Source organism: Hibiscus syriacus, unplaced genomic scaffold, assembly GCF_006381635.1.
Source record: "Hibiscus syriacus cultivar Baekdansim isolate YM2019G1 unplaced genomic scaffold, ASM638163v2 tig00112261_pilon, whole genome shotgun sequence".
In the NCBI taxonomy this organism is placed as follows: Eukaryota; Viridiplantae; Streptophyta; class Magnoliopsida; order Malvales; family Malvaceae; genus Hibiscus; species Hibiscus syriacus.
In genome coordinates, this window is record NW_024063289.1 from 765,299 (window position 1) to 837,387 (window position 72,089).

Here is a 72,089-nt window from a genome sequence, read left to right on the forward strand (position 1 = left end):
TTCAACAAAAATTAACAAACATGTTAGTAACACATGAAATTCAATATATCCAAATCTAAAATACTTTATGAAATACCAATTATTGAATTTAAGTGCATGTGCATAAAACAATCCAAAAATGTTATGCATTTTAAAAAAATAGATATCAATTGTTAGAGAGATATCATTTACAATTAAAACACATGCATAAACATTTAAATTTAGGTGAAAAATTTAAAATTAGTAAAATCAAAGCATTTGGAAAGTTGATATCAATTGTTAGAGAGATATCATTTGCATTGAAAATCAATTTTGACCAAAATTCATTATGATGAACTAAAAATTATGAAAAAAATCATTAAAAGTTTAAAATGTTCATCATAAAGCATTTTTCAACATACTTGAGATTAAAAACAATGCATAATCATTTAAAATCAAAACTCATGCATACATTAACTAAATGAGCAACCAAATAACCAAAATAAAAGCACTAAGCTTAGAGGTTACTCATTCATTTTTCAAGTGTGGCTAGAGCATTTGAATATCATCACTTTCATCACCATTTCTCCCACACACCTACAAGAGACATTTAAGTAGATTTTGGTATCTAAATTGCTTTGGATCCTTTAACGTTAATTTTAATGCCCCTTGTTCCCTTAGGAACCCATACTTGTCTAATTTCAAAAGATTTTCTTTTCTTTATGGGACAAGTATGTTCCAAATGACCATAAAAATGGCAATATGAGCATTTTGTCATTTTTAAACATGATGAGTTGTTTTTCGAAATTGTTTCTTTTTCTTTTGTCAAGCTCTCAAGCATTTTTTTCAAATCAAAATTTTCTTTTTCTAAATCGTTGATTTTGATTTTTGAAATCTCTAAATCATTTTTCAAAATTTCATTTTGATTCTCAAAATCAACTTTTACTTTCAAAACCAAATCATTTTCAACTTTAAGTTTTGAAATCAATTTCGTATATTTGGAATTCATGGTCTCAAATTCCAAATACAACTCATTATAAGCATCTTGTAACTCATTAAAAGAATGTGAATTTAAATCATTTGAGTTAGAAGATACCATTGAATCTTCTTCGATGGCCATGAGGCATAGGTTGACTACTTCATCTTCATCATTGGAGTCATCTTCATCACTCCAAGCTGCCACAAATACCTTTTTCTTAAATCATCCCTTATTCTTTAAGAGAGAACATTTATACTTGACATGCCCCGTTCTTTGACAATTGAAGCACATCGGGGGACCCTTCTTCTTGGTTGATTCATTCTTCACTTCCTTGGAAGACATGAATCTTCTGAACTTTTTTAAGAGCTTGACCATCTCTTATTCTTTATCATCTTTATCATCGTCTTTATCCACCTCTTCACTTGAATCTTGATAGCTCTCATTGGTGGACTTGAAGGCAATGCCTTCCTCTTTCTTCTTCTTGTTTTGTTTCTCTTCATCTTCTTCCTCTTCCTTCACTATCAACTCATGAGTGAGAAGAGAACCAATTATCTCATCGAAAGTGAGAGACTTTAGGTCTCTAGCTTCGATAATCGTCGTCTTCTTTGACTTTCAAGACTTTGGAAGAGAGTATATCATCTTCATAACAAGCTTCTCATTAGGTATTACATCTTCAAATCCCTTTAGACCGTTGACAATCACATAAAATCTATTTATCATAACTTTGATGTCTTCATCGGGTTTCATTTTGAAATTCTCGTAGCTATGGTTGAGAAGACTTATCTTGGTTTCCCTCACTTATTCAGTTCCTTCATGAGTGACTTGGAGCTTATCCCATATCTCATTGGCATTAGAACAAGAGGAGACTCTTCCATATTCATCCGGGCCTAATGCACAAAAGAGAATGTGCATAGCCTTAGCATTGAGTTGAAACTTCTCTTTCTCTCCATCACTCCAATTGTCCATCTCACTGGTTAGAATGATGTAGCCTTTCATGATAGAGTTCCAAGCTCCTATATCATTGGCTTGAATGAAGAGCATCATCCTATTCTTCCAATAGACATAATTTGTTCCATTGAAGTAGGGTGGTTTGTTGACCGGTTGTGAATCTTCAATATAATAAGCACCGGAAGTTGAAACCATCTCTTTTTCGGTTGTGTTGGGAATCGGTAGAGCTTCTTCTAGGATATTCTTAATGTGGTTAAATATTCTAATGAGTAAAGCTCTGATACCAATTGTTAGGATCGAAGAGGCTCGATTGAACAACCGAAAAAGTTGTAAGGGGGTTAATTAGCAATAATTTGATTTGGGAGTAAGGAGAGCAAAAGATAAAATGATGAACACAATGATTTATAGTGGTTCGACTTATCAACCAAGTCTACCTCCACTACCTTAGCTCATCACTAAGGATTTTCTAACAAATTCACTAATTTGTTCTTTCTTTTTAAAGGATCAATAGATACCCTTTACAAACTCCCTATCTTTTGACTTAGCTAAGATAGAACCAAAAACCCTTTACAAATGATAAAAAAAAATAAACAAATAAACCTCTCAAAGGTAGGTGTTTACAAAGAATTAAGCTTACACAAACACAATACTTACAAGAGAAAAGAAAATAAGAATGAAAAACTCTTCTCTTATGTTTAATTGCTAGGATAGGTGTTTCTAACTCTTTTTCAAGTCTCCTCAACTTATATTTATGTGTTAGAATATTGTTGTGGTTGTTTCTAGCTGTTGGAGGTGTTTTGGAGCCGTTGGGGATTAATTTTCGTGCAAAATAAAGCTACCCAGAACAGAGGGTATCAGTACTCCTAAAGGGAGTATTGGTGCTACCTTTGTTATATTTAAATCAACTAGCTGTTACTAGCCATTGGGGAATGATGGTATCGATACTATGTCTATGGTATCAATACTACTATACAAAGTAGTATCGGTACTCCTTTGGGTATCGGTACCATTTTTGTATTCTGGAATTTGAGCAAAGCTGGTAGTATCGATACTGCCTAGTGAGTATCGATACTTCCCTTACCTTGGTATTGATACTTCCCTTACCTTGGTATCAGTACCATATGAATAGTATCAATAATGTTCATGAGGTATCGATATTGTAAGAACATTATCAATATTACTTGTCCAAAAAATCGTTTTGTGCTCAATTCCAAGTTTTAAGGAATTTGAATTATTTTTGAAAACTTTGAACAAATTCAATTTAAGTCCAAAAACATTTTGCCTTAAATTGTTATATCAAAATATAGTTCAACACGTAGGTTTCTATAAATTGTTTAAATAGAGGTTATTATTATTCATATTAAGATTCCGATATGGATTTTCTGATTCGTATGATCTAGCATTACTGCTGATTGTGATCGACAGACTTAGTAGTAGGTTTTCCTATCAGACTACTCAAATCGGTACATGTGTGTTTCTTGATAGTGTTAATTACCGTTTTAAACTATTCATCTGAACTGTTTTAGATTTTTGATGATACTGAATATTTTTACGACATGATACCTGATTTTCTGGATATTGTTTATTTGATATTTGATTTACTATATATTTCTGATATGATCTCTGATTACTCTATTTATGTATCTAATTTCTGAGTCTGGAACATTTTCATGTTTTAATGGATTAAACTATTGTTTTCACTTGATTACATACATGTTTATTACTGTCATTGGGGGTATTATTGGAGGAAGTATATTAGGCCTAGTTTATGACTTGTAAGACCTTACCATAGGCTCCTCTTCTTTGTGCACAAGGTAAGTCCTCACCGCAGGTCCATATGCTCTATGTATAAGGTCCTTACCGGGTGTACAGGTGGGTGTATAATTTTGGGGAACCTACACATTTTGGTGACCAGATGAAGGTATTGTTCTTATTTTTAAAACATGTTTGATAAACTGATTTTTATTGAAGTATTTTATAAGTATGTCTTTATACACCGTAAGGAGCACACTGGGCTTTTTAGCTCATTATATAAATTTTAACCTTTTCATATAATAGCAGACCGTAAGCTAGCGAACTTGGCATCAGGAGGACCGACTACTCTTATTTTTGTAGCACTGTATATCTTTATATGCCTTTTTGTTATACTTTAGTGCCACATGTTTTTGCTACCGTCTCAATATATCTATATTATCGGTATTTTGTTATGTATGTGTTTTATACGGTTTATATATATATATATTTATATATATCGTATGCAACTTTCTTATGGCTGATTTCATATTATACTGTTATATGAATTTTAATGTTGTTTTAAATATGAAAAGAATTTTTTAATACGATATGTAACCGCCTAGATTTGGGCATAACGTCCAGGTCGAATCTACGGGGTTGCAATGTCGGGTTGAATACTCAACTATTGACGATCGATGAGGAGATATTTCTCCCGACGATGTGACTTACTTTAGAAAAGGTCTAGGTGGAAATAACTAACCCTAAAATTAGAGTTAGACAAAGGTTTTAAACAATTGGACCTAGTTAAGGTTTAGTTTAATTTTGACATGGCACTTTATAATATGGACTAAAGGTTTTTAACAAATATTTTATTAATGATCTTTATGACAAGGAGATTTTTTATTATCATTTTGTTAATATGCAATTAAAATTAAAAAATGAATTCAAAAGTTAGAGCGATTAAATTAACAGTAATTAGAAAGTTAAGTAATTAAATTAAACTTTAGAGACTAAAATAGTTGAATGATGAATTATACAATTTACTCATAAAAAGGTGTTACATATAACAATTTCATTAAGTTTTTAACGTTAAGGTAGAAAAATAAAACAAAAAGTCAATGTTAAGCATAGTTTTGAAACAAATAAAAGTTTATATACTAAAACGAAATAAAACTGATAGTTTATGTACTAAATAAATAGTTTACCCTTGAAATTATTATTTATAAATTTTGAAAAATGTCAAAATTAAATTTTAATTACAAAAAAGGGATTAAATCAGATATTATTTATTAATTTAATATGTCACGTCATCCTTAATTAACGATACATATTAATTTATAACAAAATCAAAATATTGATGAATAATTTATAAATTTCAAAAGTTGAATGAAGACTTTACTAAGTAGTCTGTCCACCGTTTACGTACTTCAAAACCTCTTATTTCACACACTAGTAAAAAAAAGAAGATAAAAAGAAAAGTCTAACGACCAGCAGCATTTAACCACCTCGTACAACCAAAATCCTATTATTGTCCCCTATTTTGTTTTTCGCTTAAACACTTTGCCCTTCCTTACAAAAATCCAATGGTTTCTTTACCATTCTAATTGGGGGCAGATTCAGACAAAATAATTAAATCCCAACTCAGGTAAAAATGATTGAAGCTTTCCCTTCCTTTTTTTGAAATTATTGTTTGGATCCGAGAATATTGGACAAATTTATTTCTTACTCAATTTTATATAGCTACATGAATTTTCCCTAGTTTTTAGCTATTTCCCCTTTGTTGCACAACGGAGCTTTTCTTTATAGGCTCTTCTAGAATTTAAACACGGCTGGAAGCTTCGGGTTATAACGTGTAATGAAGTTTACTTTTGATTTATGTTTCTGAAAAAAATTTAGAGAAAATTAAGTTTTCTGGGCTAGATAGTTATATTGTATTGTTGTTTCCGCGGGTTTGGATTCTTAGTTTCTGGGTTTTTAGTCTTAGTTACGGTCAGGCACTTCGTTTGCCTAGTCTGCCATGTGTGGAAATACCAAAACAGGATTCTGTGCTGTTTAAAATGAAAATTACTGTTACGGAATTGAATTTCGAATGATGTACTTGGAATGGAGGAACGAGAAAAGCATCTTTCCCCCTTTGAACTGTGGGATCATTACTTCTTCATGCTACAATCAACTAGTTCTGTGTGCTCTCTGGAAATTGGAGTGGCCTTGTTTAATGGGGATTTTTGTAATTCATGTATATTATCATTTATACTTGATAGGCCTTACTAATTTGAGATCATCCATAGTTTTGCATATTGAATGAATGTTAATAATTACCCCTCCCCCCCAAAAAAAGAAAAAAGAAACTGTTGAAATTAACAGATGAACTCTTGGTAAGAAAAGAAAAAAAAATCAGAAAATTGTTATACGGTCCAATATCACTTTGCTGGGTCTTGGATCTGGATCCAGTTCTGACTATTTTTATTTCATATTCATTATCTCGCAGCTCTGGAAAGTGGTATTCTTATCATGCACAACCGTTTTACATTCTGGACAATGAAATATGGAACAGGAAAATAAAAGAAGGTACAGTGTGGGCTTTTGTTTGTGATGTTGGAAAAATACTAGCTCTGCTGCAATCAAAGCCTATCTTGAAGAGTACCTATACTAACGATGTGATGTCTTCTAGTGAGTACTCGATGCATGGGATCAATAGTGATGGGTTTAAAGCACAGGACTCCGAATTTCTTAAAAGGTAGTTCCTTAACTAGGTCCAATTTTTTTACTTGACAATCTTCTATGAGTATTCTATGTAAAGTATTATTGTTTTGTTATCATCTCAAGTATTGTCTTGTTAAGCAGGCACAGCTCTGAAACACATCTTGCTCCAAGTAAATCAAATGAAGATGGAAATTATGATTTTCAAGGTCCGGAGGCTAAGGTACTAGAACTTTCTGAACATACCAACAGTGGAATCTAGAATCATGACGAGGCTTTGCGTGGTTCCCTCACATAAACTTTATGAACAGGAACTTCATTTGCGAGTTGGTGCTCAAAAAGAGGAGATTCAACATCTTCGTGAACAAATTGCCGTTACATGTGTGAAGGTTTGACATTTTTGAAGGCTATTGCTTGCATGTAGATTAATTTCTGTTTCCTTTTGGATGCAAAATGCTTCCAACTAATTTGATTGTGTGTTAGAATCTAACATTTCTGATTGTCATACATAGAATCATATTAATCTGTATGGTCTCAGGAATTGCAGCTGCTGAATGAAAAATGTGCGCTGGAGAGGAAATTCTCTGACTTGCGGATGGTACGTTATAGTCTCCACATTTCTATGCATTAATTCTTTGTTTATCGTAATGGATTGACTACGATTTTACACAAACTGATATAACAACATTTTTGTGTTACAGGCAATTCATGAAAAGCAAAATGAATACATCACTTCTGCTTCAAATGAATTGGCTCGCAGAAAAGGTGACCTTGAAGAAAATTTAAAGCTGACTCATGATTTAAAGGTGAAACATAGTGTCTATTTCTGAAAATAAAATATGTTCTCTTTTATAATATTTGACATCTTTTCTGAAGCTATCTTTTATAATAAAATATGTTCTCTTTAACTGCCAAAGCCTTATTCTGCAAATCAGTAAAAACTTATGGAGCCTCAAAAGCTTTCCGCATAGATGATAATTTTCTAGGTTCGAGTTTGAAGGTAATGGACTAAATCACTAAATATGCTCTCTGATAGTTGTGATTTGGCCAATGGACCTGTTCTAGCTGCGATGATGCCTCAATAAAACCAAAATGTTTACTCAATGTGCTTAGCAACACAGTTGATCCATCAATTGGAATAGTTCCAATCACCACATATTCAAAAAGAGAGAAAAAATTAAGCTTTCTATCAGTCTCTAGTTGATCTTTAATCCTGACTTATGTAAATGACAATTGACAAATTTAAGAATGGGGATTCACCTTCTATAATTTACAGTGATGCACAATTACATGGTTTGAAACATATATTTACAATTCAAATATTCGATAAATTTACAGGCAAGCTCAAGGACAAAAAGAACTTAGAAAACATGATATACTAGGAATAGTTGTATTTATACATAATTTATTTCCGTGATAATTATGTGTGTTAATTTGCTGGTTATCTTTTGACCAAAGCTCAAAAGATAAAATACGAAACCAATTCAACAAGTTGGGGGGCGGGGGATCTCTTAAACAAATCAAGTCACCTGTTGGTGCAGCTGATAGTTGGCTTAATGTGTTCATCTTCCCAAATCATATTATTCGACTTTCACCCCAGAATTTTAGTTCTCTGTGGAGTTTTGTTCATTTATAAAGTGTTTATTCTAAAAATCCTAACAATAACTAATATAAATATAGAATAGAGTGGTAGTAAGTTTAACAGCTTAGCGACGAAAATGTTGTCTTATAAAGATATGAATCCTTAACAACGAAAATTCTGTTGGTTGTCTCATTATTTAAAAAATTGATTTTAATTTCATATTTTTCCATCGGCACATCCTACTTTTTAAATGAACTTTCCTCTCTCAGTTTTCTATCTCCTTTTGCCTGATTACCACTCTACTTTGTGGTTTGCCAAATTACAATCAGGGGTTTTCTCTAAATAGTGTAGGTTTTATTTAGAAGCGCTAGATCTTGTCTCATGTTTCACTTATGGTTAATTCTTTTAAGACATTGAGATAATAAAAATAGGTATTGTTCCTTTTTTGTAAAAGAATTTATCAATATTTAGGATCCATTGTTTTGCCCCTTGGTTTTTAAAGGCGCAAGGCACACCGAGGCGCAAAAAATCCTAGAGCCTAGGCGTAGGAGCAGGCGCGTTCCTTTTGTATGCGAGGCACACTATTTGTATTATATGTAAATATACTGAATAATTTTAATAATTTCAAAGTAAATTAATGAATTCTCTTATTATTTTATTTAAAAATTATATAAATTCTGATTTAGTTAATATTTTATATCTTTTCTTATTATAAATAATAAATTATAATGATATGTTTTTAAAGTTAATATAAGTATGAGTATATTAATAAAAGTTTAAAAGAAAATATTAGTGTAAACAAATTTGTTTTGAAATAAGAAAAGAGTTGGGAAAGTTTTGATCAGGTGTTGTCCACACAAATTAACCAAGACAACTCACTTCATTCCAGTTCAGATAGAGTATGTTTTGTATATAAATGAGATAGTTTAACTTTATGGAGTGACTGTATCAATAGTATCTGATGAGATCCAAGTTTTACTTCAAGGTTTTGGAAGTTGTTGCATAAAGCCTTAGGTACTCGATTTAATTTCAACACGGTTTTCCATTTTGGAGAATGATGGTCAGTCCGAGCGGACTATTTAGATTTTGGAAGATATGCTAAGGGCATGTGTAATTGAATTCAAATGATCGTGGGAAAAGTATTTTCCTTTATTAGAATTTTCCTACAACAACAGCTATCAATCGAGCAATAATACAGATCCGTATAAAACCTTATACAGAAAGAAAATGTCAAACACCATTAACTGGTTCGAGTTAAAAGATCAAGATCTAGTTGGCCCTGATTTAATGAAAGAAGTAAAAGATAGAGTGAAAGTTATCCAAGGTAATCTTAAGATAGCTTCCGATCGACATAAGTTTTATGCGGACTTGAAGAGAAAAGAGATTGAATATAAAGAGGGTGATAAAGTGTTTCTTAAAGTATCATTGGAATAAAGTATTACGGTTTGGACGCAAAGGAAAACTGATTTCGAGATTTATTGGACCTTACGAGATTCTGACAAGATTCATAATGTTTTTCATGTGTCGATACTTAGGAAGTATCGATAAGATCCTTCGCATGTCATCATCCCAGAGGAAGTAGAGATTCAGCCATATTTGACCTATGAAGAATAACCAATAGATATTTTAGCTCGAGGAGTCAAAGAACTACGGAACAAGACGATCCCTCTAGTCTAAGTTCTTTGGCAGAATCACAAAGTCGAGAAAGCTAACTAGGAAAGATAAGAGGACATGAAAAAGCAGTATCCATATCTTTTACTCCAGGTACATTCTAAAAATTCAAGGGTGAATTTTTCTTAAGGGGTTGAATTGTAATACCCCAAATTTTGGTTAGTAACCAAAACATAAATTTTGAAAGTTTAGTGATAAAAGTATAAATTTAGGAAAAGTTTAGGGACTAAAGTGGTAATTCTCCCAAAAAGAATTTTTATTCCATAAATGAAAAGTTCACCCCCAAGAATGAAGTTTTCGTGGGAATTAGATTTTTGATTCGGAATTTGGGTTAAAAGCTATAAAGTGTTAAAGTTCGAGAAAAATTCAATTAATCGGATCAAACCGGAATTTTGAGAAATTTTGAAGGGTGATAAATTAAGCTTAGAAATATTATTTCCACATTTTAAAACAATGAAAAGTATTATAGATAATTATATTTGAAATTAATTTTCATGTTCAGTATGGACAGTTGGATGAAAGTGGCTAGATTTAAATTTTTGGAAAAATGCATGGGATAAGTTTTAAAGGTAAAATATTTTGTTCATCTTTGACTTTGGGGAGATGATAATTAACATGTGGCTTGGTGTAGTTGTAATTTTTAAGATTCATTAAGGGTGAAATTGTTATTTCTCATTAAATGAATTTTAAATTCATTTAAGCTTAATAAATGACAAATTAACATGAAATTAACTAGAAATTTCATGAGACTTTTCTCATCTTCAAGATACATGGTCGTGTGTCCCAACCCTAGGTAAGAGAAAATTTATTTTCATTTTTTAGAAGTTTTCTTAGGTTTTTTGGATTAAAGCCTGAAATAGGAAATTGATTTATTCGAAGAGCTCTATCATTTGGTACCAATTATGCATGCTAGTATTGTTTGAAATTCTTAGTTCCTAAATTTGGTGGGTTTTATGAATTGATGATGGATTTTGAGGTTATTGATGTTGTAGAATCATTTTCAAGCTTTTTTTATGATTAAAACCAGCTATAAATGCTTCTATTATATTCGGCCTAAACCTAGGGTTTGGGAAAGTTTGTGATTTGATTAAATTATGTTAGGGTTTAGTTGTAGAAGCTTTGAAATGTTGAATAGAGGTTGATTTCATGCTTGAATCAAATTAGAAACCTCTGGAATCCTACCCTAAATTTTTCGACCATGGGGTTAAATGGTGAGAAAATTATGGAAAATTTTATAAGGGTTGGAAATGATGTTTGAAGGATTCTACAAGCTTTAGTATGTTAATTGGACTAACTAGTAATTTTGTGAAATTTGGGGGACCTATTTGATAATAATAAAAAGTTAAGGGTTTGATGTGCAATTATGAAATAGATAATTCACAAATCTGGAATTTAATGTTAGAATGTTGAATTTGATGTTAGAATGTGAAATTGGACCATTTTCGAAGGTTGACAAGTTTGAGGACCAATATTGGAAAAGTTAGTAATTTAAGTGGTAATAGTGAAATTGTTGACTATTGGGATGTAAATTAAATGATGGAAATTTAATTAAATTGATTGAGACTTGAATTAAAGAAAAATGACAAGGGACCATTTTAATAAAAATGAAAGGTAAAGATGAATTCTAAAAGAATTCATAAACAATAGTAGTACTTTTGGTATTATTTATGTGTATAAAATGTTAGAAAGAATAATAACATGTATTTTATATTTGTATGTGTTGTATATTGGTACTCGTGTAGATCGTGATCAAACTCGTGATATAACCAAATCTAAAGGCAAGGAAAAAGTACAATAATAAGCTGATATTGATGGTAAGGCTTAATAGTGAGGCATACCAGGTAAGTGCATTGTTTTATTATAAATGTATATGATATGATGAAAATGATGATTTTCAACCTTGAGTGATTTTGAAAAGATGGATTTTGAATCTTATTATGGTATATTTTCATAAAGTTTTATTAAAATGATTTTATGAATGGTTTTAGGGTATAAATTGCCCTAAAACAAATGGATTTTTATAACATTTCAACATCTATTGATGTTCTGAATAAATGTTTAATATGCGATTTGGATATAAAAGCATGTTGTATGTACATTCAGAGTTATAGGTGCACTTGACATACCTTGAGTAGAGTGGTTATCGATCGATCCTGTTTAGTGCATTCTTACATTCATGTATGAGTACATTTGTGTACTCTTGGCACTATATGTGTGAAGTCGTTGTGTCATAATGTTTAGACGTTGTGAATCACCATCATGATTTATCAGTATAGTGTTGTTGTGTACTATACTACCTATACTCCTACTGAGCACTTAGGTTCATGTTATATAAACTCATTGAGGTTTACACACCTTGCATTCTCATCCGTCATACATTAGGATGTGAATGGATTTTAGTACTCAGATTGACTATTATACTCTTTTGATTTTATTAAGTTATTTATATTTTATCTGACCTTGGTTTGTTATAATGCTTCATTAAGTGAATACTTAGCGTCTGATTGTTTCACACGTAGGTAATAGAGAACATTCAGAGTGAGGAGTGTAGTTGATATCATCTGTCAAGGGTCGCCTCATCAGTAACAATATGACATCACTAGACATTGATACTACTAGTTGGCATGTACTTATTTATGTTATGATGCTCTAGTAGGAATATTTGAAATATGGTTTGTAGAATTATATTTATAAGTGAACTTAAACTACTATGTGATAGACATAAATGGTATTTTATATGTTAGTAGTGAAATGAAGTTTTATATATTTTATATGTTTTATTATTAAATCATGTTATTTAAAGAAAAATAATTTTACTGGTTTTCAAATACGAAATGTAACACCCCAAAATTTCATATAGTGACCAAAAATATAAATTTTGAAAGTTTAGTAGCCAAAGTATAAAGTTTGGAAAAGTTTAGGGACCAAAGGGTAATTTTCAAAAGTTAGGTATTTTGTCCCCAAAAATGAATAGTTCACCCTCATAATGGCATTTTAGTAGAAAATTATATTATTTATCCGGATTTTGTATTAAAAACTATAAAGTGTTACAGTTTGACAAAAATTCAGTAAATCGAATCCAATAGAAATTTTGAGAAAATGTTAAGGGTGGTAAATTAGAGGTTGGAAATATTTATTTCCACATTTTAAAATAATGGAAAATAATATAAAGCATTGGATTTGAGAATTAATTTCCATGTACATTTTGGACCATTGGATGAAAATGGTAAGATTTAAATTTTTGGAAAAGTGCCTGGGTAAAGTTGTAAAGCGTAAAATAATTTGTTCATATTTTACTTTGGAAGATGATAATTGTTATGTACCAAGGTATGGATGTAATTATCAAGTTTCATTAATGATAAAATTGTCATTTCCCATTAAATGATTTTTAAATTCATTTAAGTTTAATAAACGACAAATTAACATAAATTAACTAGAAATTTCATGACAATTCTTCTTGAAAATCAGCCATGGACATGAGCTTCACAAGATTATGATTGAAATAAAAATCAAGCAATATTAAAGCTAAGGAGAAGCTTAAGGATGAATGTGAATTTCTAAGGAAGTTTGCAAGCTAAGGACAACATGTGAGTGCAGATTTAGTTTGTATTTATGTTATCGAACAAACATCAGCTTGCGATGAGCCAGTGAAGGAGTTAATATGGAAAAAAGTGACTCCTAAATGATATGTGATTTGTGTTGTATGCATATATGCTCATTTGGTAAGCTAATAGAATTATGGAATAAGCTAAGGATGCAAATTAGTGAAATCTGCCTAAATTGTGATCGAAACAGTAAGTTTAGAAAATCACCATAAATTCTACAAAAATTATTAGAGAATAATTTTTATACCATTGGATTCGTATATCATAGATACTTATTTTGAGGAGTATGCTAAAAGATATTAATTTTTAATTGAGGATGGATCTGAAAGAAAGGCAACATATTCTGCTCAAAATAGCTTCTGTAAGTCAGCTTTGAAAATTCACCATAAATTGTACAAATGGAACTATAAGAAATGTATTATATTGTTAGATTTTTATTCGATATAAAAATAATAATTTTTAAGCATGTAGATTAATACAGAATAATATTTCTTTGAGGGTAGTGTAAACTGACAAAAATTATGCTTTATATGCTACTCTTATGTTATATGTTATTTTAAATGTTTGAAATAAACTAACTCCACTATCTTGGCTTGATAATCATGGTATTTATCACGTGATGAAATATCATGTTCATATGTCAAAAAGGAAAGTGATAACTGATGTTCCATGATATACCTATGATTTGTGAAAATGGGTTATGTAGGGTATATATTGCCTAATGCATTTTATATGATATTTTAATATGTTGGTATCTACAAATACTCCTGATAAATGAGTGGTATATGATTATAAAAAAAAGTCCATTGTATGTGCATTGAGAGCCTTTAGTACAATTCGCATGTCACGAGGTGGAGTATTAATCGCTCGATCTAATTTAATACATTTGTGTACTCCAGTATTAGTGCATTTATTGCACCCTGTTTTAGTGCCATAGTACAACAAATGTACTACTACAATAACGTAATAATACATTAAATGAAATCAATCAATAACCACCTTAATCAAGGTATTACAATTGCACCTATTACTTTCAATGTACATACAATAGGATATTATATCCAAATCACAGATTAAACATTTATTCCAAAGTATTAATAAATGTTAAATAGTGTGAAACACATCCATTTGTTTTAGGGTAGTTCATACCCTAAAATTATTCAATTAAAATCATATTCATAAAACTTTAAGAAAATATTTTAGAATGCGTTAAAAACATTCTTAGTAAAACACTCGAGGTTGATTCATCGCAAGTATTCCTCACATCATATAAGTTCATAATAAAATGCACTCACCTGGTATGCCTCACTATTATGCCTTACTATCGATATCCGATTATTCTTGGACTTTTTCCTTGCCTTTCGATTTGCTTGTATCACGAGTTTGATCACGGTTTACACAAGCATCAATGCATAGCATATACAAATATAAAATACATGTTATTATTCTTACTAACATTTTAAGCACAATAATAATACTCAAAAGTACTACTATTTTGAATTCTTCTAGAATTCATCTTAATTTTTCCTTTTTACTCATAATGATCCATTGCCATTATTTCTTCATTCTAAGCCCCAAATAGCTCAAATAAAATTCCAGCATCTAATTTCCAGCTCAATACCTCAACAATGCCATTATTACTACTTAAGTCGCTAACTTTCTCAATATTTACCATTTGATGCTCAAACTTCGCTAACTTCCCAAAATAGTCCAATTTCACATTCTAACATCAATTTCAGCCTTTTAAAAATAAAATTCCAGTAATGTACATCAACTATTGGGTAATTACACATTTACTCATAACTTTTCAAAATTATCGAATAGGTCCCCCAACTTTGAAAGTTACTAAATGGTCCGAAAAATTTTCTAAGGCTTGTAGAACCTTCCAAATATCATTTCTAAGCCATGGAAAAATTTTCAAAAAATTTCCCCAATATTTTCCTTGAGGTTTATCATATAAGGGTTTTAAATTCAATGATTCTCACTTTATTCTAGCATGAAATCAACCTCTAATTAACATTTCAAATCCTATACAATCAAACCCCTAAAGTTCATCAAAATGTAACTTTCCCCAAACTAAGGTTTAGGTCGAACCTACTACAAGCATGTATAGGTGGTTTTAATCATCAATGAAGCTTGGAAATGATTCTACAACATCAATAACGTCAAAATCTAACATCATCTCCTTAAACCCTAATATGAACACAAACCATAGAATTTGGGATATTTGAACTCAAGCAAGATTAGCATGCAATATTGGTACTAAATGATAAAGCTCATCAAAATAGAACAATTTTCTATTTCATGTCATAATCCAAAAACATAAGGAAATTACTTGAAAATGAAAAATAAAATTTTCTTTTACCTAGGGTATGAAGAAGCATGAAATGGAGCTTGAAGAATGCCTTATTTTCATGAAATTTCTAGTTAATTTCATGTTAATTTATCATTTATTAAGCTTAAATGAATTTAAAATTCATTTAATGGGAAATTGCAATTTTACCATTAATGAAACTTGATAATTACCTCCATACCAACACATAACACTTATTATCTTCCCAAAGTCAAATATGAACAAAATAATTTACCCTTTACAACTTTGCCCATGCTCTTTTCCAAAAACTTCAATCTTGCCATTTTCATCCAATGATCCAAATTGAACATGGAAATCAATTCTCAAATCCAATGATCCACATTTTTTCCATCATTTTAAAACATGAAAATAATAAATCTATGCTGAATTTAAAATTCTTCAAATTTTCTCAAAATTTTTGTTTGATCCGATTTATTGAATTTTTATCAAACTTTAACAATTTGTAGCTTTTAACACAAATTCCACATCACAAATACGATTATCACAAAAACTTCATTCTTGGGAGTGAACTATTCATTTATTGAAAAAAAAAATTCTTTTTTGGAAAATTACCACTTTGGTCCTTAAACTTTTCCTAATTTTATACTTTGGTAACCAAACTTTCAAATTTTACATTTTGGTCACTAACAAAAATATGGCACCTTTCTGATGGTACCGTCAGATAAAAGACTATAAGAACAACTTTGCATCATCAGTAGAGGGTTCCTACGATCGACTCGTAGAGAACTAGAAATCCCACGTTTAGTCTTGGAGGTAGATATCTCAATAAAAGTGTTTAGAGTACTCAGGTTGCTCTTGTCAGTATAATAATCACAATGTTGTTAGAAATCTTAGAATATGTCTCCGAAAGTGCCAAGGCACTTTAGTTGCTAACTGGGCACAGACGCCCCAACTACTAGCAAAGAGTAAGTTAGATTAGTGTATATTTCGATGTAGTAGTTTCGGAATTTCACCCCATATTCTAGAGGTACTGTAGGTGTTACACTGAGTTTTGAGTCTCAAGGTCAAGTAAAACCTCAGAAATCATTTGGATGTCTTCTTTCATGAACAGTTAGTGAATCATCTAAGTGATCCAAGCCTTGTCAAGGGTGTCTTCGTGTGGTATATGAGCGCGACCTATATGTCACACCTAACAGTACGCAGCATGCATAGTATCACAAATTTTGGGTGCTTCAAATTAAAGAAAATCAAGTTTGTTAAGCATCATATGACTAACGATATCCATCATCGAATAGCTCAGTAGGGGTAAGCATTAGTGGGTATTAGATGCAGAGTCCCAAAATCCTTAGTCAGAGTGTGATTGTGATAGATCTCCACTTTGTGAGGCATGTTCTCCGGGAAAGCCAGATGTTGTTATTTTCGTTCGATAAGTGGCTGAAGTTGTGAGCATACAATACTCTCGATCAGGTGAGTAGAGCGTATATAATTCATAAGGTAAATGAGAAACAATCAGGTACTGTTGATGAATATTAAATCAGAGTTCCGCAGCAGACATGTAGATCTGGACGTTAGAAAGTTGAGCTTTATCATCATATTTTCAGTAGTCAATATTGAGATAGTTTTGGTCAGCGTCATAAGATCTTAAGGTATATCACGACGAGTTGCCTATGTTCAGCAGTAAAAATAGGTTATCAGGTTATACATAGAATTAACTCAATTGTGTAAGATTATTCAAAGAAGGATTCATCGATAGTAGTGATTATTGAAGTATCTTCATCCTTGAGGAACGTTCCAAGCGTATAGTATCAGATAGTAAAAATGTGAATTCTTTAGCTTTGTTCTTCTTAAAGGTTTATGCTTAAAGTTCAGCGCTGATAGTGCCCTTAGAAAATCATATATTGATTTTGCGAGTACCAAACAACATTTCATACTATGAGAACTTATTCCTTAAGAATCAAATTTGAAAAATGTTTAAGCACTTCGAGATTCCTCAGTGTTTGACCAAAGAGTAAGTTGCTTTTAGCCTAGGTAAATTTTGAGGACGAGATTTCTTTTAAGGAGGGGATAGTTGTAATACCCCAAATTTCAGGCTAGTAGTTTCGAGTTTTACCCGAGAGGTAAGTAGACCTCGTAATTTATAATTTAATTCATTAAGTTGAATTGGGTTGGACTTGGGCCCAATTAGCCATAAAAAGGAGATTTCGCATAGTAGAAAGATTATGAGGGACCAGCAAAGTAATTAGCCCATTTCAAAAAAGATGAATGATTTTATTTCATCATCTTGTCATTCTCTTTATTTCTCCTCTTTCTCATTTCCTTCTTCTACCTCTCCTAGCCATAGAAAAGGTAAGATTTTTTTAGCCTATTCTATATTAAAATTCGTCCTAATTAAACCCCTAGCAACATAGTTGTAAAAATACAAGCTTATATTTTATTCTATAAGAAAAAGAGGGGCTTTATCATCCAAGCCATGGTGGAGGATTATTTCTAGCTAAAGGAGCTCTATTTCGGGATTCAATTAGCAAGGTAGTGTATTTCTAATCCTTTGGAGTATTAAGATTTCATAAATTTCAAGAATTTGCTAAGATTTGTGTAGTTGAGCATATTATGGTTTAAATTTGATTTAAGATTAAATCACGTTTCAGGTGTTAAGGAAATGTTTTTATTACACTTAAAGATACTAAGCAACTTACTAAAGCTTCATAATAAATTTAAGAACCAAACCAAGTCATTTAGGATGATTTTGGGTGTTTTATGAGCCTAAAATATTAGTTTCAAGGTTTAAGTACCGATATTGGGATTAACAGTATCGATACTTGTTCAATTAGGGCTAAAATTAGGGTTTCAGAGGAAGTATCGATACTGTCTGGGTGAGTATCGATATTGTCCCTACAGTATCAATACTCAAGTTAGAAGTATCGATACTGAGGCCCCATTTTCGCAAAAAATGCATTTTTGGTATCGATACTCATAGGGGTATTGATACTTGACCCTAGGGTATCGATACTATAGCTAGAGTATCAATACTACCCACCTTGTGTGATCAGATTCGACCCGGTTAACATCCATAAGGGCTACGGGTGGTCCGTAAGGATAAGACTTAATCTGTGAAGGGCGTAAATGGCCAAACGGGCCCGGTGACACTCATAGGAGTGGGTTACAACCAGTGTAACCATAGAAGGAGTAATACGTCTAAGAATCTTTAGTAAGCATATAATAGATATTTATAAAAGAATGATCAGTGCACAAGGTGTACTGTCGAGAGGTATGACCAAGCAATCATATATGAAATAGTAGTGTCATAAACCGCAATAATGACTAAGATTGTTAGACGTGCAATTATTTATTAAATTTGAGGGAAAGTTTACATAACGAATAGAGTATCGCCGCCCAAAAATGAACCCGAGTTAGATATCAAGCTAACCAAAACCAAAATCAGTAAATAGTAAACACAATAATCATCGTGAAATCTCAAATAGCATATAGATTTCTCTAGAGTCAGAGAATGACTAAAGTACCCTTAAATAACATATAACTATATCATTACAGATTATCAATAGTAACTGATTAATTAAACCCTTTATAGCATTCTATATGGGAGAACAAGTGAAATAATAGCTAGAAACTAAAATAATAATAGTTAAAAATAGTAACAGTAATAATAACAGATAGAAACATTAACAGTAACAACTAGAAACAGTAATAGTTAGGATGCCATAAAACTAGCCTTTGTGTGACACTCGAGAAATAGTAAGGATACCCTAGTTACTTTTGGGCAATTGTCTTATTTTTTAGTATGTCCTGGTATATACTAGTCAGTGCCACAGAACTTCTTTTGCCAACTGGGTACAGATGCCCCAAGACTCAACAGAGTAAGTTTGTAGGGTGTACGTTTATGATGTAGCTTCTATCTTACCCCATAAATCCGAGGGACCAAGTGTACATTTCTGATGTTATTCCATATTTTACCTATGTACTCAAAGGTATCTTAAGTAGGCTAGAGGGGTGTTTGAGCTCTGAGATGAAGTTTCTTAGCCATACCATGATGCTTACCTCAGCTTGTGTGATGCATAGTAGTAATAGTATTATATGGATCATATAGCTGATGTGTTTCTACTCCCTATAATGCTCATTATGGAAGAAAACGTGATTGGTATCACACTTGCCTTGTGCGAGATGATATTAAGATCAATTAGTGTCTCTTATTCAATTCAACACTGGCATATTTTGTGAATTTGACCAACTTTTTGGTCATGAAACACGCCAACATCTTACTTGTATTCCCACTGAATTTTGTTCTCAAGTGGTCCTGTAACATCATACAAAAACTTTGAACAATATGCAAAGGGCTTCAATAATTGAACATCTGAGAAGAAGCCACAGTAAAGGATGAATATGTTGTCAAATGTTTACAAAACATCTGAGCATAAACCACAGAAAAGGATGAATATGTTTTACAAACATCTGTGCAAAAGTCACATGAAAAGGTGAACGTGTTGTCAAATACTTTACGAACATCTGGCCAGAAGCCACAAGAAAGGATGAATGTGTTATCAAAAGCTTTACAAAAATCCAGGCATAAGCCACGAGAAAGGATGAATTGTCACATGTTTTACGAACCAGTGATTATGGTGTTGGACAAATATTGCTATCATAGGGTATTTTCATTTATTGATATGAGATAATGTTTGACTTCTTCAACCCCAAGGTCAAAAGTGAGATATGATAAAGATTTCTTTCCACATAAGGGAAGCATGAATTTTAACAATAAGAAACTAGTGGAGCCAACTAATGTTGAACGACAGGTTGTTGTTAAGCATCTCGACATGATATGGTCCAAGTTTCCCTGTTCGAGATCTAATTAGATGTGGAGACCTGAAAGGAATTGGGATAAATCCTCCTTATGATGTGTTTCAAGAGTAAAATTAGAACAGACGTTGATCTCTTAATTAATCTCTGCCGAGTTTAACATATCTACATCTACATTCTTTAAAGATGATAGACACACTCTTCAAAGATGATAGATTCTCTTTTCAAAGATGATAGATTCTCTTTTTAAAGATGAAAGCCTTATTGGATTTTTACACAAGTCCAAGCAAAGAAAGTTGGTTTTATCCAATACAAAATGGGGCATAAAGGTCATAATTCTGACTATGACAAGAGTTCCATAAATGAAACATTTCTTCTGAGATTTTAATGCAAGCAAAGAAGATACAAAGATACAAGTTGATCAGATGGTTCTTCAGAAATGCAAGCTTTATAGCATAAGTTGCTACACTTATATCCAAAGGTAACCCTGGCAATAAAAGATCAAGTGAAGGAAGACCGAGTTCACCACTTTGAAGACAAATGAAGATTACATCAACATTCATGCATTCATAAGAACATCATTTGCACAATAGACAATGCATTACATTGATACATTTGATTGCATTCAAACATAAGTTTTTTTTCTTCAGATTTTCATATGAAAAAGAAGATTCATGACGCAAAATACCTTACAAGAAGAAGGTAAAATTCAAAACCTCAAATGCAGGAATCACGCAAATATCTGAGGAATAGATGGACGCAATCCACAAAAAAAACATTATTTTAAAAATGGGACATGTTACCCAATCAACAAGTTATTTCAATGAGAAAACAATTTCCAAAGTTTCTCATTTAATCTTTTCTAAAAATGAAATTGTTGAATAGTAAGAAAACGATTTCCATAGTTTCTTACTTAGTAAACTATTTCCCACATCTGTTATCCCTTCAGTGCATGATGTTTTCAAAACCTTTGGGTCATCTGTAAGCCCTTCAGTGCATGATGTTTTCAAAAACCTTCGGGTCTCTGTAAGCCCTTCAGTGCATGATGTTTTCAAAACCTTCGGGTCATCTGTAAGCCCTTCAGTGCATGATGTTTTCAAAACCTTCGGGTCATCTGTAAGCCCTTCAGTGCATGATGTTTTCAAAACCTTCGGGTCATCTATAAGCCCTTCAGTGCATGATGTTTTCAAAACCTTCGGGCCATCTGTAAGCCCTTCAGTGCATGATGTTTTCAAAACTTTCTGGTCATCTGTAAGCCCTTCAGTGCATTATGTTTTCAAAACCTTTGGGTCATCTGTAAGCCCTTCAGTGCATGATGTTTTCAAAACCTTCGAGTCATCTGTAAGCCCTTTAGTGCATGATGTTTTCAAAACCTTCAGGTCACCTATAAGCCCTTCAGTGCATGATATTTTCAAAACCTTCGGGTCACCTGCAAGCCCTTCAGTGCATGATGTTTTCAAAACCTTCAAGTCATCTGTAAGCCTTTAAGTGCATGATGTTTTCAAAATCTTCGGGTCATCTGTAAGCCCTTCAGTGTATGATGTTTTCAAAACCTTTGGGTTATCCATAAGACATACAGTGCAGGATGTTTTCAAATGAGATATTAAGAAACTGATTTTCAAAGGTTTCTAGATCTTAAAGCCTCTGGGACATCTGTAAGACCTACAATGCAAGATGATAAGACCTCAGGGCTATTCATAAGACCTCTCGGTAGAATGTTTTCAACATTTTCATCCTACTCAAAAGAAGCCAAATGAAAAAATTATTGTCTTTTTCGTCTTTGCTTTATTCTTATTAACACAAGAATGAACAAAGAGGGGCAGCTGTAGACATTAATTTTTTTTATCATATTACTATTATTATTATTATTATTATTATTATTATTAAATAAAAAAATACAAGCCCAAATATATTACAAATCCCGGAGCCTAACCGGTCCAATCCAGTTCAGGCCCAGCAGAACCCTTATGGGGTTTTCATCATCTTAGTAGTCAGCCGCCTCAATGTCAGCCGTTGGATCTGGCAAGATCCAACGGTCCAGAAGCCTCCAGAGGGAAACCCTATGGTTATGATACCCTAGGGACCACGCGGCGCCGCCTTGGACCAAAGATGAACTGCCGACGCTTATGATGCCAAGTGTTCCAACCAGACGCTCCACCGCTGCCACGACGCCAACCAAAGACTCCAGAAGCTCTGCTGCCACGACTCCGACCATCCACGTTGTTGCCTATGGTGAGTCACCACCATAGCCATGGTGACTCACCGAAAGTTACCCATCATACCGATCCGAGAGCCACACCGTCGATGGCTATAAAAGCCATCGACCACATGCAAAGAGAGAACCCAGCAAGATAGGACGACAGCAAGCAAAAACGGAGAACAAGAGGAAGACCGACAACTAACCAAACAATACCCACAATAGCAAATCAAAAGCAAAGAGAAAAGAGAGAAGAAGACTTACCACCGAGGAAGCTACACAGCTGCCGGACCTTCCCCACGTCTCCAAAACCTTCGAAATATCGAAGGTATTATTGTAGATCTACTCGGATTGGGAGTGTTTTAAGAAAAACTAAGGCTGGATTCGGTGCTTGGGGAGGTTTAGGGCTTTATTTTGAGTGTATTTTTAATTTTTCGGTCGCCATAGGTGGTGGCCGGCGGCGGCGATTGGCGTCGAAAATGGAGGTCGATTTTCTCCTCCGACGAGAGAAAATGGGAGCTTCTCTCTCGAGAGAAGCAAAACCAGAGAAAATGAAACAATGGCCCTTAGGGTCGGTTTAAAAGGGTTTAAATACCCTCCCGAACGACGTCATTTTGGGGGGTATTTGTGTAAAGTCTCGTATGGTTAAACCATACGCGCACTCACTAGAAGTTTATAAACCTCCATTTTAGCCACTAAAATCAACTTATATGTCTTTTAATTTGGTATTTTTATTTTATTTTATTTATATTCTTGCTATTGATTATATATGTTTATATATATATTAGTTAAGGATTAATTGTATTATTAATGTACATATTATATTAATATTTTGAATTATAGTTTTAAGTTTTAATATTTTACATTTTAATCCCGATTAATAATTTAGGGTAAATATTATGATTAGTCCCTTATAATTTTATTAAATTTATTTTTGTTCCATATTAATATTTAGTGTCAAATTAGACTTTTAATGTCTACATTACATAATATTTATAACTATGTCCATTAATTGTTTATATTTTATAATTTAATTTTAATTTTGACCATAAGTTTTATATATTTTACAATTTAATTTTATAAGTTTAATTTCTTTTATTTTGATTGTTATTTATTTGCAATATTATATTATTATTATTATTATTATTTATTTATGTTTTAATTATTATTTTGTTATTATTTTCATCTTAGTCATATAAATATATATTTAATTAAATAATAATTTTTATTTATTTAATATTAAAGAAAAGGGAAGTCTTAATATAATTGGATGTCCTATTCTGGTATTTTAAATAATTAAATATTATAAATATTATAAGTTAGTTTTATTTAAATTATTTTTAGGAAAAATTATTACATTTTAATGTTTATTTATTTTTTAAATACTAAGAAAATGCAGTCTTAAAATAACTGGATGTCTTATTATGATACTTTAAAAATAAATAAATATTCTGCTTATAAAAATATATATTTACTTCATTATTTTTAGTAAAATTATTATATTCTTATTAATATTTATTTATTTATTAATATTAAAGAAAATAAAGTCTTAAAGTAACTAGATATCATTTTCTGATATTTTTAAATAAATAAATCTCATATTTACAAAACCATATATATATATATATATATATAATATTTTCCTAATAAATATCATATTAAATTTGAAATAACACGAATGTAAATTAAATTCATATTCGAATTCTTAAATTCATATTCGAATTCTTAAATTCTATTATTAGAGATAATTTATAATCAACAGGTACTAATTTTGGGCGTTGTGGGGTGCTAATTCTTCCCTAAACGTAACCGACCACGAATCCCTTTTTATTTCTAAAAAGAACGAATTTTTAGTTAAAACACATATCAGTTTATCTTTTAACTGTGTTTTCTTAAAAACTTTTTTAAAAGATAATTTTTAGGTATTCGATCTACTTGACCTAAAAGGCCGATGACGACTCTCAAATTATTTTAAAATCCATTTATTTATATCATTTTTTCTGCTAAGTAAAAATTTATACCGGACGAAAACTGGTTACGAGACACTTTACCCTAAAAAAGACTTTACTAAGTAGTCTGTCCACACCGTTTACGTAATTCAAAACCTCTTATTTCACACACTAGTAAAAAAAGAAGATAAAAAAGAAAAGTCTAACGACCAGCAGCATTTAACCACCTCGTACAACCAAAATCCTATTATTGTCCCCTATTTTGTTTTTCGCTTAAAGAGCTTTCACTTTGCCCTTACAAAAATCCAATGGTTTCTTTACCATTCTAATTGGGGGCAGATTCAGACAAAATAATTAAATCCCAACTCAGGTAAAAATGATTGAAGCTTTCCCTTCCTTTTTGAAATTATTGTTCAGATCCGAGATTATTGGACAAATTTATTTGTTACTCAAGTTTATATAGCTACATGAATTTTCCCTAGTTTTTAGCTATTTCCCCTTTGTTGCACAATGGAGCTTTTCTTTAAAGGCTCTTCTAGGATTTAAACACTGCTGGATGTTTCTGGTTATAAAGTGTTAATGAAGTTTACTTTTGATTTAAGTTTCTGAAAAAAATAGAGAAAATTAAGTTTTCTGGGTTAGATAGTTATATTGTATTGTTGTTGCCGCGGTTTTGGATTCATTAGTTTCTGGGTTTTTAGTCTTAGTTACGGTCAGGCACTTCGTTTGCCTAGTCTGTCATGTGTGGAAATACCAAAACAGGATTCTGTGCTGTTTAAAATGAAAATTACTGTTACGGAATTGAATTTCGAAGGATGTGCTTGGAATGGAGGAACGAGAACAGCATCTTTTGCCCTTTGAACGGTGGGATCATTACTTCTTCATGCTACAATCAACTGTGTGCTCTCTGGAAATTGGAGTGGCCTTGTTTAATGGGGATTTTTGTAATTCATGTATATTATCATTTATACTTGATAGGCCTTACTAATTTGTGATCATCCATAGTTTTGCATATTGAATGATTGTTAATAAATTCCCCCCCCCCCTCCAACAAAGAAACTGTTGAAATTAACGGATGAACTCTTGGTAAGAAAAGAAAAATAAAATCAGAAAATTGTTATACGTTCCAATATCACTTTGCTGGGTCTTGGATCTGGATCCAGTTCTGACTATTTTTATTTCATATTCATTATCTCGCGGCTCTGGAAAGTGGTATTCTTGTCATGCACAACCATTTTACATTCTGGACAATGAAATATGGAACAGGAAAATAAAAGAAGGTACAGTGTGGGCTTTTGTTTGTGATGATGGAAAAAAATACTAGCTCTGGTGCAATCAAAGCCTATCTTGAAGAGCACCTATACTAACAATGTGATGTCTTCTAGTGAGTACTCGATGCATGGGATCAATAGTGATGGGTTTAAAGCACAGGACTCCGAATTTCTTAAAAGGTAGTTCCTTAACTAGGTCCATTTTTTTTTTTACTTAACAATCTTCCATGAGTATTCTATGTAAAGTATTATTGTTTTGTTATCATTTCAAGTAAGTATTGTCTTGTTAAGCAGGCACAGCTCTGAAACACATCTTGCTCCAAGTAAATCAAAAGAAGATGGAAATTATGATTTTCAAGGTCCAGAGGCTAAGGTACTAGAACTTTCTGAACATACCAACTGTGGAATCTAGAATCATGATGAGGCTTTGTGTGGTTCCCTCACATAAATTTTATGAACAGGAACTTCATTTACGAGTTGGTGCTCAAAAAGAGGAGATTCAACATCTTCGTGAACAAATTGCCATTGCATGTGTGAAGGTTTAACATTTCTGAAGGCTATTGCTTGCATGTAGATTAATTTCTATTTCCTTTTGGATGCAAAATGCTTCCAACTAATTTGATTGTGTGTTAGACTCTAACATTTCTGATTGACATACATAGAATCATATTAATCTGTATGGTCTCAGGAATTGCAGCTGCTGAATGAAAAATGTGTGCTGGAGAGGAAATTCTCTGACTTGCGGATGGTACGTTATAGTCTCCACATTTCTATGCATTAATTCTTTGTTTATTGTAATGGAATGACTAGGATTTTACACAAACTGATATAACAACATTTTTGTGTTACAGGCAATTCATGAAAAGCAAAATGAATCCATCACTTCTGCTTCAAATGAATTAGCTCGCAGAAAAGGTGACCTTGAAGAAAATTTAAATCTGACTCATGATTTAAAGGTGAAACATAGTGTCTCTTTCTGAAAATAAAATATGTTCTCTTTTATAATAATATTTGACATCTTTGCTGAAGCCATCTAAGCTTAAACTGCCAAAGCCTTATTCTGCAAATCAGTAAAAACTTACGGAGCCTCAAAAACTTTCCGCAGAGATGATAATTTTCTAGGTTTGAGTTTGAAGGTAATGGACTAAATCACTAAATATGCTCTCTAATAGTTGTGATTTGGCCAATGGACCTGTTCTAGCTGCGATGATACCTCACTAAACCAAAATGTTTACTCAATATGCTTAGCAACATAGTTGATCCATCAATTGGAATAGTTTCAATCACCACATATTCAGAAAAGAGAAAAAAAATTAAGCTTTCTATCAGTCTCTAGTTGATCTTTAATCCTGACTTATGTAAATGACAATTGACAAATTTAAGAATGGGGATTCACCTTCTATAATTTACAGTGATGCACAATTACATGGTTTGAAACATATATTTACAATTCAAATAATCGATAAATCACGGTGGTGGCGGTGGTGGCGGGACATACGGTGACACTATCCTATTTACTCTATCAATTTATTATTTTATAGATTAGCTTTATTTTATTATTATTAGAGCAAAGAACTACCTGGTCGGTGGCACTACCCTAGTTGTGAAGGAAACTGAAAACAATTGTTCATCCGGAGAAGAAGACAGACAGTGCAAACAGAAGAGAAGGAGAAGGAGCAGCCGAGGAGAAGAGAAGGAGAACTACCTGGTCGGTGTTGGCGGTTGTGACGGCCAGTGAAGAAGAAAATCACGGTGGTGAGAGACGTGCAATAGAGAAAGGATATTAGGGATTATGTTTGGTGATTGTATTGTATCGTGAGTGGTTTTTTTTTTTGTAAGTTGGGTTTTTAATATTAAAATATAATAATTTATTAAAATAGTAATCTAAAAACGAAAGGCGTAAAGGCTCTGCGCCTTGCGCCCAAAGCCCAGAGGCATGCGCCTCTTGTGTCTCTCACCTCGCCTCATCCTTGGCGGGCGCCATCTTCAGTGCCTGGCTGCGCCTCGGGCACGCCTTTTAAAACCAAGTCTCGCCCTTGCGCTTTTTATATCGTTTATTTAAGATGCTTATAAATTTGATGAAGAGAAATCTTTCTATGAAATGAAACAACATAGTGAACAGGATGTCATTTGGGGGACAGGGTGGTGGAGTCACTTTTGCATGGTAACCTTTATAAATCCCTGTTTCATTGCTATTCACTGCTACAAGTGTATGCACAAATGGTGGAGTCACTTTTGCATGGTAACCTTTGTAAATACCTGTTTTCATTGCCATTTACTGCTACAAGTGTATGCACAAATTAGAGGACAGGCTACAGTTCCCCACGGGGTAAAACCAAATTTATTGTTATCATCACATTGATGGCTTATGTTACAAGAAAGATTCACTCACTCAGTTGACCATATGGCTAGAGAATTGCATGTGATATAATTTGTGAAAAAAGTAGTTATTGTTAAGGTAGTGCTATTTCATTGTAATTACAATTTGCTCACTACCCATCAGAGAGGTCATAATAGTCATGGAATCTTCTAGCTGGTACATATTGAACAACTTTCCAGTGACTCCAAACCAACTTGGTGATTTTCTAAGTGTTCTCTTAAACGGGTACAAGGTGTTACGCCTGTATGCACTTTGGGTATTTGGAAGAGTCTAGATATCAAGCCATGTTGTCAAAATTTCTGAGTTTCAAGGGAAAATTCTAACTATTCAGTCTGTTTTCGTGTGGGTGTTTGTATTTTTGCAATGTTCTTGCTTGCTCTCTTGCATTCCTATTCTCTCCCTTTTCTTGTAAAAAGAAGTTGTTAACGGTATCACTTTTCTCAGGCTGCGGAGGATGAGAGATACATCTTCATGTCATCATTGCTTGGGCTATTGGCTGAACATGGTCTTTGGCCCCACGTTGTAAATGCGTCTACCATTACCAGCAGTGTAAAGGTATGAACTTGATAAAATGTTGGTTTTCGTTGTTTTGCAACTAGGTGCTTATGGTCATTGGGTTTCAATAACACTGATAAGGCCATATGAAGTACTGATTTAGGCCTACCCCTGATTCTTAGTAAAATTCTGTTTGACTAATCCCATCAGATGACTGAGGGTCATGCACAGGTCACATTAAAAGAAACTGTATTGTCAAGTGCTCACCGTTGTGCATTCTATCTAGGGTGTAAATCAGACTAGTATTCACAAGCTATTCTAGTTGGGCTTGAAAAAACTTGAATTCAATTTAGTATTAAACAAGCCGAGCTCGAGATCAAGTACAGTGAGCTATAGATCAAGTCAAATTCAAGCACCATAATACTCGTCTCGAATGGCTTGCAAGCCTAATCGAGCTTTTCAATAAGTAATTTAAATATTTTATATTATTTAAATTACATAAATACCCTTATTTTACTTGCAAAAGACAATTTGGGTTTGAGCTCGAGCACGAGCATAAATAAAAAAGAGTTTAATCAAGTTCGAGTAAAAATTTGGTAATCAAGCTTGAGTAGCTTGATTATATGTCTAGTTGAGCTTGACCTTATTTTTTGACATTCGATCGAGTTTTTGTTGAGCATCGAACTCCGAATATTGAGTTGAGCTGAAGCTTGAGCTTGCCACTGTTTGGGATCGGCTCAATTACACCCTAATTCTATCTGACTTCTCCCCCATTAAAATTTTAAGAGTGAAAACAAGTAGCAAAAGCAGGACAAGCTGGTACTTGCACAAGTTACAGAACTTTACCCATATACTTACTAAGTGAAATTTATACTCGCTGCTCACCATTTATAATCTCTCAAAGGTTCTCATTTGATTTCCTATGAGTTATGGCCTCCTATGATTATTTTCAGTTTAAGAACATCCCTTGGCTACGGTCATCGATTTGCCTCTTGTGTACCTTGTATCTTTTTTTTGGTCTATTGGGTAACTGTCAATTAAACAAGCATGGTCTGATTGCATTGCATTGTAGTACAAGGTGTAAAAATAAAACCACCAAGACCCTATTTACGACATGTTCAGCTTAAATGCTATTATAGGCTTATTTTTTAGATAATCATTAAATCTTTTGAAATCATAAGGACAGTTCAGCTAACATTAAGCCTTTATACTACAGACTTAGCTTTGAAAGGCATATGAGTTATAGGAAGGACATATGAATAGAATGGAGTTTCATAAAATGAGGCTTTGAAGGGCATTATATGTTCTTTGCATAATTAAGACCATGTTATCAGGACTATAGTTTTTTTCATGTCGCTCATAGGCTATGTTGTTCTTTTCCTCTCCAAGTGTGATTTACACAAACTAAATATTCAGTCCATTGAGAACTTCCTTTTAGTTTTGTTGGACCATTTAGTGTTGTGCTTTATTTAGCAGGTTGTATTCCTCACTTTGAGTAATAAGTTTCGACAACTAAGAACTTACAATCTTGTATATATTTGCAGTACCTACATGATCAGTTAGAATGGAAGATCAGAACTTCGCATGTAAGTGTACCATTCTCAGATTGCCTATATTGTTTATGATATGTAGCTCCTAGATTTTATTCTACAGTGGAGAAACTTCATGTAGAAAATCACAATCGCCAGAAAGTTAAGGTCTTGATCAGAGAAATTTAGATTTGTGGATGATAAACCATTAATTTATTTGTGGCATAGGAAGGCCTCATTTAAAAACCCCTTCATAACCTTCAAGCAGCAATAGTGACTCAACAAACATTGGAAGGAGGAAAAGAGTGCCTTAGAATTTTATTGCATAAATACCAAGTACATAAAGAATACACTACCACCAAAATCCATTGGCAACCATCTCAACAATATGCTACATTACACTACATAAACGCATCAATGATCATACCCTACTTAAAAACTATCTCCTAAAAACACTCGACCAAAACAATCAACCACCGCACTATCGGATTCCAAAATAAGCCTTCGATTCGCCAACATCTCCGACTCCAAAAAAAAGCATCAACCCTCTCTTTACTGCCAACAATTCTGCCATAATATGAGGGCCAAAGTCAACTCTTTCTGAGAATGATCCCAACACCATCCATATTCACTTTAACGAAACCGATAGGAGGTGGAGACCAGCTCACTAACTTTGAAGAAATCCTTTCAAACTCGAAACACGATCAACTAATGCAAGATCACCCACTAGGCTATCAAAAGAAACCAACAATTTTGGAAATTTTGAAGTAAACCATGCTGCCACTCTATACCTCGTGAGAAAAGATAACATGGCATAATCCAATTTCCCTTTGTTAAAAACAATCTCATTCCTCATTTTCCAAATCGACCACAAAACGGCTCCTGGGATGAACCCCCATACGCTTGATTGAGGCACAAGGTCAAACCAAACGGAAAACAATGTTGCAAGACACACCGGAATCGCAAAGGAAATCACCCAAAGATGCAAAAAGCTTATCCATAATCCCCATGACACATTACACGAAACAAATAAATGAGAAAAAGTTTCCTGAACCAACCCACAAAACAGACAAGATGGATCTTCAATTCCTTGCACCCCATGTTTAATTAACTCTACTTTGATTGCTACCTTCTTGAGCACCACCTGCCGAACAAAAGATTAAACCCGAGGAGGAGCCACCCCAAACAACACATTTCTTTCCCACAAAAAACTATCATCTGAGTTTTCAAGAAGGATTATAAGACAAGATTTAACTGAAATGCGACCATCACCTTCTCCTGACCATAAAAGGCTATCATCAATAAACGAAGAAGGATTGAAATTATACAACAATGAAATAAGCTCATTTCATTGCAGCATCTCCCAATCGGCAAGATTTCTTCTCATGGAAATGTCCCAAAAACAGCCTGACGAGTTTGATTACCTGAAATCGGCAATCTTTCCCTCCTTGTTATTCGATAGAGTGAACAATCGAGGAAACCGTTCTTTCAATGGAACTCTATCCATCCAAGCATCATGCCAGAACATAATTGAGTCCCCATTGCGCGCCTTCATTATAAAGTTACTCCGCAAACATACCTCAAAATCATCATCCGAACAACAATTCTTAATGACACCTTTCCATATCCAAGATGCTTTGTAGGAGGCCGAATTTTCCATCCCTATTGAATTCAAATCAATTTTGTTATTGCAACAAATAATCCTTTTCCACTAGGAGTTCTCATTGGAAAATTTCCACATTCGTTTTCCCAATAATGCTCTATTCATAAGCTCCAAATTTAGACCCCGCCCCAAAAAAAAGCCTTAGGCTTGCAAACGGTAGACCGATTTACCCAATGAATTATGCTTTTAGCACCCGAATCCCCCCAAAGAAAATTTTCCATAATTGAATTAAGTCTCTGCAGTACACATCTCCGCATTCTGAAAATTTACATGAAATATATCGGCAAGGAGCAAAGAACCGATTTTATCAACACAATTATACTAGAAATAGACATTGAAACTGTCTTCCACCCAGCCAATTTCTTGTAGAATTTTTGAATAATCGAATCCCATAATGATATTGAATTTTCTTTGCCCCAAGAGGTAACCTCAAATATTTGTTGGGAATGAACCCACTGGTCACCCTATTGTAGCAGCCCACTCGCTAATGACCCCGTCGTTCACGTTGATTCCGAATAAGAACTCCTGCTCTTGGATAAATTAATTTGCAATCCAGAGATCATCTCAAAGATCAGAAGCATCCTTCTCACATTCTTCAGCTCTCCGATCGAAGCTTTACAAAAAAACAAATCGTCTGCAAATTGGAGGTGAGAGAGTTCAAAGGAATCACCCTGACTTCCAATCTCAAATCCTCTAAACAAGCCTAATCTCGCAGCTTTTGACAACATCAAACTCAATAATTCACCGACCAAATTAAAAAGGAGAGGAGAAAGAGAGCATCCCTGTCGAAGACCCCTCGCGATCCAAACTCATCCGAAGGAGTGCCATTCACTAAAAGACCAAGATTGAATCCGTAGTCAGGCACATTTTCATTCAAGATCTCCACCTCTGTCCAAACCCCATGCAATCCATGATTTTCAGTAATAAATTCCAATCAATAGTCATACGCTCTTTTGAAATCAACCTTAAACGCTATTCCTTCAAGGCCTTTCCTTCTCCAACAATCAATCCCTCATGTAAGGATCATGTCTTTCTTCATGCTATAACATTTCTATATTTATTTAAAATATAAAAAAATAGATAAGTATCTTTAAAAAAACAGATAACAAGAACAAGGAAATTTAAATTTTGTTTGACAATAGGGAAGTTTGTGTTGATATATCACAAGTAAATATGTAACGTCTACTTATTCTGATCTCACAACAACTAAATTTGAGTTCAACTCTAAAAATAAATCCATTATTTAATGCTACATGAAATGGATAGGTTTTATGTTAACATTAGAAAACTTGGGAGTTAGCATAATTGATGAGTCTTCTTGAAAAAATTAAAAGACTCTTATCCTGTCTTTATTCTTGCTATAGCATTTCTTTATTTATGTAACAACAACAACAAAACCCTATTCCCATATGCAATGGGGTAAGGAGAGGTAAGATAGTAGGCTGCCCCCAATGCCAGGTTGAGTGCAGCTTCCGTGGAAGACCTCCGGCAATCAGAAAATTAAAATAAAGATGAAATGCAATGCATGTATAAATAAATAATACATAAATAATAGATTGAACGGTCTTCATATGCGCGACTGTAATGGGAATTAATCCATGCATATAAATCCATGCGTAAAAATCTCTGCATATAGACAGAAACGTAAGATCTAACTAAATTTAAAGAGAGGAAACCTGAAGAGAAAATGATACACAGAAGTCAACGATAGCAAGCTACGAGAAGGGATAAAGTCAAATAGGTTAACACCTAAACTAAGGTCACACTACTCCGCTACCCTAGTCTTAAGCTTTCATAATTTCCAATGACAGAAACGTATATAAAGTAGAAGTCATGAAAATTACTACAAAGGCATTAAAAAGGAGACAAAGATGTTACACCCTATGGCTGTGACCCGCACTACTCGGCTACCTTGGTCTTAAGTCTCCATACTTTACTATCAAAGGTCATATCCTCAGTAAGGGCTAAATCCTTCAAATCAGATCTCAAGCAGTCTTCCCACTTCCGCCTTTGTCGTCCTCTCCTTTTGGCACCGTCGACTGTAATCGACTCTACCCTCTTGACCGTATTCGAAAGTTGTCGCCTAAGGACATGCCAAAACCACCGTAGTCTTTCCTCCCTCAATTTTTCGGATACAGGCACCACCCCCAAGGACATCCTAATAGCAGAGTTTGGTGTCATGTCCCACAGAGTCTTACCACATGCCCATCGAAGCATTCTCATTTATGCGGCCTCCATCCTTCTTACGTGATCCTTCTTGATTGCCCAACATTCCGATCCATACAGCAACGCTGATCTTATTGCCATTCTATAAAATTTTCCCTTAAGTTTTAGAGACACATTCTTGTCACACAAAACTCCAGTAGCAGCCCTCCACTTTAGCCATCCCGCCTTCATACGGTGTGTAACGGTATCATCTTTACCCCCATCTTTATGTATCATAGACCCTAGGTACTTGAAACAATCCTTTGAGGGGAGAACGTGTCCTTCTATGCATACTTTTACATCTTCATCGTTTTGGTTCCCACTGAAGTTTGAACATAAATACTCTGTCTTTTCAATATTGATCTTTAAACATTTTTCTTCCAGAGTAGTCTTCCAAGTAGCTAGTCTACTATTCAGCTCAGTTTTTGTTTCAGCAACTAGGACAATGTCGTCAGCGAAAAGCATACACCATGAAACATGGAACACCGTCTGGTGTCGCACAAAAGATGTCGTCCATAATCAAGACAAAGATATAAGGGCTAAGAGCCGACCCCTGGTGGAGTCCGATTTCCACCGGGAATGCCTCGGTGTCGCCAACTGTAGTCCTGTCGTAAGTAGTAGATCTACAGTACATATCATGAATCGCCTGGATATATGCAGTTGGGATCCGTCTCATTTCCAAGGTCTTCCAGATCGTATCGCGGGGAACTCTATCATACGCCTTCTCAAGGTCAATGAACGCCATGTGAAGTTCTCTATTTTTTCCCCTATATTTCTCCATAAGCCGTCGAAGTAGATGAATCGCCTCTGTAGTAGACCTTCCTGGCATAAAGCCAAATTGGTTTTCCGAAACCCTAGTAACTTGTCTCAACCTAGCCTCTATCACCCTTTCTCATAGCTTCATGGTATGGCTGAGTTGTTTAATACCTCTGTAGTTTCCACAACGTTGGGATCTCCTTTATCTTATAGATTGGTATCACCGTAGACTCTCTCCACTCCTCTGACATCTTGGCAGTCTCTAAAATATTAAAGATGTTGGTCAACCACTTTACTCTCTCTTCGCCTAGGGCAAACCACACAGTGTTAGGAATTTGATCTGGACCGACAGCTTTGTCCCTCCCCATCTTTCTAAGAGCCATTTTGACTTCTTCAAACCCAATCCTACTTGTAGGGCAGTCATTGGCCGTAGTATGATGGTCGGCTGACCCATCAACGGTACTATCTTTACAGGTAGAGGCACCTTCATTAAATAAGCCAAAGAAGTAACTACCCCAAGTCCTCTTAATATCATGATCTTTCACTAAAAGAACACCATTGTTGTCCTTAATAAACCTAATGCTACCTAGATCATTTTTCCTATTTTCCCTGGATTTTGCAAGCCTGAAGATGCCGTTTTGTCCTTCCTTGGTGTTTAATCTCTTGTACATTTCCTCGTATGCCTTATCCTTTGCTTTAGCCACTGTTTTCTTGGCTTCCCGCTTTACCTCATTGTATCTTTGTTTAGCTCTCAATCTTTCTTCGTCGTCATTGCATTGTAGGAACTCCTTGAAGCAAGTTTGCTTTGTCTTCACCTTAGTTTGGACTTCGTCGTTCCACCACCATGATTCTTTATGTCCGTTGACCTTACCTGTCGACAACCCAAGGTGGTTTTTACTCACCTCTCTGATGGAATTTGCCATGTTTTTCCATAACATATCTGCATTATTGCGTTTGTAGTTCCAAAACTTGTATTAGACAAACTTACTCCTAAAGTAATCAGCTGTCGCTCCATGTAAGTTCTTCCAAAGGATCATAGGTTTACCAAGTTTAGCCCTCCTATGAGTGCTCCGTCCGTGGCGTACGCGGAACACCAAACTAACAATCTGTTGTGATGCGCATGCCTCTTCGGGATCACCTTACAGTCAAGCAAGCCCATCGATCCCGATGTGAACCAAGATGTAGTCGATTTGGATACAATGTCCCCCTCTATGGAACGTAATTAAGTTCACATCTCTCTTTTTTAAAGGAGTTAGTGACCACCATATCGTGTGCAGTAGCAAATTCAAGCAACGTACGCCCCTCCTCGTTCCTACTACCAAAATCGAAACCCCCATGAACACCGTCATACCCGTCAATTGCACTACCTATATGTCCATTGAAGTCTCCCCTATGAAAACTCTTTGGTCCTCCGGAATGCTCCTAAGTACATCTAACTGATCCCAGAAGCAACGTTTCTCCTCCTCTCCTAGGCCAACGTGTGGGGCGTACACTGAAAGGACATTCACCACTTCTGCTTCTACAATAACCTTAATCATCATGATCCTATCCCGGTATCTACAAACTTCAACTATTTTCCTTGAGCCTAGCGGATACCAAGATACCCACTCCATTTCTAGCGTTATCTACGCCTGAATACCACAACTTGAACCCATTACACTCTCTGGCACGAGCTACCTAGTCTCCTGAATACATGCAAAATCTATTTTCCTATTACTAAGTACGTCGGTCAACTCCAGCAGCCTAGCATTTAATGTGCCTACATTCAACGAACAAACTCTAAGTCTAGTCTCCTTGAAATCACTCTGTCGAGCCCTCCCCCTATACGCCTTATGGGATCTAAAAGGAGGACATGACCTCAAGTAATCATTTATAGCCGAAGCTATGAGGAACTATGAAAAAGGGAATCCAAAGAAGACAGAAGGTGCACCAATAAAACGCTAGAGAATTGAGGGGTACTAATCACGTATCCAAAACGAACTTACAACACAATTTAGGGAGGAAACAATATCAGAAAGATTCTATAACAGGTAAGCAGCCAAATAAAAACCAAAACTCAGACAGAATACATATAAATAATCATCTAAAATTAGTCAAAAAATTGAAATCCAAAAGAAAAATTAAAAATAATACTCTATCAATCTATTTATCTTCAAATGCAATAACTTGAACCCACAAAAGGAACCATAAATTCACCCCAAAAAATGCATGCATAGAGAACATAAAAATAACAGAAAAACGTAGATCTGATAAAAGATTCTCTAGGTAAATAAAATTTTGAAAGAGAAACTATCCTGCTAAAGTGTAAATAACGGGAATTAATTATAGGAAAATATGGGGGTTTACCAGACGAATATAACTGATTATCAGAGAAGAAGACGATATTTTATTTATGTAACAACATGAAGAAATCAAATAACTAGAACAAGGAATATAAGGTTTGCTTGACAATAGGGCATATGTTATAGACAACTAAGGGGTTAGCATAGTTGGTTTCTTCTTGAAACGACATGAAAGAAACTTACAAAGATCTAGGTTTGAATTATTCTTATCTATGTAATCGTTGAAGCTTTAAGATTTCTGTATTCTATGTACATGTCCGTGCAAGCACAGATGCATGGACTATTGATGTGGCTATGTAGAGATGTGTGTTTATATGCGGGTAGCAACTCTTTACCTGATTTCTGTTTCTTGCGTCAAAATTTTCTTTAATGAGGCATTATCTTTAGGCAACTTATAAGACTGATAGGATTATCATTGGTGCCATTATTTTGTAGAGCAGATAGCCTCATTGATTTAATTATATCACAGGATAGAATTAGAGAGTTGAGTGGTGTTCACGGAACTCATGCTAGAGGCAGATCTCATGAAAAGATAGGCCAAGTTCTGGCATTTTGATGATCAAAATCCTCATAGATCCACGGTACTATTTGCATGTAATCTGCCAGATTACCATCTTTTTCTATTGCTGATTCTATTATATCAACTTTGATTCTCCTTCATTGTGTCCATAATGTGTTAAATATACTTTTATTTCTCTTTACAGGCTGGTCCGGTTTCTCTCCAACTAATCATACCCAGATGAGCAACATCATATGCCACCTGAGAATATGATGAGATACATGCATGATAATGATCACACTGCAAAAAATTTAATGTTCAATGATCTGGGCAACAACGATTGAGCAATGGCACTGCACAGGAGTTCTTGTTCAATTCTGATAGGTTTGGATCACTAACCCAGTTTTCTTGTGGATGTTATGCTTTTTTTGATACATTATTAATTGACATTTTCTGGTGACTCTTGAGATGTGACGAAACATATCCATAGCCTTTCTTTTGGGTACAATTCCACCATTATTGTCCTTGCTGTGTGCTTTCTAAATTGTAAAAGATATTAGCAATAATTGTTGTGAGCAGCTTCTCTCCCAAGCTATCATTTCCTGTGATAAAGGATGTAGATTGCTACTTGAGGGATTAAATTAACGAGGACCTTATTCATTCTGTAATCTGTATTGACATATTTTTTCCATGTTATTTTTTATAAGCAAATTGCTCTGGCCATCCTGTGTGTTCTGTAATTAATATGCCCTGATATGAGCGCCATTGATATTGCAAATATGAATAGTGAAATTTGATTGCAAATGCAATTATATCCACATATTGATTTTCCTTGTTCAAAGGCATTATAATTTAAGTTTTTGTGTATAATACAAAGCGATTTGTTCATTTTGTGCAAAGATTGCTTTCATTTGATTATAATTAGAGATCTAGTATTGCTTTTCTTCATACTTACCTGTTAATTATTTTCTTACGGTGGTCCTGGGACTAATCCTGATAGTGCATTTGATAGAGGTTTTGTAAGAATCGGATCTGAGGATACAGCCAATGATGTCTTGTATCAGCCTGATGAGATGGCCTCCCAAGGTTCTGAAGGTGATTTACATTTTATATGTGAAATTATGATCTTTTTATAGCATCTAATACAACTTATTTGAATTCAGACGGGCCTGGAATTGAGGGTTTCAGATAATGGGGATGCAACACCAGGAGAAAAGCTTCTAGGATGCGGCTTTCCCGTACGAGGAACTACCCTTTGTATGTTTTCAGGTGAAATTTCTTGGACACATGAAAAATTGACATTTTTGAAAATTTCCTTTTAATACATAAGGATTAATCTTTCATATGCTGACAATGTTGTTTGCACTGCAGTGGGTACGTCATCTTCAGGATGGCACCAGACAGTACATTGAGGGTAAGCATGAAAAATATGACCTTTTTCTGCGTTCTTAGTGTAGATATTTTGTTACCTTAATTTTTTTTTAAATTATCCAGGAGCTACAATCCAGAATATGTGTCACAGCTGACGATGTTGATAACTCATTGCTGTTGTATGTGGATGACCAAGGCCGTCAGGTACATGCAGCAATAATTTTCATTTTTTTATCATTAATAGAAAAAGTGCATGCATTCGGTTTTTAGTTGTATGTAAACTCAATCAGCAATTGTATGGAATATAACTTGTTTTATTTTCAGGACACCAATGTCTGAAATTGAACATATTTTTAGTACATTTTTCTATAAGAAAATGGGCCTCGTTAAACCCCCCTCATAACCTTCGGGTTACATGAGTACCCAACGGACATTGGAAGGAGGAAAGAGTGCCCCAGAATTTTACTACTAAAAACAAAATACACCATGGTTACAACCAAGATATTACAAACCTGCACCCATGGACCTAAGCCTCCCCTCACTCGAAACCACAAAACAAGCCAACTATCCTATGCCAGCTTTGTCTAGGCTATCCGCTTCCCAATTAAAACATCTCTTAATATGCCTAACAATGACATTACAATCCCTTACACACTTGGCAATTTCGTTAACTAGGCTAGATTCAAAAGCTGACAACCGCCTGATTCCTTAATCCACTCCAAGCAATAACAGAGTCACTTTCCAAGATTAACCGCCCCTTATCACCCATCCTAGTCTAGAAACAGAGATAAACCAGCTTGAATGGCTTTTAGCTCAGCTACTATTGCAGGGCCAGGACCAGATTGGGACGAGAAAGATCCCAGCAACACGCTGTCGCATCCCTGAGAGACCACCTATGCCACTTCTTTTCCAATCCCAGCTGACCTCCCCGTCTACATTAACTTTGAAGAACCCAGCAGGCGGGGCACCAAGAAGACGGGGAAGATTTACTCTTCTTTGACGAGCTGCAGTGATCAGCCAAGGTTAGATCCCCAACAAGAAAATCCATCCGAACAGAGGGATTAGAAGCCTTAGCCGAAACCAAGCAGCACCCTGTACCTAGATAAGAAAAAACAAGAGTCTGATCCAAACTCCCCTTTTCAAAAACCAAATGATTCCGACATTTCCATAACGACCACATTACAGCCCAAGGATATAATTCCAATTTTAGACTTAGGAAGCAAAAACGCCCAAGAGGACAAAAAATCTTTGGGTTACTAGGTAAAACAGCAGCTAAATTCCATAATTTCAAAAAACGAGTCCAAAACCCCTTCGCTATATTGCAAGTAAAAAGAGGTGCAAAATAGATTCCGCCTCGCTACCACATAAAGGGCAATAATATCCTCGATCCCATTGACCCCGCATCTAATAAGTTCAGTTTTAACCGCCAATTTATGATGGAGAACTTGCCAAAGAAACGCCTCCACTTTAGGAGGAACTAACCCAGTCCATACCAACTCCGACCACGGCAAATAAGAACGACAATCTAGACACTAATTTACAAGAGTTTACTGAGTAAACCATCCCCATTCCCTGTCCACAAGCAACAATCATCCACACCCGAGCCAATATTGACATTCCCCAACAACAACTAACTCGAACCATTGATTAACTTCCCAATCCAGCAGATTCCTTCTCAACTGGACATCCCAACACCAACCACTTGTACTGAAAAACCAACTCCGAAACTACCCATCTTTTAAAACCGAGAGTGTAAAATGCCTAGGGAATCTACCTTCAAAGGAACGTGCACAACCAACACTCGTGCCAAAACAGAATTGAGTTCCCCTTCCCCACTTGAATCCGAAGATGATTACGGAAAAGTAGGCCAAACGCATCATTCGACCAGACATTATTGATCACTCCCCTCCAAAGCCAAGAGGAGTTGGGGGCACAACCTGACTCAAGGAAATCAACCTATTGTCGAAATTATACTTGCAACACATACTATTTTTCCACCAAGATTCCTTTTCATTCCCAAATTTCCAAACCCACCTCCCAAGAAGAGCCCTATTCATAAGGTTCAAGTCATGATGCCTTAAGGGAAGACTAATAGTAGAAAGTGATTGCAAATCAACAGTGGATTGGATTCTATCGCTTGCTACTGCTCCTTCCTTAGTACCCTAGTCATGGAAATTGTGTCCCTCGTATTAGCTAGGGCGTTTATTGTGAGATTGATTCCTAGGTGATGTAACTGGGAGGCTGATAAATTAGCTAAGGAGGGGATTGGGTGATTGTAAGGGTATTTTCTAGGGAGCTTAATGTGTTTTTCTAGTGTGCTGTTGTCTATGGTGTATTCATTTACTCTTATGTAGTTCTGACGTATCAATAAAATGAGGTACTCTTTTCCTCCTTCTGCTAGTTGCCTCATTATAAGTCACTATGAGGAGGTTTTAATGATGCCTCCTACTTGTATAAAAAAATGATGCCCAGACCCCCATAATCTTTGCTTTACATATTGTCGACCATTTCACCCAATGAATTCGGTTTCTCTGTGCCATACCCCCCAGAAAAATTTAGCAAAATAGAGTAACTTTCTCCAAACACACAACATCCTAAACAGTGACATAATAAATGGGCAAAGCATTGAACATAGACTTCACTAAAACAGCCTTCCAGCAAGAGATAACGTGGCTGCTTTCCACCCCACCAATTTTTGATAAAACCTCTTACAAATCGGTTCCCATTGTAATGCCAAATTCTTCCTAGAGCCAAGAGGAAGCCCTAGATACTCAATCGGGAGAACACCCACGAACACCCAATCGAAGCTGCCCATTCTTTGATAATTGAATCTTCAATTTAAGTTCAATTGAAGCCCCGAGCACATTTCAAAAATAAGCAAAACTCTCTTATCAGTTGACCCTCTGCCGCATTACAAAAAATTAATGAATCATCGGCAAACTGCAAATGAGATAGCGAAAATGATCTATTAGGTCTTCCGATCTGAAACCCATTAAAAAGCCCCAACTTCGCCGCCTTGGACAGTAAGAGACTTAGCATCTCTCCCACTAAATTAAAAAGCAATGGCGATAACGAGCAGCCCTGGCGAAGACCCCTTGATATCTTGAAAGCTTCCATACGAGATCCATTTAACTAAGACTGAAATAGAGGCCGAAGATAAGCATTGGTAAATCCAAGACTGCCAGCAATGCTCAAATCCCATATATTCCATATTTTCAGCAAAATCGACCAATCCACTGAATCGTATGCTCGTTTCAAGTCAACTTTAAAGCCACACCTTTCAACCCTTTTTCCTCCAATAATCAATGCCCTCGTTGGCTATGAACGAATAATCGAGAATTGTCTCCTGGAATAAAAGCAAACTGTGTTGGACTAATAAGGGAATCAATCCATGTCCTTAATCTTCTTGCTTACACCTTGGACACAATCTTGTATAGACCACCAACCAAGCTAATTGGCCTATACCTCCATACTCTCCGGGTTGGACTGCTTTGGAATCAATGTAATACACGAATGGTTGACCCTTTTTTCCCACTTCTTCCCCAAATAGAATCATTAAAAAACTTAACAATGTCATCCTTCAAATGTGGCCATAATCTCTTAAAGAAGCCCATGTTCAACCCATCGGGCCAGGCACCTTGTTACTATCTGACGATGCAATTGCCTCTTAGATCTCCTCCTCTGAAAAATTCCTTTCAAGAAAGGAACATTGGGCCTCAGAAGTTTCGCAAAATCCAGATCAATGTCCTCCACTTCTAGAGTAGGCTTCAAATTGTAGAATTCTTTGAAATACCCAAAAACGTTGGATTTAATTTGGTCCGGGTCTGAAACCAAGCTGCAATCTACTTTCTGAATCTTCAAAGCTTTAATTATGCACCTATTAGTAGCACACTGGTGAAAATACTTGGAGTTTCTGTCACCATCATGAATCCATTTTGCCCTGGACTTCTGGAACCAGATTTGCTCTTCTTTTTTACAGATCCCACAGTACCTTCGCATTCACTATGGAATCCATCGAAACAGAGTCAGACCCTTGCTGTAGAGCTAATTAAGTTTCCGAGATGGCCTTTTTCTAACTTCAAAATCCTTTTCGGCAGCTTCAGGTAATTATTTTAGACCAACTCTTAATCCCTTTCTTCAAATCATTTAGAATATGCACTATCCCTTCTTTTATCCTTTATCTCACTGATTGACGACCCACCAATTCTTGAAAGCCCTCCTCCATCAAGTAATTAAACAATTTAAACAGTTTTGGCCCCCAATAGTCTCGTGACTTTCCAATAAGATGGCATTATTTTTTTGATAGGAATTGAAGGCCTCGTTAAAAAACCCCTTCTTGATTAAAGGAGCTATAGAGAAGCTCCTTAATCAGCGGAAGGAGGAAAAGAGTGCCTTAAGATTTCATTAACCAAAAGAAATTACATAAATACACCAGATAAACACCTCCAACATAACCAAAAAACCAAAAAAAACACCCGAAGACACCCCTAAACAACGGAACAGGCTCAGCCTAAACCATCAAAGGTACTAACACAGTCTTAATTTTGGTTGAGCTGTAAACCAATCTAGCAACAGCAAAGAAGACTTAACGCCTAAACAATTCCTGGAATACAACACAAAACAATACAACAAAATGCCTGAAACAATGAACCAAAACCCTCCTAAAGTAACTTGACTGCCGCCAAATTACAAGACCTAGGAATAAGCTCCAGCAAAGTTGGAGGGCCTGGATCTATAGATACTATGGAAGAACCCATCGTCCTGCCTTCCTCAATATCAACTGATTCATTCCATAGAAACCAAATTCTAACACAAAAGCCATGAGCTTCCACACTATAAGAGAACCAAAAGCTAGCTTCTAAAACACTCTAACCGCCTTTCAACCACTTATTGCTCGTCTTGTCCTCGGAGACCATCCAAACCTCCAACTTCATTTAAAAAACTTATGCGGATCACCTGTAACTAACCACTCTTTCATCGCAATAGTGTTCCGAAATCAAAAACACTTGTGAGCCTTCAAGGTCAGTCCAAATTTCCTCGCGTTGCACCTTCTGATTATTCTTATTCCGACAATATCTAGACTTCCTATGGGGAGCCGAATATTTCTCTTCAAATAATTGGAGCTATGTTTATTGTTTATCCCCCCCTGAGCTCTCCGGTTCTTTCTGGAATTGTGCGAGAGAGAAACGTCCCTCAATTATGATGACATACAAAGGCTATGGTCAAAATCCTCACAAGCAATCCCCGATTTGGGTTTTCCAACCACCCGTTCAGCCACAGCCCCAACCTGTTGGACTTCCTCTCCCTTGGATCTAATGATAGCATAATTATTTGTAAGGCCCATATTAATGACATCCTCCACCTCCTTAGACTTTAAACAACCATCCAAGATGGGCAAACTTAATAAATTTTCCTTTATCCCCTCATTAACACGTGCAGTCTTGCAAATAATTCTATTTTCATCTGTTGCCTCTTTCTCCACGTGCTGCAGCACTTCCTCGTGTTCCACCGCATCCTCGATTTGCGTAAGAACCATCCCCTGACCAGCAACATTATACCCCAAACCCATAATTAATTCCTCCCCTATGTTCATTTCCTCCTCTTCCATACCCGACAAGTAGCCTTTATCTCTGTTCCCATACAGCATAACTGTCTGTCATCTTCCTCAGAACACCTCTTGGAATCCACCTTCTCCGACGAGTCCATGCTTCTTCCTGCCGGAGAAAATACAACCTCACCTTCGTTTACTTCCCTCTTTCGAAACAAAGGTTCACTGCTAGCTTTGGGAAATTCCACTATAATTCTAAATACATCTCTCCCTGTTTCCAATTCAACCACTTCATCAATAAATTCTTTCGTACTAGTTGCTATCAGAATCGAGATCTCCTCGCAGCCCAATTCTTGAAGTGCGTTTTCTCCCAGCTCTAAGCAATCTCCCCATTGTTGTGCAATCCTCTTAAAGGTGCTATGATTCCAGCAATGAAGTGGCATTCCAACCAGCTTAATCCATGTTACTCTCTCCGACGCTCTGTAAGATTCTGACCAAGGTTGAACTTCCTGGAAAACCTCATTTAAAAACGACCAGTTCTGCTCCTTCAAAATTCTGTACGACTCCTCATCATCTATTTGCAATAAGTAATCTCTCCCTCCCAGAAACTTGGTCTTAATTTCTCCTAGACCTCCTGCTTGTAAACTGTCTACCACCTGACTTAGAGAGCAAAACGACGCCATCATTCCTACGAGGCACTTCTGGAGCTTTCGAACAACTTCCTCATCTACATCGCCCTGAATTAACCTAGTCCTCCTTGCTAGAACCTCCGGACTATCTCCACTAACGCTTTTCCTGGTGTAGCAATGGGAGATGAAGGATACTTCTGTTTCTAGATTTGTTTCCTAGCTCCATACCGAGCTTCTTTGACTGATAATCGATAACCAAATAACCAGAATCCATTAAATCTTTGGACTGCTCTAACTGTGTCATCTCTATTGGAAAATCTAACAAACCCAAAGCGTTTTCTTGTTCTATCATTTTTTCTTGCTATATAAGAACTAATCACATCTCCATGCCTCCCGAATAGTTGACTCAACCCCCTCCAATGATACCTAGGTGGAATATTTTGCACAAACAAAGTTTCTATCTCGCCAACCTTCCCTGAGCTTTGAGCCATCTGTCCTAAACCTTTCTATAAATCCCAGACAATACCAATGCCACTAGACTGGAGATGATACCCATAAAATAGACTTAATGAAACATCCTAAACAAAGAAAGAAATTTTTGAAAAACACTTGATTTTTAGAGAGAAGCTGGATCTTCTCTCTCTAAGTCCACCCCCATAACTTTCTTCTTGTGTACAATAAGATGGCATTATGGTCTGATAGCGACTTCGGGAGTAATATTTGAACAATATCCGAAGAAAGAACCAAAAAACTTGAATCCACAAGAAAGCGATCCAGTCTAAGGAAGGGGAATCCCTATTATTCCACCACGTAAAATTGCCTCCGGCTAATGGCAAATCCATCAGCTTAGCCTGAAAAACAAAATCCCTGAAAATCCTCATAGAATGTCAATTTTGGGACTTCCCATCCTTCTCTTCTTCATTCAAATACGCGTTAAAATCCCCTCCCACACACACTGTACATTCCACTGGCCCTAAGAAATATAGCAATTCTTCAAAAAAGGCATGATATAGCTTTTAGCACGCTGGTCTTGCCTTGCATTTAGACTTTATGAGGAGTTGAGCAGTTTGCTACATGTCATTTTGAACTTCTCCCGTTTGATGATAGAGAATGTGTGCTTGTTTTGATGACATCTTTGCCTCCCTTTAAAATAAAGTCCCTTTTCCCTAGTGTCAAATATTACATACTCATAATGCATAAATTTCTCACGCAACTCACTTCACTTAACCTTTTCACAATGTAAGGTTGAGAGTAGTCTTTCTGACTCTACTTCTGCAAATTTGTTTACTTCTGCCAGGGGGAAATAGTGAGACTTTTTGCTAATGATCAGAACAAAATAAAATGTGGTAAGTCTGTGTGAACCTGAGTTGTTAGACCTCATGGTCATTGAAATTTCTGTATCTAGAAGTAATACTTAATGTTTCTCATTTATTTTCACTTTCTATTTATGTGGCAAAGTTATCTGTTTGCATTGTTCGTCAAAACTCAATTCACTTGTTTAAATGATAATGGATAGTAAGTTTGTTGTCATGTGCTTGATTTTCTGCATTGCAAGTCTGTTAGAAAAAATGATTTATTTTGAAATTTATCTGTCCCTAAACCTTTTGCAGAGGTTTGAACCTGTTTATTGATGGCCCTTCTCTCTCTCTCTCTCTCTCTCTTCTTCTTCTTCTTCTTCTTCTTCTTCTTCTTCTTCTCCTTTCTGCATATATATCTTGTTATGATTTCACTGTTATGTATCCGGATGTATGCTTCTCAAGTCTTACAATGATATTATATATTGAATATGTATAGCTTTGTTAGATCATTTTCTTTTTGTTACTTAACAATCAACAGAATGTTATTCAACTTCTACAAAATATTATTTGGCATCATTTCCTAAATTAGTAGTAAAGATTATGTTTATGATTCATAGATGCACGTCAAAAAGAATGTGGTGTTGAACAGTTGTGTATTGTGTACACGTGCATATATTGATGCATTACATTTTCTTTTGTTTTGTTTGGCATCTTTGCATTATAAAATAAATTTCTGATTAGCTGCTTTGCAGATCTAGAAATGCAAAATGAGATCGACACTTGCATTTCCAGTGGCCAAGCAACATTTACTGTTCTGTTGCTGGTAGGTTTAATCACTGCTCTTCCAAAGTTACCTGGAATTTTCTTCCCTTCAAGATTTCTTTTTACTTGTGTATTTGTTTTTAGTTACTATGCCTAAATAATCTATTTTCCAAAAGAAGTGGCGATATGTGAATTCAAATAAAAGGTTGACAATTGTATTTGCAGGAGATTTCATTTTATTTATCCCTCAATTCTTATAGTTTAGCAGTTCTGCTGTTTCTGTCAATCTAAGAAGAGAATAGTGTTTCATACATTAAATTTATGGAGAATTGAGCCAATCATGAATCTTTACCCAACTTTATTGGATTAGGATGAGAAGATATATCCTCCCCCTTCTCTATCTCAAATGGTTTATGAGTTGCAGAGCTTTTTGTCAAATGAGTTTGGGAAAATTGTTTCTAGGGAAGAGATAAGATTTACCATGGAAGACTAATAAAAATGGTGGTCAATGCCCATTGCTGACATACTTTTTATATTCGGTATGTGGAATGATTAAGAAAAAGAAATGAAGGCTAACAAGTAAAAACTTGGAACCTGGTGAGATATATGTTTAATTTCAGTGTCTTGGCTTTTTAGTATAGTTCATCTTAATTTGAAGGTTGTATGTTGTTTTGCAATTCTTATGTGGGAAGAAAGTTGACTACCTTTTCTTGGGGGATTTGGGTGGTGGGTGGATTGATTTGAGCAAATTGCGGTTTTCTTCAAATAGTAATGCAGAATAACCTTGTTTATAAATTTGGAAATAAAACGTTAACCAAGCAATTTAAAGTAAATGTTTGGTGGCACATTTTAATTCATGTATGTATGTGTGTATATAAATGTGGAACAGAAACAGTCATGACTGTAGAGCCAATAGGATTTTGAAACTTATGTTCACTCACTCTCTCAACAGATGGATTCCGCTGAGAATTGGGAGCCAGCAACATTGACTTTGAGACGTTCAAGTTACCAAATTAAAATCAACAGCACACAAGCTGTGGAGATTTCAGAGAAATATTCGAAAGAATTGTCGGTATGCTTTGAATTTCTTTTTCATTTTCTCCAAAAGTAAAGATTTCATATGGAAGTTTTTTAACTTACTATCTTAGTTTATTCAAAAATGGTTTGCTACTAAGGTTTAGTTGATATTAGTAGAATTCTTACTCTGCAGTTTGGTTGAATTGACTATATGCTAATTCATATAAATCTTGTCTGATCATGGTCTAATATCTATGTTATTTGGACGAGGGTGTGAGTGTTGGATATGGGTATGAGTTTGACACCGGTGTGTTCAATCATTTTAAGTTTTTCTATGTATTTGGAGGGTCCTTAGAATGTCGTATCCCACACATGTCCAAATATGTGTTTAACATGGAATAACACTAGTCTTTATATTGTTATCATTGTATGGATGCAAAAGTTTACATCTATTTCAGGAAGGTATGCACAATTCTTTTGTTTATGAATATTTTACATCTTTCTTGTTGCCAATGTAATGACAGTAAACACCAACTATTCTAGATGTTATTGTGAAACACTTCTCTGAAAGAATTAGTAAAACGGAGCTAGGCTGAATTTTATCCCCTATGGAAAATAGTTAATGAGAATAATGATATTCTTTCAACCTTAAACCAAATAAGAAATTAAGTTCGGAAACTAATGTGTCTCTTCCAAGTTTCAATGGTGAATGATAAAACTGGGAAGAGATTCATTTAATTTGTTTAGAATACAATAATGGTCCATTGCAGCAAGGTATGCATTCTATGTAAAAATGAGTCATGAATATTGTGCCAACTGGCTAGCTCATTAACTTGAGATGGTATGTGCATTTTTAACTTGATGCTGCAGATCAAAGTACCGAGTGGGCTCTCAACACAGTTTGTTTGACATGTTCCGATGGGTCTTCACGTCCCTTTAGCACATATAATGTTCGGTAATACATAGACATGGCCAATATTTTAATATTTTTAAAAGAAAACTGATACTATATATATTTGTATTTCCCAACTAATTATGATACATTTTGCTAATTATTAAGCATGTCAATGAGACTAGTATTAAGTTTGCTTTATTTACGTTCTTGATTTTGCTACTATATAATTTTGTGAAAGAAAAAACTGCCCTAATTATATACACATTCCTGATTTTTCTAATATAAATAATTGTGCACATGAAAAACGCTATAAATAAAATCTGATTTTGCTAATTAGATTTATTGCTTATAGGAAGGTTTTAGATAATAAACCTGTAGGTTATGCAATAGATAAGTTAGTATTTTAATATAACACTAACTCTTAGAAAGTTAGATAGATAAGGATAACTACTAAGTAGTTTACTTCTAATAGAAAACTTACTCCTAACTTTTCCTATAAAAAGATGTATTTTCACCATTCACAATATATAATAAAAAAGAGTTCCTTTTCTTCTCCACTATGTTGTTTACTCTTTATCAACATGGTATCAGCTAGGTAACCGATCCTTCACCTAAATCTAGCTGATTTTTTTTCTTTTTTACCCTAAATCTTGCCGTCGATCATGAATTCCACCACTTCTTCATCGGAGGTCACTTCGGAATTCCTCATTAATTCACCCCATTATGATGTTTCTTCAGTCTTTATCACGTGTCACCGATTGAATGGTAACAATTATATCCCTCACTCTCAAACTACTACTCGGCCAAAGAAGGGGACACCTTGGTGTGACTCTTGTAAGAAGGTTTACCATCTACGGGATTCCTATTGGAAATTACATGGCAAGCTTACTGATGGGAAGTCTTCAAAACAACATCAACAACGTGATACTCAAGAAAACTGTGTTGTGAATACTGATTTACAAGGAAGTTCGTTTACTAAAAAACAAATGGAAGAGTTGCAGCAGTTTTTTAGTCAGTTAAACACTCATTCCCAATCAGTACCTGCAGGTAGAATTCCTTCTGCTACTTTGGCTAATACATCCACTACTCCTACTTGGGTTGTGGATTCTGGTACAAGTGATCATATGACAGGTGATCTTCGGCTCTTTCACACTTTTCATGCCGACTCGTCTATCTCTCATATTCGAACAGTTGATGGTTCTCTATCCGGTGTTGCCGGTCATGGGTCTATTCGAATAAATCAGGACATTTTTGTTATCTCATGTTCTTTATGTTCCCAATCTCACTTCCAATCTTATCTCCATTAGCAAGTTGTCTGCCGATTTATGCTGTATCACGAAATTTAACTATGATTTTTGTGAATTTCAGGATTCTAGCTCGGGGAAAGTAATTGACAGTGCTAGGCTTTGTGGGGGTCTTTACCTACTTCCAACAACTTTATTTTCCCACCCATCTACTTCCTACCATGATATACAACAATTTCCTTTACTTGAACCTTCAAACGATGTTGTGTTATTGCATTTTCGTTTAGGACATCCCAGTTTCTTTTATCTTGCAATATTGTTTCCACATTTGTTTGTCAATAAGAGTCCAAAATCTTTTTCTTGTGATATTTGTCCACTTGCTAATCAAACTAGGAGTGTTTATCTGCCTTCTCCATATAAACCGTCCAAACCATTTACCATAATCCATAGTGATATTTGGGGACCATCTCGGGTCACATCTTTACATGGGTTTCGGTGGTTTATTTCATTTATTGATGATCACACTCTTACTACCTGGACCTTTCTCATGAAAACCAAATCTGAAGCTTGTGAAATATTTAAACGGTTCCATAAGATGGTTGAAACCCAATTTCAATGTTCAATCCAAATGTTTCATTCTGACAATGGTAGTGAGTATTTTGCCAATGTTTTGGGTTCTTTCTTTCAGGAAACCGGGATTATTCATCTTACTTCGTGTGTCAATTCTCCTCAACAAAATGGGATTGCTGAGCGAAAAAACAGGCATCTTCTTGAGGTTACTCGGTCTCTACTTTTTTCCACAAATGTTCCTAACTATTTTTGGGGGAAGCCCTTTTAACTGCCACTTATTTGATTAACCGTCTCCCTAGTAAACCGTTACAATTTAAGTGTCCGAGAGAGTTTTCTTCAGTTTTTTCTCAATTTTAAACCGATGACTTCATTGTTACCCCTTAGAGTTTTTGGTTGTACTGTATTCGTTCATAACAATGTTCCTTTCGGGTCCAAATTAGATCCTCGAGCATTTCGGTGTGTGTTTCTGGTTTATTCATCGACTCAAAAGGGTTTTCGGTGTTATTATCCTCGTACAAAGAAATTCTTTATTACTATGGACGTTACTTTCTTTGAAAAAACACATTTTTTTTCCTTAAAACTGCTACTTAGGGGGAATCATATAATGAATATCAGTTTATTGACTCACAACAATTGTCACTTGATTTGCAGTCAGCTCTTTTTGATCAACCAGCACCGTCAAACCAGTTAAACCAGTCGAATAAGCCTACAAAATCGCTACAGCCAGACCAAACAACACTACCGAACCCAGAAAACGTATCCTTGCCAAACCAGTCCACCGAAACACATTTACCTCGGCATGATCAACATATCACTTCGCCTTAAATACCTCAATCCGAGTTGCAGATTTACAAGAGACGACAAAAACCAATTTCTAAATCAATCCCTGAACCTAATCCCGAGTTTCCCACACAGCATGGACACTGTCATGAACTGGACCCGAACGAGAATCCTTTGGAGAACGAAGAAGGTAATCAGAGTTCTTTCACTGAATTAAATGCTTTAATTGATGATAATGACTTGTCGATTGCTCAAAGGAAAGGAGTAAGAAAATGCAGAAATTATCCAATTGAGAGATTTGTTGCATATGGAAAGCTAACGCCTTGTTTTAAGAACTTTACAGCAAGTGTAGATAGCATTACTGTTCCAGAAACAGTGGAAGAAGCATTGAAAGATCCCAAGTGGAAAAATGCAGTAGAAGAGGAATTAAAACCACTGGAAAACAACAATACTTGGATTATAGTTGATCTTCCGAAAGATAAAAAATCAGTCGGTTGCAAATGGGTATTCACGGTAAAATAAAAAGCTGATGGTAGCATTGAAAGAGATATAAGGCGAGATTAGTGGCGAAAGGATTCACTCAATTTTTTGGAGTTGATTATCATGAAATGTTTGCTCCGGTAGCAAAACTAAACACTGTGAGAGAGTTACTGTCATTAGCAGTTAATGAGAATTGGGTGTTTCATCAGTTAGATATCAAAAACGCATTTCTAAACGGAAACTTGGAGGATGAAGTATATATGCGAATTCCACCGGGTGTGAAGAGTAATACAGGAAAAGCATGTAGATTACTAAAGTCCTTGTATGGACTTAAGCAATTTCCAAGAGCCTGGTTTGACAGATTTACAAAGGTGATTATTCAGGATAGTTACAAGCAATGTCAATCAGATCACACTTTTTTTGTCAAAACATCTTCAAACAACAAAAAAGCAATTTTGATTGTCTATGTGGATGATATCATTCTAACAGGTGATGATTGTATGGTGATAGAAAGATTGAAAAAGCTACTGGCGAAAGAGTTCGAAACCAAAGACTTGTGAACTTTACGGTATTTTTTAGGCATGGAGGTCGCAAGGTCAAAAGAAGGAATAGTGATCAACCAAAGGAAATATATCCTTGATCTACTATCAGAAACTGGAATGAAGAGATGTAAGCCGGTTGAAACACCCATGGAAGCAAATCTGAAGCTAAGGAGAGAAGAATTGGGAAGTCCTGTGAACAAAGATAGTATCAAAGGCTAGTAGGTAAACTAATTTATTTATCACTTACTAGACCTGATATTGCATTCCCTGTCAGTATAGTGAGTCAATAAATGAATGATCCAAGAGAAGAATATTTAGAGGCTGTGAATAGAATTCTAAAATACTTGAAAATGACACCAGGACATGGATTAATTTTTAGAAAGAGATGATAGAACAGTAAGAATTTTTTCGGATTCAAGTTGGGCAGGTGAATTAACGGATAGAAGATCTACAACTGGTTATTGTTCATTTGTTTGGGGAAATCTGGTTACTTGGAGAAGTAAAAAACAGGCGGTGGTGTCTCGAAGTAGTGCAGAAGCAGAATTTAGAGCAATGTCACTTGGAATTTGCGAAGGAATTTGGCTTCAAAGAATGTTAACTGAGCTGGGCTTATGTGCCAACAAATGGTTTGAACTTCAAAGTGACAGTAAATCTGCAATAAGTATTGCAAAGAATCTAGTTCATCATGACCGAACGAAGCATGTGGAGATTGACAGACATTTCATCTCTGAAAGGTGAATGGTGGAACGGTGAAGCTCAATTGTGTTTCAACGAAGAATCAATTAGCAGATATTCTCACCAAAGCACTTCCAAGAATTACCTTTGATGAGATTATATCCAAATTGAGTCTTCAACATTTACTCCCCAACTTGAGGGGGAGTGTAGGTTATGCAATAGATAAGTTAGTATTTTAATATAACACTAACTCTTAGAAAGTTAGATAGATAAGGATAACTACTAAGTAGTTTACTTCTAATAGAAAACATACTCCTATCTTTTCCTATAAAAAGATGTATTTTCACCATTCACAATATATAATAAAAAAAGAGTTCCTTTTCTTCTCCACTATGTTGTTTACTCTTTATCAACAAAACCTATGATTTTTAAATGATATAATTTATCTTGTCATATGGTATACTTATGCTCATTGATATAGACTCAATCTACAAATTTGTGTATAAAGCAATTGTTATTATTGTTGTTTTATTTTACAATCTTATCTCGGTGTAAATTTATGTATAAACGATGAAAAATATTCTTAGACCGACATTTTATTACTTTCTAATGCAACGTTGTTAATGTTTTCGCAGAATGCGGGATACACTTGTTTTGACCATGAGAATGTTCCAGAGCAAGGTACTTGACTCATCATAATTTGTTTAAGAGCGTTCTGAATAGGTGCATATGGTTTTTGTTGTGCTGGTGGTTGTTTCTAGGTTGAACTCCTACTGTATCATTTCGAACAAAATGACCATCTTTGTCAACAAAATTTGAGTTCTGTTTCAAGTACGTGATTATGATATCACATACAGAAACTCCACTTCTAGGTTAGAAAGATGAAATTAAATGAGTGAGTATACATGATAAGAAGATACCCAAAACTATGGCTATTGATTAGGTATAATGCCCCTAATGTTTGATTAAATAGTCACTTTTGTCCCTATTCTTTTTTCTTTTCTTTTTTCTCAAGCATTTTGGCCCCAATGTATCATTTTGGGGTAAAAAGGACTCTCTCCAAATGGAAACCATAAGTTTACAAACAGTTAAATTTCTAAAATAGGGGTATTTTTATCCTAAAATGAAATGTTGAGGGCCAAAATGCTCCAGAAAAAAGGAATAAGGGCCAAAGTAACTATCAGTCAAACATTAGGAGCCTTTTTGACCTAAATGGAACGTTGGGGCCAAAGCATAGTCACATGAATCGCGGTATGCTCGGTATGGAAACGTGGAACGGGATCGCAATTCGCTAGGTCCCTAAAATTCGGTACGATGGGAGGTAGACTTCTTTCGGATCGCTCCGGTGCGATGTACCATATAAATTGGTACAATGTACCAGTTTCTTAGATAGAGATCAATTATAGAAGAAATTTAGAAATGTAGAAAGTTATGCAAATCCAAGTAATATAACATAGGGACCAAAACATAAACACAAAATAATTCAAAACTCAAAATCTAATATGCATAAATCCGATTTAAGGACTAAAATAAATTGAATAAAAAATGAGCATGGCTCCTTTAGGATAAACCCACGCGAACAAAAATGGACCACCCTGGACCCAATTAAACGGCCGTGTTTAACCAAACTATCTAAAGCCTTTAAAATTTAAACTAAAAATATATCATAATTTATGCTAAACCTAATCCCTTCCCCTGCGCCGTTTTGAACCTCTTCTCTTCTTCATCCTCTACTCCTCACACCCGCATGGCCGAAACTCTTCACAGCCCCAGACCCGAGCAACTTTTTAAAGCAGGTGCGCTTTTTAAAACACTGACTACAACGATGATGGGCTCTTCCAGTTCCGGTGAGACCACGATGACAACACCTAAGGTAAGGCTCTTCAACTCACTGTTTTTTTTCTGGTTTCCCCGAATGGTTTCCCCTCTCCCTCTTATTCTCCTCTGATTTTTTCTCTCTCAAACCCCCAATCCCTTTATTTTTTTCTGATTGCATCTCCTCTTATCCCTGTTGCAAAACTACAATGTACCGAATCGTGATTTTGAAACGATCCGATCGCGATTTTGAAACAATCCGAACGTGTTCGTACCGCATTTTGGATCGCAACGTTCAGTACGTAGATCGTGGCCAAATGAGCGATTTATGTAACTATGGGCCAAAGGGCTTTAAGAAAGAATAGGGCCAAATTAAATAATCATTTTGGGGGTTAATTTTGACATTACGCGTATTGATTATCATAGATTAACTACACCTTTAAGGTGGAGTTCTTCTAGTTTTGAATGCAATCTTATGAATGGGTAGTCCAACACAAGTGTCAAGAGACGAATAGAACCATAAAGAATGCCGATGAAATGTTTGTCTGATCTTTATTCAGATATAGTTATTAGGATAAAATCAATATGATGATGCATTCTAAGCCTGTTATTTCTGAACTAGGACATAAAAGGAAGATTAGACACCAACATAAGTAGGAGTCTATTACTTATTATGCTCTTCTAGTTCTATGAAGTATTTAAGTGAAATATATCGTTAGCGTTTACTTTTTTTTTTAATTTAATTTATGGAGCAGGCCTTGGATGACAAGAGGAAAGGAAGAGCGTAGGCAGTATAGCTTCAGTCCCATAGTAATTTATTCTTTTTCATAAATAGAAAATTAAGAGGAAAATAAACACATCAATGTGTTGTATCTTAGTTTGAAACAATAATAGAATATTAAGTTGTATTTTAGAGTTCATTGTTTAGTCCACTTGTAGGAATTAGGAATCATGTATCATAAGATCAGAGCATATTGTGGAACTATTTCAGCCATGAACCAGAAAATGGTGGAAAATGAGATACCGGTTGGTTGCCCCATTTCCACAACTCGGCCACCCTATCTAAACCCTTATGTCATCGGAAGCCAAATGCTGTGATTCCATCCCAGAACGGTTTCGGATTTTGTCGGCTTTTTATGCTTTGTTCTGTAAGTAATAGCATCTAAGAGTTTGATTTGGAACCTACGAGATTGATATTTATTTTAAGTGGAAATGTCGAGTTTACAATCAAATCTCGGTGATTTAATTCCTAGTTGTCAAAAAATCTGCATTCCTCATTATGTTGGACTAGGAGAGCTTATCAAGCGATTCGATCTTGAGTTGAGAACGATTTTTTGTTCGACTCAATTGTTGTTTGTTAAATTCGATAAAATTTTGCATGACTTGTTTATTAAAAGAATTTGTTGTTCGACTCGATTCATTCGTTAAGCTAACTAAAATTTTTATTTTGTTTTTAGCTTTATGTAAAATCTAGCAAATTAATAATTATATTGTTGTTTATTAAAAAATTAATAAATTAGTACTAATTATTAATTAGTAATTTAGTATTTCTCTTATTATCTATTAATAAATTATTAATTATTAATTAGACTCTTTTAATGAAATAATTTTTAATGTAATTATTAAAAAAAAATTAACGAATTGCTTACGAGATTATTGAGACAAGTTTAAATTCTCAAGTTGAATTTAAATTTGAGCAACTCATGGCTGGTCAACTCATTAACACCCATATATTGGACAATTAGAGCTTCAAATTATGCAAAAATGTGTATTATAAAAGCTATCAGAACTAATTTAGCCCTGATGTTAAATGCTTACTTTTTGTCAATTTGACTTTTATTTTCTTTTTAAGCTAAATGTGGTCCTTAACTCTCTTTTTTTTTTAAAAAAAGTGAAATTGGTGAGATTTAACAAAAATGACCAAGGAACTATTAAAATTTTTACATTACTATTGTAGTAATCTACGAGATAGTTCACATGTATTTTATTGTTATATGGTGCAGTGTTGTATTTTATAATCTATGTAATTATAAAAAATTTTATATTTGTTTAACTGATTTAAGTGCTCTTATATTTTATAATTGGTCTAGGTTTGACTCCTCATTTGAATATCTTTATTTCTTTCTTTTTCTATTGACACGTGTCACCTCTTGATTGGATAATTAACTTATTAAATAAAATTAAAATTAGGATCAAATTGATTGAATGTACTAGTATTGAGGATCAAATATATAATTATACCAATTTTATTAACTACCACGTAAGCATTTCTATTAAATGTTAATGAAAAGTGGCTATATTGGAACCAATTAAATAGTTAAGTGGTCATATTGACTCAATTTTGAAAATGGTGGTCATATTGACAACAACCCCATAGTTTGGTGGTCATTCATATAGTTTACCCAAATAGTTATTTTGATTTTGATTTTTTATATTTTATATTAAGACAAAAATCCTCTTAACATTTAATTAAATAGTAAATTTGGTCCTTATTCTTTTTTAATCATTTTAGCCTTCAACGTTTCATTTTATACTCATTACTATTTTGATTTATACTCATTACTCTTTTTTAAACCAATTTGATGATGTCATGTGGCATCATTTAATTGGTTGCTGTAAATTAATAAAAAATAATTATTTGTTTAAATATTGATAAGACATCATACGCGGAATGCCACATCAGTATTCCAGTCTGTGTAGATTTGCCAAATCAGCATGAACCATTTAATCGTTAGTCAACTAGTGTTTCCATCCAATTAGGGGGTATTTTGCCCCGAAATGGAATATTAGGGTCAAAATGCTTTAAAAAAGAATAAGGATCAAAATGATCATTTTATCAAACGTTAGAGAGTAATTTTGCCATTATGTCGTAAAATGGGAATTTCATTAAAAAATAAAATATACATGATATGTGTCTTCGGCACATAATTGTATGAGTGAGTGCATGTTTAAAAGGCTATATAATATTTTTTTTTAAATGTATATATCTAAACAATGTGCCACCATCTGAATGAGGGATTAAATTTATTGAATTAATTTAAAATTAAGATTCAATTGATAGAATACTTAAGTAATGATGATTAAATGTGTAATTATACCAATTTTGGTAACCATTGCATCACCTCATCCATTAAATATTAACGACAAGTTTCTTGATTAAAAAACTTAAATATTTAAGTGATATGCTCGATAATCAAAATGAAGGGTTTATATAATTAAGTGATTACTGTCGTAACCGTCTTTCGGTTGTGCCCCGGAATTGGGCTTCGACTTAGGAAAATGGATTGGAGTCGCCACCGATCATTTATTTAAAAATAAATGGGTTGATCGGATACCCTATTTCTTACCTGATCTGCGTCTTACCAGAGATGTGTCGGATTCGGGAGTCGGTTACAGTCAAGGAAGGGCTAGCACCCTTGAACTGCCCTTTCGGTACTACGTAATTTCCAGTTGTCTTTATCATGAAAGTTGTAATTTTAAATTAAAAGGTAAAATTTGATCCTAAATTACTTACCACTGATTAATTAGATGAAGACCATTAAGAAGAAAACGTTACGTTTGGAGTGATGAAAATAAATAAGATATAAACAACTACACAACCAATGATACGAATAAGAGGAGACAATACAAATAAACTAATGATAAATAAGATAAATAAAGGAAAAGAAATAAAAAAAAATACTAAATAAATGTATATATACATATATGCATGAATAGAAAAAAACATACAAACAAAGAAATGAAAATTATGTAAAAACAAAGGAATGCAAATAAAACATGTATTAAAAAAAGGAAACGCAATAAAATAAAAATAAATAAAGTAAATGAAATAAATAGAATATACATATAATAATAAAAAGAAGGAAAAAAATATATGTTTATATACGCTAAAAATAATACTTAAAATAATAAACGTAATGATGGTTATGTATACATATATATATAAATATAATAAAATAAAATAAAAATGTACATAAGATATGTATATATATATAAGGGAATAAAGTATAAAAATAATAATAATGAAAATATAATACATAATAATAGTAGGGATTAGATTGAAAACAAAATAAATTCAAGGGTCAATTTACAAGGATTTCAGATTAAAAAAAACGGTTCAGGGGACTAAATTAAATGTTTTAAAACCTGGAGAGCCAAAACGCGAATCTCTCATTTCTTGTTAAAAACACGCGGGTCTGAGGGATTCGGTGGATCGGGTCGTCGGGTCTGATGGTTTAAGTACAAAAGTCAAAAAAAAATTATAATTCCTCATTTGATATGCTTCAAGCCGTGAGACCCTCCCCCTGTTCTTATTTTTCTCTCTTATGTTCTTCATGGATGAAGAACAAGAGCGGGTTTTCCAGAATCCGGCCGTTGTGCCGCCTCACCGCCGCCTTCCATCGGCGGCAAAAAATTTTTTTTGGTTTTTTTTTTTTTTTTTTTTTTTAAAAAACTTTTCGAATCCCCACTTCCAAAAACCCAAAAATGATTTTGTTTTAAAAAACCTCGGGGCTAGATCTAAAACGAGATCTCGAAAGCCCTTGCTCATCGACCAGAAAAGTTTTTTTTGGTTGTCTTCCGAATCAAAATGCAGTACAAGGCATAGAAATCAACATGCAAAGGCAAAAAACGGATGAACAAAGGTAAAAACACTGCTACCTTTTTATTTCCTTTCGAAACGATTACAATAGCTCTGATTTGCCTCGCGAATTTTTGAGTATTTTGTGCCTAAAGCTCTCTGGTATTTTCCTATCTATAAAAATCCCCCTCGTAGTGTTACAAATGGATCTATTTATACTGAAAAACTAACTATTTTTTAGACTCCTATTTAAAATAGAACTCTAATGCGTTGTTGTTTGTTGATGATGGTGTTGGCCTCATGTGCTTTCCTTGCGCCGGAGAACTCGGACTGTTGGAGGTGAGAGTCATACGACCATGAGATTCGGGCGTGGGACGAGGCGCCGCTTGGGAGGCTAGGGTTCTGGAAACCCTAGCTCGCTGGAATGGTTTGCATGCAGTGGGTCTTGGGCTGTTTTATTTTCGTGTAATGGGCCTGTAATATGTAACCCCATGAATAAACAAATAAAATATTATATTCTATAATATAGTTTTGAAATAATAAAAAATATTATAAAAACTATATCAATGGATGAAATTCGATGTCTTCAGTTGCCCCTCTTTGCTCATTATCGTATAACGAAAATGTAGCAAAGATTAAAAGACATGAATTTCGGTCATATCGAATATCCTCTGTCACAGAGTTGAAATCCGATATTGAAACTGGTTCATCAAATTGAACTAAAATATGAAATGACTCCCTCGTCGTGAGGTCAAGTTGAAACTGGAAAATTTTGAGCATGAAATCCTTCGTCGTGGAGTTGAAACCGAGCTCAAAGTTTCTGGCTAGTGGCCTTTGAATCGTCTTCTGGCTCAAGGTACTTCGTCGTGAAGCTGAAACTTGACCTGAAGACTTTGGTGTTATGGTGTTACAGATAACACTTTCGTCGCGAAGTTGAGTCAATCTGTTTGTGAAGTTGGAATTTGTATATGGCTCATTCGTCGTGAAGTTGAGCCTGAGAATTGGATATCCTTCGTCGTGAAGTTGAAATCCAAGTATTGTTCCGAGTCCAATATCCTTCGTTGTGAAGTTGAAATTGGCTCTGAAATTGAGAAATATTTGTTGACAACCAGCGGTCCCTTCGTCGTGAAGTTGAATTTGCGTTGTCTGGAGTCCAATATCCTTCGTTGTGAAGTTGAAATTGGCTCTGAAATTGAGAAAAGTTTGTTGACAACCAGCGGTCCCTTCGTCGTGAAGTTGAACTTGCGTTGTGTGGAGTCCAATATCCTTCGTTGCGAATGTTGAAATTGGCTCTGAATTTATTGACAACCAGTGGTCCCTTCGTCGTGAAGTCGAACTTGCGTTGTCTGGAGTCCAATATCCTTCGTTGTGAAGTTGAAATTGGCTCTGAATTTGAGAAATGTTTGTTGACAACCAGCGGTCCCTTCGTCGTGAAGTTGAACTTTCGTTGTCTGGAGTCCAATATCCTTCGTTGTGAAGTTGAAATTGGCTCTGAATTTGAGAAATGTTCGTTGACAACCAGCGGTCCCTTCGTCGTGAAGTTGAACTTGCGTTGTCTGGAGTCCAATATCCTTCGTTGTGAAGTTGAAATTGGCTCTGAATTTGAGAAATGTTCGTTGACAACCAGCGGTCCCTTCGTCGTGAAGTTGAACTTTCGTTGTCTGGAGTCCAATATCCTTCGTTGTGAAGTTGAAATTGGCTCTGAATTTGAGAAATGTTCGTTGACAACCAGCGGTCCCTTCGTCGTGAAGTTGAACTTGCGTTGTCTGGAGTCCAATATCCTTCGTTGTGAAGTTGAAATTGGCTCTGGGTAAAACCTGCAAAGATATGCATATATGTGATGTTATGGATGTCATGCTCTTAGGTATGCCTAAAATGCATATGCAACATATGTTATTCTGAGCTCTGGAGAGTAATTTCGATCTCCAGTGGCCTGTCGTTGTTGACTCTTGAGCTTGAAGTTCCGATCTCTGATCTTGAATTCTTCAAATATTTGATGATGATTTTTTTTTTTTTTTTTTTTTTTTGAAGATGCTCCTCAACCACCTCAAGCATGTGCATGAGCCTTGATCGGCTTCTGGGTACCTGTACTTTTCAATGAATCTTTGTACAGTAATATGCGATTATCTTTCATAAAAATAAATAAATCATTAGGTTTAAATCTAATTCAAGATGCTCAAAAGGAATTGGAGGAAAGATGATCTTTATTCATAAGGGAGGAGAAGAACAAATAATACATGGCAAACATTCTAGAAAACGAATACACAATGATGTGTAAATGAATGTCTTAGATCTCGATAACGTGGGCACTTCTGAGTTGAAAAGCCGTTTGGTGACTTTGAATGCAGCCTTTGCCAAGGGATCTTTGAAAATGCGACAATGTTTGGGAGGGTGCAACATTTCTCCAATTTGTTGAGTTCGTAGAAGATTCATGTGCCGGGATGTTTCCACTGTTGATATCCAAATCGCCCTTTCCGGGTTTTCAACTTGGACCCATCCTTAGTTGCAAGACGCCCTTTGCGGGTTTTCATCTTGAACCCACCTTATTTTCTTTTCTCTTTTTTTTTTTTTTTTTTTTTTTAATTTAGGGCGCCCTTCCGGGTTTTCACCCTAAACGTTTTTTTTTTTTTTTTTTTTTCAACTTAGGACGTCCTCTCGGGTTTTCATCCTAAGCGAAGTATTTCTTGACTGCGTCCGAGTTGATGGGATGTGGCAGTTCAGGTCCGTCCATTTCAGCCAGGACGAGGGCTCCTCCGGAGAAAGCCTTTTTCACGACATAAGGTCCTTCCCAATTTGGCGTCCATTTTCCTCGGACATCTTTATGGACTGGCCAAATTCTTTTTAGCACTAGATCCCCTTCGCGGAACATTCTCGGGCGCACCTTTTTGTCATGTGCTCGGATCATTCGTTTCTGATAGATTTGACCATGATGAATGGCTTTCAGTCTCTTTTCATCTATCAGATTAAGCTGATCATATCTGGATTGTGCCCATTCTGCATCATCCAGTTTGACTTCTGACAAGACCCTGAGAGACGGAATCTCGACTTCAATGGGTAGCACTGCTTCCATTCCATAGGCTAGTGAAAATGGAGTTGCCCCAGTCGAAGTTCGTACCGAGGTTCGATAAGCGAACAAAGCAAAAGGCAACTTCTCATGCCAGTCTTTGTAAGTTTCAGTTGTTTTCTCCACTATCTTCTTAATATTTTTATTTGCTGCTTCTACTGCTCCGTTCATCTTTGGTCTGTAAGCAGTGGAATTGTGATGTTTTATGTTGAACTGTTCGCAAGCAGCACTCATCATCTGTTGTTCAAGTTTGTTGCGTTATCGGTGATAATCCTTTCAGGTAGACCATACCGACATATAATTTCTTCTTCAGAAACTTGCAAATAGTGGATTGAGTGACACTGGCGTATGACGCGGCCTCTACCCATTTCGTGAAATAATCAATTGCTACGAGAATGAAACGGTGACCATTCGAAGCCTTCGGATGGATTTGCCCGATAACGTCCATGCCCCACACGGAAAAAGGCCATGGTGACGTCATTACATGAAGTGGATGGGGTGGAACATTTATCTTGTCTCCATAAATCTGACATTTATGACATCTCCTAGCATAGTTGATGCAATCACTTTCCAGTGTGGACCAAAAATATCCGCATCTCATTATTTGTCTTGACATCATATGTCCATTTGCATGTGCTCCACAAACCCATCATGTACTTCTTCCACTATCATTTTTGCCTCTTCAGTATCGACGCACCTTAACAGAACTTGGTTATGGCTTTTCTTGTATAAAACCTCTCTGTCAAGGACATATCCAGCTGCCAACCTTCTAAGGGTTCTCTTATCGGTTTCAGTGGCTTTTTCTGGATAACTCCGATGCTTGATATACTGCAGAATGTCGTAGTACCAAGGCTTAGTATCTTTCACTTCTTCAATTTGGTAACAATGAGCTGGATACTCATACGACTGCATGTTAATTGGCATCATTTCAGACCCCTCGCCAGTCTTGAATGTGGCAGCCAAGGTAGCTAAAGCGTCAGCCATTTGATTTTCTTCTCTAGGCACGTAGTGGAAGGTGACTTCGTTGAACTCTTCGAGCAGATCCAACACTAGTTTTCGGTACTCTAACAGCTTTATATCTTTGGTTTCCCACTCTCCTCGGAGCTGGTAGATTACTAAGGCTGAGTCTCCATACACCCGCAAAGTCTTTATATTTTGCCCCAGTGCAGCCCGAATTCCCAAGACACAGGCTTCATATTCTGCCATGTTATTGGTACAATCAAAGTTCAGTCTGCTGGTAAATGGGTAGTGACTCCCTTCTGGGGAGACTAGAATTGCCCCGATGCCATGTCCTAGTGCATTTGATGCCCCATCGAAGTGCATTCTCCAGGAACCGTCCGTTGAAATGCTTGCTTCCTCTAAAGATATGGCCATTAAGTCCTCGTCTGGGAAATCAAAGTCCAGCGGCTCATAGCTCTCATCAGTTCTGCTTGCCAAAAAATCGGATATGGCGCTGCCTTTTACGGCTTTTTGGCTCACGTATTCGATGTCAAATTCAGACAAAAGCATCTGCCATCGGGCTAACCTTCCGGATAGAGCAGGTACACCCATCATGTATTTTAGAGGGTCTAACTTGGAAATCAGCCAAGTGGTGTGATACAACATGTATTGTCGAAGCCTTTTTGTAGCCCATACCAGGGCACAACAGACCTTCTCAATAGGAGGATATCGGACCTCGCAATCGGTGAACTTCTTGCTTAAGTAGTAGATGGCTCTTTCCTTCTTCCCAGACTCGTCATGCTGACCCAGGACACACCCCATGGAGCTTTCGAATATGGAGAGATACAGGAATAGAGGTTTTCCTGGGATAGGGGACATCAGGACAGGAGTGTGAGACAAGTACTCTTTTACCTTCTCAAATGCAATCTGACAGTTTTTATCCCATGCCCCAGGGCTATTCTTTCGGAGGAGACGAAAGATGGGGTCACATTTGTCGGTTAACTGAGAGATGAACCGAGCTATGTAGTTTAGTCTGCCCAGAAAACCTCGGACTTCTTTTTGGGTTCGTGGTGGAGGTAGATTCTGGATAGCCTTAACCTTATCTGGATCGACCTGTATGCCTCTCCTACTGACTATAAAGCCTAGTAGTTTTCCAGATGTTACCCCGAAGGTACACTTGCTAGGGTTTAGTCTCAGTTGGAACTTTCTCAATCTCTGGAAGAGCCTCCTCAGATTCTTGACATGTTCACTCTCGGTCTGTGCCTTGACAATCATGTCGTCGACATAAACCTCGATTTCTTTGTGCATCATGTCGTGGAACAGGGTCACCATAGCTCTCTGATATGTTGCCCCAGCATTCTTTAATCCGAAAGGCATCACTTTGTAACAGAAAGTTCCCCACATTGTGACGAAAGTGGTCTTTTCCATGTCTTCGGGATGCATCTTGATCTGATTGTACCCGAAAATCCATCCATGAATGAAAAGTAGGCGTTCCCGGCCGTATTGTCCACCAGAGTGTCTATGTGTGGCAGAGGAAAGTTGTCCTTGGGACTGGCCTTATTAAGGTCCCGGTAATCGACACACATGCGTACTTTCCCGTCCTTCTTCGGCACAGGCACTATGTTGGCCACCCATTCAGGGTATTTGGCTACTTGGAGAAAACCGGCATCAAATTGCTTCTTGACTTCTTCCTTGATCTTAAGGAGCATTTCTGGTCGCATTCTTCTCAGTTTTGCTGCACTGGTTTGAATTCTGGTTTGATTGGCAGTTTGTGAACTACCATATCTGTGTCTAGTCCCGGCATGTCTTGATACGACCAAGCAAACACATCTTCGTACTCCTGAAGTAAGGCTATCAGGTTTTTTCTTGCTTCAGTCGAAAGAGTTGTACCGATTTTAACCTCCTTTCGATCTTCCTCAGTGCCCAAATTTAAGATTTCGATCGCCTCCTCATGTGGCAGTATTTGCTTTTCTTCTTTTTCTATCATTCTCAACAATTCGGTAGGCAAGTTGTACCCTTCTTCATTATCGCATTCTTCAAATTCCCCAAGACAAATGGTTGATTCAAAATCCACCTCCGGATCAGGGTCATTAGTGCCCACATTATTGTTATCTGGGAACCTGAAAGGAGGAAGATGTGTATGTGTGAGAGGATAATATCCCACACGGAATGGTCAAGAACTAACTTTGAGAGTAACTGGAAATGAAGTACTGGAATGAGGGAGATAGATAATAAATAAAAGAAAAATTTGTTTGCCATGGAAAAGAAAAATGCATCCTTTATTAAACTTAAACAAAACATTTATTCACCCTTACAAAAGATCACCTATTGCCCCGGGTATAGGCAAATAGGGATAGTTCGAATATTACTCTGAAAGATTCTTGTAAACCACAGGTAGTTCTTCCACCGACCAACTGCTAGGCACGAACCCATGTGGCAGAAGGCATATCCCGGATCTATCTCCGTTGTCAACATCTTCTGTGGTCACGGCATTAACGCTCAGATCTTCCAGAGCCGTTTGTAACTCGGACATGGTGGTCTCAAACACATAACCACCTGACTTAAATGTTCTGAAGAGCGGCGGGAATGTCATAGGCTTCCATTGGAGTTCGTTTCCAGTCAATCTGGCTATCCTTCTCTCCGGTTCTTCTGGATCTCCTTTCTCTTTTCATGATAACAGGGCTGAAAACCGAGCCCAAATTGGTCTAATTTTGGGATAGGACGTACAGGGTTGATCATTCCTTGCAAACATTTTCCAAAACCTCTCCCGGTTCTTGCGCCTTGGCCTAGGGTTTGCTTGATCTCCATCCTTGTGCATTTGGAGAGTCGAGGTCTTGGGATTCTTTTCCTTCTGCCACGAATGTGGCATTCACAAATTCCAGGGAACGGAACGAACATTCTACCGCTTCCTCGCCTACTTCGATGTATGGAGCCTCTGTGGTCACGCTTGCTACGATATCTTCCTCAGCGTTGACAATTACTAAGGCCCCATCAATGACAAATTTAACTTTCTGGTGCAACGTGGAGGGTACTGCACCTGCTTGATGAATCCACGGCCTTCCCAAAAGACAACTATAGGACGGCATGATATCCATCACAAGGAACTCAACATCATAGGTGGCTGGTCCGATGGTCAATGGTACCTCAATCTTTCCAATTACCTCTCTTTTGGTCCCATCAAATGCTCGGACCACATTCTGACAAGTCCTCATATGAGAGGTATCTACTGGTAGCCTCTTCAATGTAATCGAAGGCATCACGTTCAGGGCTGAACCATTATCGATTAAGACACTTGGTAAAGCGTGCCCCTTACAGTAGGTAGTAATATGTAACGCCTTTGTTCGGCCTCTTCCTCCGGATGGAATCTCATCATCTGAAAACGAGATGAGATTATCAGCTTGAATATTGTTCACCAGTCGATCCATCTTGCTGACTGGTATGTCTTGTGGCACGAACGTTTGATTAAGGACATTCAACAACGCTTCTCGGTGTGCTTTCGAGCTTAAAAATAGTGCTAGCATTGAAGTACGTGTAGGTAAGTTGTGGAGCTGTTCTACAATGTTGTACTCGCTGTGCTTCAAGATCTTGAGGAACTCTTTAGCTTCTTCCTCCTTTATAGGTTCATTGACGACTAGCACATCTTCTTTGAATGGCTCCAGTGGTCTTTGCCCCACTTTACTATTGCCTCCTCCGGAAGTGCTCACCTGACACTCGTACTTCCATGGCACTTGCCGATTGTCCTTATATTGAAAAGGCCGCGGTGCGGAGATTACCACCTTGGCTGGTGTTCTCACTGTCATGCTTGCCTTAGGGGTAATTATCAAAGGATTACCCCTACCAAATTTTCTATCTGATGATTCTCCGGTGGCACAAACATCTGCTTCCCAAGAATCTTGAATTTCTTCGTAAAATTCCAACTCCTTTCGATCCATCATGAGCTGGACTAACAATTTGAGCTCTGGACAATCTTGCACTTTATGCCCTTCTTTGTTGTGGTAACAACAATGGTTACCATCTTCATTTTCTGTCGTATCTGGATATGGTGCAAGAAGCCCTGCCTTCACCATTTGGCTCCATACCCAAGCCAAAGGAGACTTGATCTCTGAAACACTTGATTTAACCTTCTTGCCCCCTCGGTGGTAACGGCATTGATTCCTGTCTCCTGATGATTGGGCAAGGGATTCTGGGCGACGTTTGGTGCTCCGGAGTTAAAAGTGATCCAATTCTTGTTACGCATTCGTTGCACAAGTCTCTTGAATGCGAGACAACTTTCAATCGAATGCCCCTGCACACCGCCATGGTATTCGCAGTGGGCGCTTTCGTCATACCATTTCGGGTAAGGGGGATTTATTGGATTCATAGGATAAGGCGACACTGCATGAGTGTCGAAGAGCTGTTGGTATAATTCTTTATACGTCATGGGAATGGGGTCAAACTGTTCCCTTTCCCTTTCTCTTCTTGGTTCTCTCTGGTTCTGTCTAGAAGTACCGGATGGTACAGCTGCTGTGGAATTTGAGCTTGAGATCGTAACCCCTTTGCTGACGTTGTAGGTGTTCACATTGTTGATCTCTCGCTCCTTGTTTTTCATGGGAGGCTTTTTACTGGAGTCTCCTCCCTCAATCTTCCCTTGTTTAATGGCCAACTCGATCATTTCACCGGCCATGACTAAATCTGAAAAACTCCCTGACGTGATTGCTACCAAATGCCCGAAGTAAGGTGCCTTCAAGGTCTGTACAAATAGCTTTCTTGTTTCCTTTTCATCCAAGGGTGGATGAACTTGCACAGATAAATCCCTCCATCTCTGTGCGTACTGTCGGAAACTCTCATTATGTTTCTTCTCTAGGCTTTGTAGCATGACCCGGTCTGGTCTCATATCGTTGATATGCTTATACTGCTCCAAGAAAGACTTGGCTAAGTCTTTCCACGTCTTGATATGAGTTCGGCTAAGCTGGTTGTACCACCGAATAGCTGAACCGGACAGGCTCTCTTGAAAACAATGGATCAGGAGTTGGTCATTCCCGCCATATCCTGTCATCTTTCGACAGAACATAGTAATATGGGCCGAAGGGCAACTGTTCCCGTCGAACTTCTCAAACTCAGGAACTTTAAACTTTGGTGGAAGCACCAAGTCTGGAACTAGGCTTAGCTCCATTGCGTCCACTCCATAATAATCATGGTCTCCCTGGACCATCTTTATTTGATCTTCTAATATTTTTATCTTCTCTTCCATCTTTTTAGCTTTATCTTCCTCGTCAAAGTCTGGGACGTGATAATCATCCAGATGATCATCAGGGATGATTGTAGAAGTTTGTATCTTCACAGCAGGTGCAACTTTCGCTTTGGTAACGAATGAGTCCCCGGGTAGTGCTGCTTTCCCTTTAGTAGCAGATGCGTCCCCGGGTAATATTCCGGGTGAGAGAACCACTTGCGGGGTTGGTGGTATGGCCACCCCCTCGGAAGAATTGCCCCCTGATGCACTAGCTTGTTGTAGACCCGACAACTTGGCTACGATTTGGTCGACCAAGGACTCCTGATTTTTCTTGATGGACTCAAGAGTACTTTCACTGTTCTGAGCCATCTTATCTTCTAGCTCTTTTGAAGTCTTGCCATGTGTTCTTCGATCTTCTCTATTCTGGCTTCCATTTGTCTCTTTTTTGCTCGAGTATTGTGCGGGTGATGTGTATCTGATGCTTGCGGTGGTAAGCTCGGTGTCTGAGACATGTTCTGTTAGTTAATACGAATGTAAAAACATGGAAAATATAAAATAACCAAACATGAAATATAAAATGCAATGTATGATGTATGCAATTGGAGGCATTGATCCAGAAAAGTGTTCATTATTATAAATAACCCTTGTTCAGACAAAAATGTCTTATCTTTTAAGAGACATAAAACATATTAAAGGTACATTCGGACTAAATCCTCTAGACCCCGAACAGCCTCCAGTAGGTTGACAAGTCTTCTGCCTTCCTCTGTTACTGGTAGGATGCCTTGTCGAACCACACCAGCCTCCCTTGCTAGGCCGTGAAGATGACGGGCTGCTTTTTGCACTTGATCCAGGAAATCTCGTATGGTTGCGTCTCGGGCCCTCACCCTTCGCTGTGCTTGTTCCCAACGGAAACGCCATTGTAATCCTCCGTCGAAAGGCACTATCTGAAACTCGTTTGCTTGCCTCTTGAACCCATCTATAATAGCTTCTAACTCAGCTATTGTCTTGTCATCTTTCTCATGTCTTTTTTCTAAGTCAGCTATCCGAACTCTCAAGCGCTGGTTCTGATATTGACTATCTGCCAAGCGTCTTTGGGCAGTCTTCATCTGTTCTTTCCAAGCTTTCTCATCAGGCCCCTCAAACTTCCTTTTCAGGCTATGAGCTTCGTCTTTCCAGTATTCAGTGGTTACCTTCAACTTGGAGTTATCCTTGACCTTATCTTGATACCCCTTTCTCAAGTCTTCGAGCTCAAAACGGACTCTTTTTTGTTCTTTTTCTAGTTTTTCCGCCCGATCTTTCTGAGAGTCAGCATCAAGCTTCCACTGATAACGTTCAGCTTCAAGTTCCTTTATTCTTTGCTTCAGCTCATTATTCACGGCTTCAAACTCGGTCTTGGCTATCTCGAGTTCAGAAGGGACATGCCTGAGATGTTCTTCCATGGTCCGGGTGTCATCACAGTCTGGCACCGGGATATTGTCATTCTTTCTCAATCTTCGCCACTCCATATAATCTGGAGTGAGCATGCTTCTGGCAGCTACAACATCCATTCGGAATACTTTCCTCCACGAATTGGCTGCTTCTTTGACCATCTTCTTATAGCTGTCGCCGTGATACTCAAACTCTGACCTAGCTAAACCGCATGTTGCTGGGACAAACTGACGTGCTCCATACTGTCTAAGTGCTAATAGCGGAGCATACCCGACTGCTCCCCAAAGTCCAAGTAAGGTCACAGTGTCGGAGTCACCACATCGAAAAAAGAACATCACTGAGGAATAACCAAGGGGCTCTCCAGACAATATCTCGGTCTTGAAGATGCGTAAAGACCTTCATCCATTTTTCTTTCGAGGCGCCTTCATGCCATTTTAAGGTAATAAATTCACCTAGAGGTGAATAGGTGGTGCTGAAACGGCGGTAGGCAACCCGTCAGTCTTCCAGAAGTGGCTGTGAATCCAAACCTGAAGGAGTTGAATACACCCGGAAAATCTTCCTCCGCCAGTTCTTCGGCAATGATTGAGAGATCGAAAGGTCTCGGCCAAGATGGCTGGTGCTGGGTTAACTCGTTTAGAAAGTTGCTCAAATAATTCCACCACGGCAGCGTCAATGCACCCCAAAGCCTTCGGAAATATGATTAAACCGTACAGACCCAGTGCAAAAAGGTCTATAGTCTTCCACTCATCAGGGTGGTTTTCATTAGTTGCTTTATATGGATCCACTCGATTCCTTCCCCGCTACCTTTGTGCCGGAGTCGATCAGTCACCCACTTTTCATCAACCCCTGCAATCTTGGCCAGTCCGTTCTTAAAGGGCTGACTCTTGACATGTTTAATATATGCCCTCTCTAGTTTGATGCTTTCGCAGTGCAATAGAGTAGTATACTCTTCGATAGTGGGCACCATGTCTTCCTGGTTAAAGGTGAAACAACTATATCCCGGGTTCCAGAATTGAATTAATGCTCGGAGTAAGGGCTCATCAGTCTTGACATGGAGCAAGAGGGCAATATCACCATATCGTTGGCTGAACTTCTGCTTTCTGTCATTCTTCCAACTGTCCCAAATGTCTCGCAGTTCTTGGACATTATTCTGTTTCAGGCTGACAGCGGCATAACTAACCAGTTCTGACACATAGTTTCCTTGAAGGCTGTCTCCCTTCTCTTTCTGAGCCTTCTCGGACCATAGTCGTGCCTCAGCGTTTTCAATCTCTTGTATTACAACACCTTTGTCCATTAATTCGAATTATTTTGTGTATAACAAACGCTTTTTAGGGATCAATAGCCTCTTGTAATGATGCAAATGCTAGAAAACAAACACAAAGGCAAAAACGTTAGTAAAATAAGAATACAAATAAAAAATGACGGAAGGAGAAAAAAAGCGCAACAAAAACATGGTTAGGGTTAAAAAAAAAAAAAATCCTAAGTTTTTGGAACGTGGTTTCGGGGTAGGCTCTAATTCTTCATGGTCTCCCGGTTTAGGTTTTAAAAAACGGTACCCGAGTTTTCCTTGTCGGTGCCCCTTGGGCTTGCCAGACCCTTAGTCCTAAACCCATCACAGGCTTGTATGGACTAAGTTAAACTCGAGGGGACACATTCCC

The 72,089-nt window shown here is 36.2% G+C and overlaps 1 protein-coding gene and 1 long non-coding RNA gene across 13 annotated transcripts; both read left to right on the plus strand.

Moving 5' to 3' along the window:
• The first annotated feature begins 5,135 nt into the window (after positions 1-5,135).
• Positions 5,136-38,858, plus strand: LOC120176957. 12 transcript variants are annotated; one of them, XR_005521366.1, is made up of 13 exons: positions 5,143-5,264; positions 6,108-6,187; positions 6,291-6,356; positions 6,461-6,542; positions 6,631-6,708; positions 6,858-6,917; positions 7,021-7,125; positions 28,542-28,652; positions 30,137-30,178; positions 37,557-37,681; positions 37,792-37,970; positions 38,599-38,681; positions 38,750-38,856. XR_005521366.1 is itself a non-coding variant. In XM_039183233.1 (11 exons), exons 2-10 carry the CDS (start codon positions 6,165-6,167, stop codon positions 37,641-37,643), a joined length of 654 nt encoding a protein of 217 aa, XP_039039164.1. In that variant the 5' UTR covers positions 5,136-5,264; positions 6,108-6,164; the 3' UTR covers positions 37,644-37,668; positions 37,792-37,872. The 12 variants fall into 12 exon arrangements, 10 of the variants coding, with proteins under 10 accessions (XP_039039164.1, XP_039039169.1, XP_039039171.1 ...); XR_005521367.1 differs by lacking the exon at positions 37,557-37,681 and having other exon boundaries at positions 5,141-5,264; positions 38,750-38,858; XM_039183233.1 differs by lacking the exons at positions 7,021-7,125; positions 38,599-38,681; positions 38,750-38,856 and adding an exon at positions 26,569-26,673 and having other exon boundaries at positions 5,136-5,264; positions 37,557-37,668; positions 37,792-37,872.
• Positions 38,859-39,141: 283 nt separating this feature from the next.
• Positions 39,142-56,247, plus strand: LOC120176959. The gene is made up of 7 exons (XR_005521368.1): positions 39,142-39,161; positions 46,432-46,480; positions 47,185-47,255; positions 48,147-48,266; positions 49,082-49,166; positions 54,033-54,078; positions 55,968-56,247. It is a non-coding gene; the product is annotated as an uncharacterized LOC120176959 (long non-coding RNA).
• Positions 56,248-72,089: the final 15,842 nt, after the last annotated feature.

Excerpts from the sequence above, each read along its gene's own strand:
- LOC120176957 (XM_039183233.1), top strand. The coding sequence starts at position 6,165 with ATGGAACAGGAAAATAAAAGAAG. Across the intron at positions 6,918-26,568 it reads AATTCTCTGACTTGCGGATG|GCAATTCATGAAAAGCAAAA; the intron begins GTACGTTATAGT and ends TTTGTGTTACAG. Across the intron at positions 28,653-30,136 it reads CCATTACCAGCAGTGTAAAG|TACCTACATGATCAGTTAGA; the intron begins GTATGAACTTGA and ends ATATATTTGCAG.